Raw genomic sequence first — 72089 nt, 5'->3', positions numbered from 1 at the left:
AACTAAAATATGGGAAATGATGTTGTAACTCACTGAGTCTATACTAAAACACATTACAACACTCATCTTCAATCTAAAGTTAGGTAGTTTTTGATTATCTTTATTAATTATTTGTATTTCTATATTACTAAGGTATGAGTCCTGTTATGGTAAGCGCAGCATGAACACAGACTGAGACTCCCTTTCTGAAGGAGTTTCCCATGTGGCTGTCAGAAGCAGCTCATGTCTTCAGCTGGAGAAGCCAGACAATGGGAAGTTTCCACAGAGTCACCTTGCCCTACCCTACCTTCTTCACAGGCTGACCCAGGATTATTTTGGCCACAACACAGCATCAAGCCTGAATTATGCTATTCAGCCTGAATTGTATGTATGTAATCCTTATGAACATCTTCTCTGGCTCCTCCAGTATGCGCTACTGCCAGGGTTGAAGAAAACCATTTCTGGGTGGAATCTGTAGTGTGACACCATGGGAACTATTGGAGAATTTGAGAGCGGTGTCTTTGCCTATAGGGCATCCTTCATTGCTGGTAATGTGTGGGTTGAGTTGCAAATGTTACTTTGAGGCATGGGAGATTGGTAGCTAATTTCCAAATGCAGTCCATGCAGTTCATGTTTTTTAAAAAATAATAATCATGTTAATATGTTAATCAAAAAGAACATAAATTTTATGCAGTTACTCATAACTTTATACAATCATTACATGTAACTACGTTGTTATTACAGTCTCAAAATTACAGTATAATTATATTTAGTTAATTCCAAAAGCAATTGCTGCGTGGCCAGAATTCATTTATATAAACCTAGGCTAAGCATTGAATTGACTAGGAAAGTGAGGTAAATCTAATTGAGATAGATTGTGCAAACCTAATCAGCAGGGATATTTAATGGCAAAGAGAACAAAGAATTAAATAAAGCAATACAAAGGCAATTCAGAAGAGTGGATATATGAGGTAATAGGCCTTTCTGTCTCTGATGTCATCTGTCTGAATCAGGGACTCATTCCCTAGTATTTTTTCAGTTGGCTGCTGGTTTGCATTATATCTAAATATATATATATATATACTTATGTATACATGGGGGACACGTTTTGGCATTCTTATACAGGGTTTTATCCTGGTATCACTCATCCCACTTCCACATGTTGGTGCTTTGCAAAATCAGGGGGATGATTAAAGATTTTCTTGCTCTCCCCAATTCATTCATTATTAGTTGTTATGATTCTGTGATAAAATCCTGGTGAGCCAGAAGAACTCATGTTTGCTCTTAAGCATGCAGTTCAGTTGTCTAAGAAAGGGGATCTACAAAGTAGAGGTGTACTGCGTGGGACTAGAAAATACAATGTGGGATGTATGGGAGTTTTACACTCTTCTGAAGTCACACGTGAAAGTCATGTGTGAAACCCAGAGTATCTTAAAATATCATTAATGGCTATGGGTTGGCAACAGAATCAAACTATAGGCTATGTTACCTTGATGACTGAAGACCGTTTCTGCATTTCCCATTCAGTGCAATCTCCTAGGAACTGCTAGGGAGCCTGAGGGTTGTACTTGGGATGAATGTTTTTATATCAGCTGATAATTTCCAGTTTGCAGAACACAGGCTAGTTCTGACCTCATCCCTTGATTGCATCCTTTGATTACATCCCTTGAACAAGCTAGAGAGAAAATGGGAGGCACACAGCAGCTTTCCATCAAAGAGACCCTGCATAGCAGGATATTGAAAGGATATTAAAATGGTTTTAATGTAGAGGAGGATTTGAAGTAAATAATATATAATGATTTTTTTAAAGAAGGAAATCTGAAAAATCAGCTTGTTCCTGTAGGTTACTTTCACTTTTAAAAGCTGTAAGTTCATATTGATCTTTCTCTTAGCACATGCATGATATTTATTGCCTTATTGCCTTACAAATCTTTATATTGGTGTGATACTTTTTTTTCTTCTTTTTTTTTTTCTCATATGCTGATCTTCCATTTAGTCATATAAAATATAAAACATCTAATTTCATTGATTTTCCATACAGATCTTAGATGATCTTTTGGTGTTTGGATTTCAGTTATGTATCTTAATACTGCTTGATATTTCTGAAACTTTAAAGCAAAGGTTTCTTACTTTTATATAGCAGTATTGTGCATATGTTGGACTCAAACATCTTATTTTAAATATAATATAATTATACCATGAAATAATTTTTCAGAGCAGGAGTAGAGAATATGCATGGGTCAAATTTTCATCCAAAACTGAGATGTGGAGAGGCACAGGCAGAAAGAGATGGAAGTCCTATTTTTGATGGCAAAAGCTGCAGTACTGAAGTGTTGAGTCTAAGAAACTAGAACTAGAGGCAGATGGGCAGAGCAGATGATAGGAGACCAAGGAAAGTCAGATGTTCACATTTTAAAATAAACACAAACAACATACTATTTCTCTGGTGTTCATTATCACTTCGGAGTTAGAACTGCTGACTGTCATGCCAGATGAGTGCTTTTACCCTTGGTTAGAGATACAACGAAGTTCAAGCCCATTAGTTCATAAGCTGTGAAATTCTGATTTTGGAATCGTACCATAAGCAGAGTGAGCATAACCCTGAGTTTAAAAGAAAAAATATTGATCAAAAGATGAATGTCTTATTGCTTAGAATTATATGCATATCCTGGAAATTTGACCTACTATGGATGTGTAGAGAGAAAAGTGGCAGCTTAAAAAAATTGTATTGATGTTTGAGGGGGCTGATTTTGGCTACATGAACACTGATCAATGGATCTACATGTTATAGTTGAGAAGGTTGCTTTTTTAGTAAAATAAGAAACTGTATATGGTGTACGTGGTGAAGTTTAGCAAGTATACACAGCAAATTAACCTTTAATTCTCACTAACCTTAGAAAAATACTTGGTAGAAGATATAGCCATGCTTCCTGAAGTGATTTGGGTGTTCTCTAAAGTATTCATACCATTGTGGATGTTTACATTTAAAAATTTGTTTGAACTTTCCTATGATTCTCTTCTCATGCCATTTATCTTTACATAGAAAAAAAGGATGGTACCACCACATATCTGTGTTGGAATTGCATAACTCATAAGGAGTCATAATCCAGATAGTTTGAAATACAGAAATAGCCATAGCTGTGCATTAATTGAAAGTGAAAAATCAAATGTCACCAGAAATGCCAGTTCTTTGTTACCCACCTACAGTTTACTCACCAGAGTTTGAGAAGGAGCTGAAAACAAATGCTTTAGGGGCTTTGCATACATATGTGTTCCTGAAGTGTGGCAATGTGAATTCAAAGAAGGTGCCTGAAAAACCCATCCAAGTGGTACGCTGTGTTGTATCTATGCACAGGATTGTAATGCTTTTAGTATCCAGACCTGACCTCGTATATCTGTAACACATGTAGTCAATCAGTAGTGCACAGCACTGATTGGAATGACTAATAATTCCAGCGGAGTCATTACAACATAGCAGCGTTAATGTGTGCTGCTAGGAGATTCATAATCCTTGAACCACTAATATCACACTGCATGTAACAGTGTTGCATGTCACGACATGCCAGTAACCACCTGTGATACCCATCACTGCAATCAAAAGGCACTAGGTTGTGATACTTTCCAAGTTACAATCCTAATGTTTTGCTGTTCCTTGGCTAATATTAAATATGATTGAGATACAGAGAAGCAGTAACAACACGTGCACAGTTAGCTGGGAGCTTGGCTGTGAAACTCAAGCATACTGATAAGCATTTACAGAAGTCACCCAATCGATGCGCTGAAATTACTTGTGCAAGCAACGGTTCAGTCCAAAAGAATATGGGTTAGAAAACATCTAGTATAACCAAACGTTGTACCATGCTATAAAACCCCCATACATTATGAATTTACAGTATCTGTGGATTACTCAGATGTGGCTGAGAATTATGTCAGATTTGACACTATATAGGTTGAGAATGCCTAGGTGACATTTTAAACAGTCTTCAAAACTCCCGTTTGTCATCCATGTCAGAAATAAAAGACCTTTAAATCTTGACCCAGCCCTAATGGTAGTCTACGGCTGCACACAATGGTAAGTGCCGAACTGCGGATTTACGGCCTCTGTGCGTGGCGCACTCCCCGCGTTGGCATTAGCCCTCAGCAGATCTCGGTTGCCACAGGACTGGGGCAACAAAGATCCCCAGTGGTGGATCGGGCTCTGAGGACCTCCCTGCTGGAGCCCCCAACACCTGCAGCTACTGTTGCTTTGAAGTAGAGTTTTGGGGTACTCAACACAGATATAAATCAGGCACTTACTGTGCTTATTTTCTATGACTTTCTCTCGTGGTACCACAAGGGTAAACCTGAAGTAATTCCAACAGCTTCAGTGTAGTTGCTTTAGATTTATACTCACATAAATGGGAGCCCTATTTGCCCATTCTTTCTAAAATATGGTGTTTCTCTTTCGTATCAAACTTCAGTGGCTTATTTTATATTCCCTTACATCACATTTTATCACAGATAATCCAGGAATATTGTTTCTCTGAGTAATAAAATTGTTCTTTAGTGCATGACCAGAGTAAGGGATATTGTGTCTGTTAGACATCACGTATAGACAAGAAGATATAAATGAGAGTTAATAACCATCAAATGTGTCTATTTCCTTTTCCTATAAATTAGAGCATGCTTTCCTACTGAATTTTGCAAGAAGGAAAACAGACTCCCTCCTGCTGATGCGGGGAAGCAATGCTAAATCTCCCTAAAGATTCACTCTGGCTTCTTACAGCTGTATGTTAGTACCTTTTTATATGCAATTTTACTTCATTTAGTCTTTAAGGTTGTGCCTGAGGTTAGTTTAAAAGGTTAGTTAAATGTTAATGGATGTTAATGCTGCAATTAAATTGTTAAATCAATTGAAAACTGTGGCTCCATCTCTATCTGTGTTAGTGCCGGCCTGAGTTGCATTGGCGTATAAATTAAAAGCTGTAAATCTAGTGAAGTCTAATTAGAGACCAAATTTCTCATTTATCTTATTTTCACAGGACTGTAAGCACTGATAGATAATCAACGAAGGGCTAAAACTTTTTAACATTAAAAAACTATTTTATCTATTTCAGGACTCAGGTGACTGATTATAATTCAGATCCAATTACTGTAAAAGGTCATATGTGAAATGAAGTTCTTACACTACAAGTTTTATTTTACAAGTTTGCATACAGTGCTGCAACATCTACACCCTAAAAAGCAGAAGTAAATACACTGTACAAGATTATATAAAAACGCTCTTCGATGAGTCTCCCTCATGTAACCCTTTGAAGTTTGTGATCTTAAATACACCAGTGCACCTAGTCTCCAATACTGCAGCACACTCTTAAGCTTCCAAGGTTACACATGTGCCTAAGAACCTTGTTGGTTCTTGCCTTCAGAAAGTAAAAATAATTAGCAATACACTTAAATACATTTGCCATACAGACAGCGTTACAAATTCTTGAATTGGTGAGAATTATTATTTCCATTGTTATGTTTAATTAGCTGCTGGCAATCTGCCATTTAGAAGGGGAGAAAAAAAAAAAAAAGGAGAAAAGCCCAGGCTATTTTATCTAGGAAGGTCCTGAGGAAAACGAGATGCTGATCTTAATCCATCTTGCAGTGCCGCAGTTGTGAGGATGTTTTCATGCAATAAAAACACATGCTACTTAATCTTCGTTCCTCCAAAGTTAAAAGTGAAATTTGATCATGCTGCTTCTGTTGGCTTATTTTTCCAACACCCCCTGTGATTCTCCAAAGTGTAGATCTTAAAGCTGCAAAAAGGCCAACAACAGATTGCAGTATGAGCATAGGGAGCAGCATCAAGACTCATTAGTTTACAAATAAACCACAAGACAAATGTTTAAAATGTTTGTAGGTTCCAAATCACAGTTCTAAAATTGCATCCTTTTGGTCATGTAGGAGTGTTAGAAATGTTACAGTTTTACATGTTGATTTCTTTTTTAGTGACTGTTCTTGGAGCACTTGGGGAAACATGTTTTGCTTTGGGAAAAAAAAAAAAATAATCCTCTGTCCTAACCAATTAAGACTTCACGGAAAGAAGTCATAAGCTCGTATTCTGCTAGAAGGCCTTCTTCCAAAGAAGCATCAGCTCATGTCCTTTCTAGTGACTTCAGCTAAATTTCAACATTCATTAAAACACAAAAAGAGATCAAATCTGAAAATGAATTGCCGAGTGACTTGAATGTTCTGAACTTTTCCCCCTCCTGTTTTTGTCACAAATTCAGATCTTCTAAAAACATCTTAAATCACAGACTGCAGGAAAAATGCCACGTTGTGTTGTGTGTCCCCTACAGCAAATGTAGGGATGTTAATTTTTAATTCTAAAAGGTGCATGGATTTCCTGACAGGATTTTCTTTCTTTTCTGCATCAGTTTCAGTACTCACAGGGATGATATACCAAATTGCACCAGCAAAAAAAATTGCAGATGAATGAAAAAAGTCAAATTCTTCAGTGATTTAAGTGGACAGACCAGATGTGTACTTTTTTTTTTTTAAATAGTGCTTTTTCTGATGATTTTTGTCCCTGAGTAGTTTATCTTTCAGATAATTATTTATGTATTTTTGTATTGTAGGGGTTCTGCATCTTCATAAGAAATTATCAGGAGCATTTCTAACAGTGATCATAACTCACTTCTGGTAAAAGTTTTCTCTTCAAAATTGTAACTTTCTTTCCTTTCAGCACTTTGGTAAAAAAGGACAGCAGAAAATGACAGTTCTTTTTACCAGGTAGTCAGAGTAGTAAATAATTGCCTTAAAGCAAGACACGGTGTTATAAAGCAGGGTATAAAAATAATAGTAGTTGATCATTAAATAGCATATTTCATCCATAGAAAATGGAACTCTTATCAAAGACTAAAATGACTAAACAGCATTAGCCATTTCCTTAATACATCTCTTCTCCTTGTTAATGAATTGATAAAATGTACGCCAACTTTAGCTCACCTTGAAAATGTCATACCAAACTTTCTCTACTACTTTCTAAAAACTTGCGTTTTGAAAACACCACTGTTTAATTTCAATAGACATTTGAGAAAAAGTCAGTCCTTTATGTCAAGAGAAGGAACAACACAGATACGACCAAATTCACTGTCAAGTCTCTTACTGATTGCGTTGTAAAACAGAATGTGAAGTTAATAAAAGAGTTGGAGAGGTCTGAGTATTTCTCTGTAGTAGATTTAAGGCCTGTTGAATTCATAGGAAATACTCTCAATCTCATAAGAACTCGTAGGCTGATTCACTTGGTCAGGAAGTCTTTAACTGCTTATAAACTGCTGGACTTGTGGATGGGTTCCTTGAATGGATTGCGGGAAGGAAGAGATACTTCCCGGGGAAGGTGACTGAGAGGTCATGGGCTGATATGAATCCCAGCATCTGTCTTTTGAGGCAATTGTGAAATTAAGAATGCAGGATTAAGGGAAAAATCATTGAGTTATATGTTTGCCCTACCAACTTACACTTTCCATGGTTTATGGTAGATTTATAACAAGAAGAAACATCTGAAGCTAAATGTTATTTTGCCATAGAACAATATCATGGTATCACTTACTTTTCATGAAAACTCACTATGGTACGTGTTTCTGAAGAACCTGAGCATTATCCACAGATGAATGCTTTCTTTTTTCATCATTATCATCTTGTTGACTTTGATTGCTGCTTTTACTTATGTTTTGGGAGGCAGAGGAGTCCATATCTTGCTTTGTGTGCCTTCACTGTGCAGTGCCATTTCTAGACATAACAAAAGTATTCCAGCACCATACTGGGGACCCAGTGGGAGAAGGGAACAATTTGAGGCCACTGAAAAAAGCACCTGACGTTCATATTTCAAACTTTATTTTTCTAATTCTGTTCTGATCAAGTAGCGAATAGCTACTATTTGAAAGCTTTTCTTTGTCAGATTGAGTCTCCCCAGACTGTAACTCAGACACAGAAACCTTTCTCTGATTTTGTAGCCCTCAAAGAGTTCTCCAGGAAACCTTTTCTTCTCTTTCTCTTTGTTAATGTTCAGCTTTCACAGATTTTGGCGTGTGAATGCCTAAAGAGAAGCCTTGATTTTGTGATTGGGTCAGGTGTTGCTCTTGGTCTGTCTATTTCCATGGCTATAGTACATATTGCATGAAATTTTGGGGAGAGGTGTTACGCACCAGTGGGAGAGACATGGTTTTATCAGTTTTATCTGTGGATGAGTCAATCTGACAGCTAGGTGCTGCTTCCCTTGGGCCAGCACAGCTCTCAGTGGGCCCTGTGGTGCTGGTTCAGGGAGCTACATGGGCAAAAATGTCTCCCAACTAAAGTAGAAAATAATTCTCTGCTGGACCTCATCTATAAGGAAGTGCAAAACCCACCGTCACCCTCCGTGCAGAGGAGGGGAGTGTTGGGGAGGCATCATTCCTTTTGGTAACAGTCCACACTTAAGCTCACTCAGCAGTATCATAATTCTGTATCCAAAAGAGCAGCTTCTTTGTCAGGTTATTTTGTCAGGGGTGGGTATAAATACTGTTACAAAATAAATAAATAAATAAATAAATAAATTCCCATGTCAATATGAAACAGTGGTCTTTCAGACTAGGTTTTATCTGATGGTCACCACCCTGTCTATTGCTAACTTCAGCAGGATTTCTGTAAATAGCTTGGTGGTATTTGCTTGCTGAGCAAAAGCATCTCTACATGTCTGGATTAAAGTACTGGTAAGAGAAAACATTTACAAGTCTAAGTTTGTTCCCCAATGGGTAATATACGAGGAGGCAGATAAAATCATCATGCAGTCTTTCGTGACTGGCAGTGTCTGGTAACACAGCAATGAGTGCTGAATGTCTAGATAAAAGAGTAGGGCACCGGAATAGCAGGGGATACTGCAGATCAGCACTGAGGTACATCGATAGAATTACTCCCTGTAAAGGGAACTTGGACCGCATCTGCCCGGAGATATCTGACACTCGTCAACATTGTCATTGTCTTGCTTTCATGGGAACCAGATATTAATTTTAAAAAGCCTAAATGCAAGCTAAAAACAAGAGCGAGAAGTATATTTTAAGCTGTTGTGTTTGGTCTTGTGATGCTAGCAGCAGTGCTTAGCTGGACCCTCTGCAGGCTGCTGTTTGCTTCAGTAATTACGGGAGAATGACGAGGGACAGAATGTGTTAAGCAGAAAGCAAAAGTACAGGGAATGATGCCCATCCATTAGGAGCTGATAGTGGGGTGGCTCTTGGGAGAGATTCTTGTCTGTGCCTATCCGACCTCTAAACTGTGATGATAAACAACAGAAGTTGAGAGCAAGGCAGGTGACATCGCCTGCCCGATTCTGGAGATAGCAGCTCCCTGTGACAGTCAGCCAGGCGGTTTTCCCCCCTGCCTTCCAGGAAACAGTTTCAGCAGCTCGCTGAGACAGGAATGCCTCTCTCTCTCCCTCTCTCTCTTTTTTTTTTTTTTTTTTTTTTAAATAAAGTTGGTGTTTTTCTGAATGAGAGCTATTTGTAGTGTGCTCATCAGGAGTTCCCCTTCCCTCCATCCCTCATCTCCCCACCGCTGTGCAAGCAGGAGCAATCCTGTCTGATGGCAGGGGCCAAGGTGGCTGTTTGCAGCAGAGAGATTCAACCATTTGCGCAATCTGGCTGTTTTCAAACCACCCAGGCTCCTGCAAGCCTTACCAGCTGTGACTAATAGTGAAGGGAAGGGGGAAAGCAAGCTTCTTGGGCCTGCAGGCTTCAGACAGGCGGGCTCTAGGGGAAACAAGAGAAAGCCATTAACTAACCACAGTATTATCTTGATTCTCTCAGAGAAACGAGCTAGGGACGGCTAATGAACTAGCCTTAACGTTTCAAACTGAATGCACCTCTGGGAGCTCTGCTAGAACAAACAGTGTGACAGATCAATGCCTGATGCCTATATCAAGAGAAAAGGTTATTTGCCTCTCTAAGGAATTACAGGATTAGTATATCGCTATGATACATTTTGTATCCTTTTCGAAATACGGTTTTATGTGTTGTGCTTATTTTTTATTTTCTAAGTTGTAAACTCCATTAGTGTGAGCCATAAAACCGAAAGGCAAGGAAATTCATTCTTTTCTGTCCCTCTCATACCCAGCATTCCAGGATCCTAATTTATGTTTGGGAGCCTAAACATACACTCTTTGACTTTTGTATGCACCTTGCCCAAGGAAAGACTTGCTTTTAGAAAGATTTTTTATTTTTTAAATTAAAATTCAGTTTAGAGCAGTGTCACCTGGTTGGGACCCTATGAAAAGTCTTGATAGGAGGCAGATTCTTAATAAAGGGACCTTGTGTGGGGAAGGTTTTGCTTGCTTTATGCTGCTGTCACTGGTGTCTTCTGTGTCCTTGGGCAGCTCAGTCTGTGCAAGCTTTAGATGCCCATTTCTAAAATGCAACAGTAAATCTTCCTTTCTGTTACTGCTTGTCCGTCTTTAGTATTTAGATTGAAAACTTCTAGACAGGATGTTCTTCCTATTTATACTGTACCTAGCACAATGGGCATAGATTCCAACTGGGAGTTTTTGACAATTTTGTTAATAGAACAACAACCTCAAAGTGTAACACATTTTGTAAAAGAGATGAGAAGAAATGACAGAGATGAAGGTGGGAGCTGGAAGTTGTTTACCATATAAAATGATTAAAAATGGTAGACTTTGTGGGCTAGGAAGAAGTCAGGCTAGCCTATTCTTCATCCTTGTGCCTTATCCTTTGGTGCTTAGAGCGATACCAGGCTAAGGGGTTAAACAATCCAAGTGCAGCAGTCTTACCTTCTCAATAGCAGCCAGAGATGTTTTTAACTGCTGTGTATGATTTCACTAAATCCTTTAATATTGGCATTTTTCTTTAAAGCTAAAGCTCTTGAAAACTATTTTGATCAATTACCTCATTCAGGAAGCTACTGTACATATTTAACCATAGATACAAGCTTTGGTCAAGCTATCAAAGTAATTTTCATTTTTACAAATTATTACTTTAATGGGAATTAGATGACGAAAGAATTATTGTTTCTTAAAAAAAAATATCTCTAGGTGATTTGTCAAGAGATAATTGTCTGAGTATCAGCATTTAAGGAGGTCTGCATTTCCTTTTATGAAGGAAAAATGTTAAAGGCTTATATTAAAATAATGTTGTAACTTAGAAAATGGAATAAAATTAACTTTACATCCCCCCAAGTGTACCTAGGAGTTAAGTCATAAAGTGATACATATATCCCAACTTAATTGTGTTGTGCCAAATTCTGATATTTTTATTCTTGTTCAGTAGCTGTTACTTCATCCGTACTTCTACTGGTGTCAGTGGAACTACACATGAAATAGAGTGATTCAGTGTGAGTAAAGCCGTCAGAATTTGGCCTTTTGAAGTTGATATGAGCTTTGCTATTGACTTCGTTGGAGATGAGAAATTGTTCTTTGATCATCTTCTGAAAACCACAGTTGAGCTTTGTAGGTTTTACCCAAACATAGCACATTATTGTTTGGTTCAGTATAGATACTACAGAATTTTTCATATAAGGTAGAAAATAATTTCTCCTGGCTCTTGCATTCTGTCACAGAAACCAATGTTAGCAGGGCTTTTGTAAGCTAATGTTTACTTCTTCAATTAATTTTCTATAACTTGAGAAAAAGGTAACCATTAATACCAAAAAAGCAAATGACCAGTTTCTGAACAGCTCTCCTTTATTTCTGTGTTTAAAATTGAGGTGACCCTTCTGCAGCCGTTACGAGTTGGGGGGAGCAAAACATGATTAGGGAGATCACAAGATCCAAATTTCCTCTATGTGTAAGAGAATGAGGGTTGATAGTTTCGGGGGATATGAAATATAATACTGCGTTTTCAGTCTCTTTGTGCACTCAGGCAAAGCTCTCATTCAGAACTGAGTTGGGAATTGGCCCAGTAATAATGAAATGTGAAATCTAGTCACAGAAATTCAAGCAACGTACATGTACAAGGAGGAAAAAAATCTAGATTGACTTAAAATGTTGGTATCCTGGAAAGGTGGATGGATCAAGATGTTCTTTGCTAATGTTTTTTGAAAGCCTCTGAGAAGCAGCAGTATTTCAGTGCAAAGCACTAAGCCTTTTGTTATTTCAACCAGAAGTGGTCTGAATCATGCTGATTTTACTCAGGTAAACTGTCCCAAAGAAACAATTCATCATTACCTCGCTCCCATCTCATTGAAGGGGAATCAACCAGTGGCCTGAGTTACATGATTTAGAATTGGACACAAATTTCTCAACAGTCTCCTCCCGTTTGCCACTGATGGACAGCCGCAGCTTCTCCAGACTCAGTGGCTTATTGTAACTAACTCATAAAGTTGTCACAGCTCTGCCCATCTGAAGATATGATCAAGGCAAGTTTTGCAAGGAGAGATGTCAAAGATTTTGCTGCTTCCCACAAACTTTGTCATAGTAACTTAAGTAGAGGAAACTGAAATGTCTTTCTACCACTACACACATACTGCCTTGTTAAAGGTTATACTTTTTTTCAAATTCCCAGCAACAAGAAGTAATTGATAGCAAACTGCTCTGGGAACAATGCTGGGCTATTGAATCAGCCCAGCTCCTCCATTATGTGCCTCTAACATTCTGGAGCTTCCCCTGTAAAGCCCAAGGGAGCATGTGAAATCTCCCAAACTCAGTACAGTGGTCAATAAGAGTTTTTCAAATGAACTAACTGAATAAAAATGAGGTCTGAATTTCCACTGAAGTTAGAACAGACCTAGGTGCTTACCAGGGACTCTTTGGTTTCGTTTTCATTTTACTACTTTATTTTTGCAATGACTAATGGCACTTTGTGTGGCCAGGGAGCTCATTTCCCAACAAAAAGACATTCTTTCCTTCTCCAGATATGTTTGAATGCCTCTGTTAATACAATCTGCAACAAATCTATGATTTTGCCAAGCAGAACTTTGGCAGCTTATAAAATAAAAACCGTATTCATTAAACTTCACCTTATACTAAATATATAAAATATCCATTGTAACACAGGGCAAAGATTTTGTAATGTTTCAAGGTATTACAAGGTGTTGTTTATACATTCTTTTCCTGTCTCTTGCTTAGTTTGCACAAGGTCAGTTCAAAAGTCCTTGTTTATATATTTTTCAATGGTCTCATCTTACTTTTGTGTTGTGACGCAACTAGGGAAAGGTTACCCAGTAAGACCATTTGCTGTATGGATGAACTTGTAGACGATGGCATATCAGGGAGCTTCTAAAGGAAATATTATATGGTCCACCAAGGCAATCTCAAATTTCCTGATTGCATATATTTAAATAGGATAAGCTCCAGTTACCTAAGCACTTGTTTTGGCTGTAATGGAAAATAGGAGGCTAATGTAGACTATAATGCCTATCTCATCCCAGCCCATCAAGGTATATGAAAATGAATCTAAATATCTGTTCTTAGAAGAGGCAGGGATAGTGGATGAGGAATCAAGTCTATGCAACTATAGACAGGGGAAAAAAAAAAAAAGTTTAGCTGCATCTGGTTTAAGATTATACCTGTCCATTGAATACATTCATCAGTGTCTGGTTTAGTATTTCTTCTTCCTCATGATACCCCAGATAAGAAGTGGTAACTAAGTCTTAATGGTTTTAAAACTTTCTGTCTGTAACCATAAAGTGACCATTTACAAATTGGAATGCATTGTTGAGTGGGGATCCAGTTCCTCTCTCTGCTAGACCTGTCAGTGCAGGTAGATCTTTCAGTTAAGACAACAGCAGACTGTTGAAAAGGTAGATTTCGTGTGTGTGTGTGGTTTGGTTTTTTTGGTTGGTTGTTTTGGTTTTTGGTGGTTTTTTTTGGCTTTTTTTTTTTTTTTAAAGCAGTATGTATGTTCGGAGTGTTATCAGAAGACAGCTGCTTAGAACAGCTGTCTGCTTATGTGCCCATCTTAGGAGAGGATGATTAATGAATTCACTTGGGCAGTGAGAAACTCAGTTCACTGATCCATAGTTTCAGCACAGGTATTGATGTGAAACTAATGAGAAATTTGATGCTCAAATTTGAATGTTTATTCCAATTACCAAACAACAGATCTAAATTAAAAAATAGCTCGGAACCTTAACCTTTTATTAGTAATGTAGAAAGCTGAACTGTGGCTTTGCATCACATGATGCATTCTGAAGACTCAATGCACTACCACCTACGTTGTTTCGGGGAAGGGAGAGAGAATGGTTTCTCCTGATTGACTCTGCTCCCACTACCTGATAATTGGAATCTTCTTCCTTCCACCCCTCCCCACGCGTTTTTAACTTGTATGTTTTTCTCAGGAATTAAACACGCGCTCCAAACTGAGCTGGAGACATCCCCTACAGGTCTATTAAAATACTGCATTCAGCAAGTTCTTTCAGCTGTGGTTCTTACCTGATTGTGGTGTAGTTCGTGGGAGTCCCAGGCAAGGTCTGCCTTAAAGTGCTTACAGTCTATAAGCAAAGGACAGGAAAAAGTAGATAGTAGCTTTAGTTCATAAGTAGGAAGCTAAGGCATGGGAAGATAAAACGACTTGTTGAGGGTTATACAAAGTTTGTGGCAAAATTGGCAACTGACCTTTGATCCCTACTTTTCCAGTCCTGTGATGCGTTGTTCACCTTCAAACCTGACTTTTTACAGTGTTTCTATCAGAAGAGACTAACAAGAACTCTTGAAAGTTACTTGATACACTCAAATGGGTCCAGCCTGGTAAAACCTGGTGTTTCAGCAAAGGATAAATGCTTTTAATTTTCATACAAATCAGTGGCGGTTTGTAACTCTGCATCTTGCACAATCAAGTCATTTAAAAAAGTTCAGAGGGAAAAATTTAGCTTTTTAACATTGGAGTGATTCATGAAAGTACTTAAGGCTCGGCAAGAATTTCTTTGGAAGGAATTATTAACTGCATATTCAAGACTAAACTTGGAATCTCAATATACTTTGCTTTAGATGTCTGCTGTACTAGCTTTTTCTTATTTCATGTAGTATTCAGAAATGTAATGGCAATCTGTTCTAATAGAAACAAGCTGAAGCACTGGAACTGTGCAGTAAACATTGCCAAGTTCTGTATAACTGGTCCATCAAATGCCTATAAAGGGGCACACTGGTGTTACACTGGTTGCCATTCAAGATTAGCTATGAACGAAATGCCTTTCCAGTGCTTGGGCTCTTGTGTTTGGTAGCAAAGCAGTGCTGGGGCAGATGCTACTTAATCCACATGATGGGCTCTCAACCTGCATGTTTCCTGACAGTGTCATCACCTTCATACACAGCTGGGATGCCCTGTTTAGCCCATCCACCAAGGAGTTGTGGCACCCATGCCAGCTGCTGATGTCTCCCTCCTCTGAGATATTCCCAAAGCTGCCCTTGGTTCTGAGAGTCGTGGCATGTGTCCTGTGGCACTTGGCCTTGTGAAAATTGCAACATGTAGGTCAGGAAAAGCATGTCTTATTGTAGATTTTAGGTCAAGTCACATGTGTAAAAACAAGCAGATGTTTGTAAAGCAACCACTACACAATAAAAGGTCCATGCATTTCTTAGAAAACTGTGTAGATTTGGGTCAAGTTAAAATTAAAAGTGAATGTGCAAACATTGTTCTTAGATTCATATGACTATTAATTACCTGTTATACTTTTCAGTTTCAGCCATAGTGGAACAATGTTTTATAGGCTGGATTAGTGTTTCTTTCCTGTTTAATTTTAGGAAGATAGTTCGTGAAATTGCTGATGTTAACAGTTTATCTTGTCAATGTGCTCAATTTTGGTGAAATTCACCCATTTGGTCTTGGGATCAAGGAAAGTCCTTGCTTCATGAGAAAATTCCTGACCCTGGGAGACACTAACAGTGAACAAATGTGTAGAGGATCACGGACAACAGACTTGGAGGACTCCTGTGCTGGGGGCAGACATGGTCACCAGGTCCGCATTCATGCATTTCCAGAAAGAATTGGTCAGACCACTGAAGACAGTTCAAGCACTTCTGTACATTTTGAATACAGAATTTCTGTACACACAATGGGTGTGAGGCTGCACCTACACTGACAGTACGCAGACGCTGAAGCTGCAGCCATGTGCTCAGAGGGTATGATGTTGTTCCTTTTCTCCTAAGGTCCCCATTCATTTCATTATACAATAGCCACTGGGAGGATTAGAGCACAATTTCCATCTTTTTCCCATTAGTTATTTGTATTCCAACATCAGCTGGAGACCTTTGTCAAGAGCTAGACCTTGTTGTACTTGGTGCTATGTATATCCATAGCAGAAGGCAATTCTTTCCCCACAGATATTACAGTTTATAAACCTTGAGGTTTAGAGATATCTGCTCTATGACATACATAGTGACAAACTTCATTATTGTTTTAAGTCTAGCTAATGCCTAGAAAAATGCTGCTGGATCAGTCAGAATAAGGGCTTTAATTCCCCTGCTGGGTCTCTCCCTGTTGTGTCATTTATTTGTAAAAAGAAAGTGCTTCATTTTTTTTTTTTTTTTTTTAAATTTCCTCTTTTCAAACTGAAGGTTTGGAGCTTCTTGGAATAATAATAAAAAAAATTCTTTAAGCCTTTGTAAAGCAAAGAAAACTTTGAAAAGAAATGACCCAGTCCCCTCTTTGGTTCACACCTATCTGGTCAAAGAGTTCAGCTCTCCATGGAGGCTCCCAGACCTAACAGCAGTCATGCGGAACCTGTTTGCTAGCTTTCAGGCTCAGCACTTTCCAGGGTGCCCCATCTCAACACGCCTGACATTCCTGGCCTGGCAGCCAAGAGGAATAAAACCTTTGGGGAGTACCTAAAATTAAATGACTCCTTTTGCTCAGATCAAGGTTGTTCACTTCAGTAACTCTGCTGCAACTCTGCCCTTCTCTCATTTACCAGCTGTGGAAAAGCCCATTCTCCCCCTAGCCTTTTTTTCCCTTTAGGGACTTTAAATACAGTCCTTGAATTTTTCTTAGAATGCCAAGACTAGTAAAATAAGCTTCGTTTTATGAAGAACAAGAGGAAAAAAAAAATCAGACCCTTGTTAGTGTTTTCTTAATGTGTAAAACAGTTCGTACGTGTGTTCCTGGATGGATGGCAGAGATAGTAGAGCATCCTCTTCGTGTAAAGCAGTCTCTTGATCCACTGCATAAACTAAGTTAAGGACAAAAGGGTGTTCTAGTGCTTTCCTATAGTTTTCAAAAACCTCTCAGAGTTTGTTTGGTTTTGGGGGGAACCACAGGGGATGGCAGAGCATGCTTCTCCCCATAAGTCTTCCACTTCATCATCACTTACACCTGCTACTCGAACACCTAGTGATTTATGCATGTGGTTTTGTCGAGGGGATTTTCAAAATGGTGCCTTTAGCTGGAGGAAAGGCCCTGCTCTGTAACTTTGATTCTGTGAGGTACTTTGGTGTGAGCCTAAACTAACTGGCTTTAGCAGGGCTGATATCTTAAAACCAGGCATGTGCTTAAATTACTTAGCTGGTACTCACATTTGAGTTACAAGAAACACCTGATGTGTAAGTGGCTGTGCTAACCACTTCTGTGTAGTAGGACACGTTTTTTGTTTTTTTTTTTTTTTTTTTACCTGAACATTTTCCTCTGCCCACAGCCACCATCTACTTATTTTCCTTTACCACTTGGCTTCATTTTTCACCTTTTATCCTCTCTCCCTCCCTTCCTTTCAATCAATTCTTCCTTTCTCTTTTTATCCTTTATGGATTCTCTAGAGTGGAACAGAGCCCAATAATATTTACACATGAGTTAAATTTTTCAGGCCCTGGCTAATTTTATTTATTTATTTATTAATGAGGAAGAATTAGCTTACCCAAGCCTAGTTTTAAGCATTTGGCATAAAAATTAGGGTTAAACCAAAATGATCTGAAAAATAAAATGATAACAAAATGAAAATACTCCTCAATGTCTCTAGCTAGTTGGCTTTTCTGCAGCTTTCTACATTGATGTGAATCAGTATTGTAAGCCAGGACTGTGCACTCTTGTAAAGATCATGGGCCAAACTATACTTTTATTTCAAAACTATGGATTAAGCTCACTGATAAAAGGTCGCTGTGTGTGGGTTGCATCCCTATATGAGGCAGCATTGCCCAGCTGCTCTTGAATTCAAAAGTGGGGGAAACCTGGGAATCTCTGGCAAATGCACCTCTCAACAGGCTGCAGGCGCCTGCCAGAGCTGCCTCTGCTTTGTGCCATTTGATGCCACCATGAGGCTGCAGACTACTGACTTGCTAAGAAGTCCCAGCTGACAGCAATCTGTGTTACTCTTTTAGGATATTAGTTTGCAATTCTTTGACAAAGTCCCTCAAATATTGATGAGAAGCTCTTGCTGTACCCTGTTAGTCCTGTAACAGTCTTTAGGCAGAGTTGCTTTCTGAGAGTGAATGACATCTCCATTCTTGGAACAAGGGACTCGATCCTTCTCACCTGTATAGCTGTTCCGATGTCCCAGCATCTCGTTGCTTTACCAAGTATTCTGTTGATGCTGCTCCCTGGATTCAACAACTAAAGAAAATCAGTGTTTTCTTGGGAAAGGACTGAAGACTTGGTCCATCATTACCAAAGCAGTGTCTGCTTGCCCTAATGCTTGGTTGTCTCTCCTGGTCTCGTTCTTCAAGATGTGGAGGTCTGACTATTAGATACACCATTCCTCTATCTAGGTAAAGTTATCTTGGTGATACCATTCCTACTCCTGCAGGAATACAGGGGTGCCAGGACATCTGCAGCTGTTACTTGCATTGATCCTTTCACTGAGCAAACCATGCACAGCTTACACATGGGCTAATAAATTAGGAAGACACAACAATAGTGTTGCCATGCTTTACAGATATTTGCAGATTGGAAGGAATGGTGATTTTTTTTTGGAGGTGCCAATTTATTGTGCTTTTTCCCCACCTTGATAGAGAAATGGTCTAAAAATAAAAAAAGGAAAATTTCATGTTGCATACAAAGGAAAACAAAATGAAGCTAAGAGCAATTAGGCTAGACAGATGAATAAGCTGCCTAGTGAGGTAGCTGAGTCACCATCATTAGAGGTGTTCAGAAAACAGGCTAGATAAAATCCTTGAGGGGGTCAGAGTGTATGGGAAAATCCTGCTCGATAGAGAAGGCTGACCCGTCTGACCCAGGAGGTCTGCTGCTTCTTCTGCGTCTCTTTATTTAAAAACAGAGTTGAATTCAGAGAGTAAAAGAGGAAAACAAAACCCAAACCAGGTGCCCATGTCTGGTAAACAGTTTTCTTTTGTTCTCAGTGATGGGAGTTGCAGGGGGGTGGGAAAAAAAAAAAAAAAAGAAAAAAAAGAAGAAAAAGAAAAAAACCCTCCTAAAATAAAAAAAGTATGTTCACTGTTTTCTGAAGTGATGTGATAAAAGATCTATGTCTGCTTAGCAGAAAGATGGAGCATATTTCAGCAGACCTGACAGAGCGTGGAGGGGAAATTCTTTTAGTGTGAAGAGATGGGGCACACAGGTGAGGTTATGCACCTGTGCAACGGAGAGAGAAAACAGGCAACCATTATTTCAAGGGCCTTCTGGGAGCAGGATCGTGCAGCCCAGCAGTAATCCTTTTGGAAATTCAGTGCCTTCACTATTTGTGAAAATTTGACCCAGTGACTGTGGTTCTCAGCTGTGCGTTAAAACATGAAGATGGAAGCCAGGGCTCCCAGGGGTGAGTCCAGCACCGGCACGCAGGGAAATCCTGCGGCTGGTGCTGTTCCAGGGATCAAGCTGATGGTCAGAATCAGCCACAAAGAGATCCAGGCTTCAGGCAGCAAAAGTTCAAGGAGTCTGCAGAAGTCTTCAGCATGGCCACAGAAAAAACCCCAGTCACAACACGCCAACAGAACCTCACAGGAGGTGGTTCAGTTCATCTTTGCCAACGTGCTTTTTGAGGTCAGCCTGGGAGAGGACAGGAGTCAGCTGCTGAGGACTCCGTAGGACAGGCGCCTTCCCACACACACACTTAGGTTTCATAATACTTCATCGAGCTGCCTTTAGCAGCCCATCAGATCTTTGTAGTTTAGCTGCCTAAAGTTTGTAGTCTCGTTAGTCAGCTTGGCTTAAACTCTATTTCTCCCCTCCTTGCTTGCCTCTGGAGTGTTCCAGTGCAACTGGCACTGAGCCGTGGTGCCACCAGGGAGGGGATGCCATTGCAGCCAGAGGTTCTTGAAAGGCAGGTGCGTGCTGGCCTTTTTTCCCATGCGCAGTTACTGGCGTGAATTTTATGTCTGCAGGAAAGCATTGTTCTTGGGATTTAGGAGTAGAAATGCTTTTTCTTGAATACCCAGATGTTACACATTCACGAGACTTAACTTACAGGCAGAAGAATGAATGAGGACAGTGTTTCTCTGTTCTTAACAGAAACTTAGAAACATTCTTCAGTCTTCAGTTTTCCCTCTCTTTCTTACCATTCACTGTAATGCCACAGTTTTGTTACATGCAGAACTTCAGATTTATTTCCTTAGAGGCTTCATTTAAGACAAACCCTCCTTATAGACTCAGTATTTCTCGAGTGCAGAACAAACAATAAAATACCTACATTCCCCAGCAACCTTACGATACCTGAATGAAAAAAAATGGGAACAGAAACAAAGTCTTCAGGTGTTATATTCTTGCCAGCAAACAACACTACTTTTCTGCTACAAATGCAGTGGGAGCTGGTGTTGCCTATGTATTGTTATCTGCGTAACAGGAGCTGTGTGTGCAACAGAGCTGTGCTATTTTGCAAGTTTGCTTTCAGTGCCTGTGGACGGGAGTCAGTGTTTATCACTAAGTTACTTCTCAGGAACTGGGCCAGATCAATACTGTATTCTTTCAGACCTCTCTAAACCCAGCAGGGAAGGCAATCACAGTGGTGCAGAACTCTGCACCTTCTGGAACAGATCAATACCCTGACAGTGCTAAGCTTTGTTCCTTCACCAGCTTTAAGATGTTCTGCATGCTCTACATGATTGCTTAAAGGTTTGTTTTCTCTTCTTCCTATATGACAACACTGCTCCCTCCCTGATCTTTCCTAATAACATCACTGTAATTGCCTTGACATGAAATAGCAGCACAAACACAGATGCTTTGCTTTGAGGTGTTTTATCTCTTTATGAACGTCTCTATTGGTTGCGGGTGTTGATTTCACTTTAATATGAAATCAGAGGGTTTTTGGACGCCTTTTCTTATTTACATTGTTTTACTAAACTTGACAAACTGATTTTGGCTATGGGAATTGCATATAGGGATTACATCGCAAGGTGCGATAGACATAATATTCTAAGTAAAGAATATTAGCTTAAACTCTGCATTGCTGAAGTCTATTTTAGTCTAACCCCATCCAAGCCTATCCTCGTGTTTGTCTCGGCAGTGCTCTCAGGGCAGTTACCTGTCAAGCAGTCCTAGGTGGAATATCAGCTTGTATTTTGTCCACGCTGGACCTAGAACTCCTGCCCCTCATTTCTTTTTCCTGACATCTGCTGTCATCTGAAACTGGAGACCTTGTAGTTTTCCATCAAAACGACATTTACTTTTCTCTTTTTGAGAAAGGATTGCACATTATGTAGCGTTAGCTAATTTAAAAGACAGTATTAGCCATTGCAAATTACCTGGCTTTTCCTCTAGAGCTGCAAAGTGCCTGTAGTTACAGAATTGTGTTTGGAAAAGGCTGATGTCCAGTGGCTTTTCATGTGTACATAACTATTTGCAAATCTGTAATCTATCATACATATTTATAGTATAGCATTAAGGTACTTGCTGCTGAAGCAAGGAAAATGGAGGGTTGTTCAAAGGACGAGATCGAGCAGTCTGAAGGATGTTCTGAATTGCAGGTGCCTCAAAGGCTCCTTAGTAATGCTCTGCTAGCAAGGAACATGGCTGTTCTGTGGAACAGCATATGTGCTGAAAATAAAAAGGGTGGTTCAGAGAACCCCTTGTTGTATTTGGGCAATTGTCAATCCAGTGGGAATCCTTTGTCAAGGATCTGTGTCTTCAGAGCTCCTCTGCTGAAGCGGTGAAAATTTTTCCTAGGTGTCAGTGGAAATGGAAGAGGGTTTTTAAACTAGAAGACCGTCTGTTTCTCAGACAAGAACTAGCTCAGAGAACTGTGCTCTGGAGAGGGTCAGACAAGCTGATCACAATCTGTAAATTTGTAGCTCTTGTTGGACAGATATACAAAGGGACTTCTCCGTCCAAAGTCTCTCTGATACTTTGAACTGAATTACCACTTCATCACATGAAAACCTGCAGTCCTTAAGACTGGACCCACGGGAATGTTGCTGTTTTTCTTTGATAGTTGACTTCCGCTCCATTTACCAGGTAAAGCGTTAATCCCTCGCAGCCCTCTCCTCATTTTGAAAGTCCTTAGCTGCGGGTCTCTGTTATGCTTTGAAAAGCCTGTTGTAAGGAGTACAAATTAGAGATATACTGCCTTCAAAACAGCCGCTGCCCACTTCTGCCTATGTGTAAAGTAGGATAAGATATGCAATTTGTAGGTACTATGATTACTGGCTTAAGGAGAAGATAGAGCATTTCTCAACATTTTTGAGACATTAATACAATTCAGCCAGGCCATTTTCTGTAATATGTGGTTCACTGTATCTGATGTATATTTTTTTTCATCTCAGACATAAAGGTAAATCCTTTTCATTTACATAAGCGGGCTCTATAAACCAGATTACCCGAATTAATCATAGATATTTAAGCATATTACATTGCTCTGTACCACAAGCTAGCATTCCTAGAAGGTGGATCAGAGATAAGGGTCCCATAAATTACTGACCAAATCCTTTAGTCCATCAGGCTTTATTTCTGCTAAAATCAGTTTTGCCTGAGTAAGACCTTCTGGATTTGGCCCTGATATGCTTTTATATTCATAGACCCTTCAGATACAAAAAAGGCTCCATGAAGCAATTTTATAATTTTTTTTGTGTTACTATTATTAAATTCTGTTCCAAACAGAGCATAAAAGTAAGCTATACTTCAGTAATGGTGCTTTTAATAATAAACATGCACGTTATACCTTGATAGAGGTACAGCATGATAATGCTTGGCTTTTATTAGCCTATTAGATTTTATTTAACAACTCTATTATGTTATTTCCAGCAAATAGATTGAATCGTGAAATGCAGAAAGCTGGTTATTTTACCCTCGGTAAAAGAAAGATGTATGTACAGTAGTTATTTGACATTTTGCATCCCTGCTTCCTAGAAGGCTCTAAGTTTCCTCTGTCATTTGGAAACCAGTTGGGCTACAGGCAGCTAGCACACTGTTACACATAAAATTGTAGGGAATATTCCCCCCACACTTCTTTTACCCTAATCAAACACTGCAGATGCATCTTGTCAAGAGAATGCACCTCATCCTCAGAAATCAAAGGAAAGTGACTTCAAGGAGGACAGAGCAGCACAGCGGCAGCTGACCCCACACCAGACCCCACAGGCAGCTCTGTCAGCGAAGCCAAGGAGGAGACCAGGGAAGACGAGCTGACACCCCATGACACTGCTGCAGAGATTCATCCTGGAGCTGGGCATCTGGGTCCTTCAGCTGCCAAGGTCACCGGAGCAGCCAGCTCCCATGCTGGAGCGGTGAGAGCGCTGCACATGTCTCAGCACTCACACAAGGGCTGAGGCATTAGCAGAGACCGGTGCGTGCAAAGGTCTGGGTACGCACGCAAGAGAGACAGATTTAGACCAAGAATTAGGGGACTGAAGTTCTTGTTCTTACTGTAAATATTATTTCTACCCTTTCTCCTTATTACACTTCCTATCTTAGCCTCATCCAGATGAAAAGGTTTCCAGCAGAGAATCTCTACTTCTAGTGTACAGACATATGGACACATTTTTAAAAAGGTATTTTAATTTCAAGCTCCCTTTTAAAAAGAATTTGTCACTACCTGACATAGTCCTTACTCAGGTAGACTGCTAATGATTTCAGCAGGGTTTTCTGTGAGAACTGCTCGCTTTTATCATATATTGGAACAGCAGCAGGGTACAGCAGCATTTTTATTTCAACAAATCAGCAGGCTGCAGTTCAGAAGAGGTTAATAGAACAAGTAGCATTAAATATATTTAAAAGGTGGAAGGAAATGGCGGGAAAAAAAGATTCCTTTTCCATAATACAGTTTCAATAGTCCGTCTTCCCTTCCTATTTCAGAAGAGCTTCAAAAGCCTAAGCCAGTCCATCCTCTGGTCTCTCTCAAAGACCTGCAATTCCAACTTCCCAATTGGACTAGAAATGTGTCTTGCCAAACTGAGCTTGCTGATCCAGAGCCCTGTGCAGGGAAGGGAAGCCCCTCTTTTGTGTCAGGGTGACTGACAGCTTGCAAAGACAAACACCTCTCGCTTCTGCTTTTGCTTTCTAGCTCATACATGCTGCATTCCACAGCTTGCTTAAGAGTGGCGCAGGATTGGACAAAGAGATCTTGTGTTGCCCTGGAAGGACTTTCCTTGTGTTTGCTTTGCAGACCAAGATTCACCCATTGGTCTGTTCCTTTCTGTTTTGTTCATATCCTCCTTTATCTTTATTGTGTAATAGAAACTGTGATTCCCAGGTGGCTATCTCCAGTGCTATGGGATGTGGTGCAAGGACAATATGCCCAGAGCAGTGTCCCACAACCACATTGCAACTATTTCATCCTTTAATTATATGCACCCATTTAATCTCTTAATTATACTCTACCTAATGATGAAACCAGGACTGGCAGGATATTTATAGCTGTCCAGTTTTTCTGGATTATTCTGAGTTTGGACTGTCCTCCTTAAATTCTTTTGGGTTTTTTTGGTTTTTTTGGGTTTTTTTTTTGTTCTCCTTCATTAACCCAGAAAGAGGCCCGTTTCAGTGCTGTGGTTGACCAGGTAATTGAGAGGAACATCGAGGTCCTACTGCACAAGCAGTTCCCATAAACTCTGGGATCACTCTGGAAAAGGGTGTGTTGGAAACCAGGATGCTGATGGTACAATTAGTCCAGCCGGTTTCCAGTGGTTGCCTTTCCTGGACCAAACAGGGAACAGTCTGGATGCCTCACTTCAGGATGATGGCAACGACAATCTTTTGAGGACCATGTGTGCATCTCTGTTGTAGCATGCCCATAAAAATCAGCATGAACCTGCCAGCCGATGGGATTTCTGTGCTTTTGTACCACGTGTCCTTTTCAGACTCTTCTGACAGTAGGTACCCTTTCAAATTTCAGACTTTCTGTTCTGATCTACAGTCTTCTCACTTCTGTCTATGGAACTAGAGGATATTAACTAATACTGAGAATGTTAGTGAAGACACACAAAGTGGGCATGCAACAGTGAAGAAGAAAATCTATTCACAGAAATATCTTGGTACTTACGAATCATAGGGACCACCGGTACAAACAGAAGGTGAGCATCATGTGAGTTCCCCCATACTAATCTCCTGGGGAAGCTCAGCAGTTTCAGCGTTGATCTGGCAATGGAACTTTTTTGTACCAGAAGTGTCCACAAATGATGAGGCAAATGCTTTTGTTGTCATTTTAGTTTGTGATCTTGGGCTTTGATTCTAATCCAGTTTTCCGGAGAGGCTCAGAAATATGCCTGGCCATTGTAATGCTAAACAAGGCCTTCCTGAAACAGAGAAATCTGAATAAACTCCTTGGTGTTTCAGGAAGGTCTTGGAAGTCAGTATGTCTTAATTAGTGGCTCATTTCTCACAGCTGTTTCAGCTCTTTAAGTAATGCAATGCATGGAAAGCAAGTTATAGGAAATAGATATGGAAATTGAGAGGGACGAGGGGATGCTTATGTCTGCTCTGCACAGGTAAATGGAGTAAAAACAAAATCCAGAAATGAAAGTCCTGTAACAGCAAAGCTCAGCGCTTCTGTCCTCTGACTGCAGCTGGCAGAACGGAGGCTAGGCTAGTTCAGATACTGACGAATTAGCCTGGATAGCACAATGTTGTAGTTAGCGTCAATTAGAGATTTTGAACCTAAAAAAAAAAAAAAAAAAAAAAAGAAAAAGCGATCAAACGTTGCCTCCCTCTGCTCTGTCATCCCATTATGCTCAGTCCCACCACTGTGAGACACAGACAAATTTTCTGCCTGTTGTTTTAAATTCTTTTCTCTTTGTCCAATGTTATATTCTGGCATCCCTGGAATGCTTAGGATAGTTCTGATGGACTAAGCTGTAGGTCAGGAAAAGCAGAACCGCTTCTAGTGGTGGGGATAATTTTAGCATATGGAAGCCACCATAATGAACAAAATAGTAGAGAGGACATTGGCAGGCTCTGGCCTGTGTGTGGGTGTTTCTCCTAACATCCACTGGCAAATGTAGGACACTGACTGGCCAGTGGTATATTTCTGATGTATCTTAATGCATCTTTCTTTGTTGTCTCAGAAAAGAGAAATACAGGGTAGCAGGGCCTTAAGTTTTGTTACTATGTGCAGTCTTACCTTCAACAGGATACTTCATAGTGCACAAAGGTCTCTGAACTTCTGTATTTTGAATTTTATCTTCTATAGTCCTTACTTAGTAGTAGTATCAAGGGTTCTTTTTGAGTCCCATTTTATTTTTGTTTAATCAGTAAAAGGGTTTTAATTTAAGTGATCCTGTGATTTCAAAACAATATGGTTACCTGAGGAGTGATCTGCTGGGACTCTGCAGTCAGGTGAGAACATAAAGCTACCTTGACAGTATCAATGTCAGTGCAAGATGAAATCTGTAGCACCAGCTAAACTGCAACCATTAGATGCTGTCACTGGGATTTGAAATTAAATTAAGCAGCTGGAATACCTACTATCCTGCTAACATCATCAACTATATCAAAGATAATCACTGCTTTTATTACTGCAAGCACAGGATGCGGTTGGAAGTAAAACTGCCGATTATCAGATCTCAGTTTAGCCAATTTTGACTTCCAGTTCAGAGATTTGAGTTGTCAAAAGGGACATTTAAAAGAGATCAGCACCTTTGAAGCGATAACACACAGGAGCCTGGGGGGCAGAGTCACAAAACTTCTGTACACTGTGTGGACTAAAACCACAGAAAATGTTTCCTGTGTTATATATAGAGGTGCAGGGAGAAAATTAAAACTGCAAAAGCTGTTCAGACTAGGATGTGTAGACAGTTTGGTGGTGTCAAGAAAAAACCTGATTATCTCCTCTGCTTTAATGCTCTGGTAATGTTTTTTTCCGGGAACACAAGGATTCAAGAGAAAGCAAAAGTTCCGATTACTAATTATCTTCGTATTCACATTGCTAGACTTTACATTTAGGGCTCTGCTCTGATCTAAGATGTGTGGTTATGAATTACCACAAGCTTTCAAAAAACCCAACCAAGTACCATGTTGCTGTTATTGTGGTTGAGACACTCAGCAAAATACACACTTAAATACCTGGAGCTGGAGTAGCAACCGGGGAAAGTCACTTTATCCCCCGTTCAGTGAGGTTTGGTAGTACAGCCTCCACAGGACTCTGAACAGATGCAGCCTTAAGACTTACAGGGCACACAAAGCCAGTGCACTTTTGCACCAAGGAGTAGTCCTGGTAGTAGGGATCTCATGGAGAAAGACCAAAGACGGTGGCAGCATCTTCCTTACAAAGTTAGGTTATTGGGGAAAACCAAACAGAGCAGGGCATGAGGTCCAGTGCATCTTCTTAAGTGCAGTATTGCTACTTCATGGGCTCTCATATTCAGAGCAAAAGGATTACACAGCTTAATAACAGCTTGTTCAAGTTTGAAGTACATCCTATTTAGAAGAAAAATATCCAAAAGTGCACCAAAATGTTTGTTATTGACAATGAACTTAGTTCAGCATTAGAAATGTTAATTTTCTTTTGTCATTAATATGTAGTTTGCTTGGATCCTGGTAAGAATTTCTCTTTCAGAAATAAAATCAATGTACATTTAGGTAGAAAATTTTCTACTGTGATCTGGTTAGGTGTGATCCTTTAAGGGACCGTTCGGTGGGGACTGCAAGTGAAAACAGAGTCTAGTCCTTTGATCTGTAGCTGACTGTCACTTCGTACCAAGGAAAGCCTCTTAACTTCATCATTTTTAATCCCCCCAAAGGAATTTTTCTTTCACAAAAACCCAATTGGTCCGTTGTCTTCAGTGCACAGGCACTGTAAGAATGGCCCAGTGTAGGATGTGGTGTGAAACTCCTTGAGTACCTCTTAAACCCAAGGTTTCTGTGCTGTTTACAGCTGGTCAGTTAGGTATCCACTGTGCAGGAAGGCATGGACTGTAACAAAGCCAGGAGAGACCTTTAAAAAGAAAGGTTAGTTCATCAGTGGCCCTCTTACTAGCTTAGAAGGTCAGCTCTTCTCTAGACTGTGTCAGCATCCTTGGAGAGCTGGTTAAAGCAAATAGTATCATGTGTCTTTTACAGACAGAAAAGAGCAGATCCAATGCCCTCTGAAGCTAATTCCAAGTTTCCTGTTGATATGAGCTAACACTGTGTCACGTCATTCCTGTACTGAAGCTGTGCATGTATGCCGTGCTAAAATCCACACAGAAGAATTCATTTAGTTGTCTTGGAGTGCAATCCCCTTAAATGCAAAGCCCAACTGAGCGGGCTTTGCGTTTGTTAACTTAGAGGGCTCAGAGAAAACAGAGTCCTTGCCCACTTACAGCTAATAGTTTTTCATTTTTGGTAATGACCTTGAGTCTGTTTCTGCCACCTCAAATAGCTTTATACTGTTCAGCAGCCAGTTTCAGTGTCCATGCCATGAACGCTATGAGGAATACATGCAAAAGAGCTGTAAGCAAAAAGAAAAATTTCTTTTCCCAGTTGTCCCATAACAGTTTTTCCCAGTCTTCACCCCATTCTGAGTGGCTATTTTGCCTGCCTAAGGGCACCAGGGTTGTATCCCAGACAACACTGATCTGATATTTTTCCACTATTTTTGCTGGGCAGCTGAGCCCTAGCAAAGATGCTCTACCTACATCACAGCAACCCTTATATGGTGGCAGACTTAAGAAAGAAGGCAAATGTCCAGTTTGATTGTCTAATTTGTTTTTTAATAATTGAGACAGATTGCTTTTTGCCTTTGAGAATGGGTCCTTGTGTGCAGTCAGGTGAGCTGTTTGCTATCGGTGTCTGCGCTAGTATCAGATAAGTAGAAACCCCCCTCAACCTGACAATTCACTCGAGAATAATCTGATCTGGTTTGCTTTGCTGTTTCCTCTTGAAGTGGACAATGGCTTTTCCCCTGTTAAAAAGTTGACACAATGAGACAAGTGTGTGATTATTGTATCCCTTTATGTCATTTGAGTAACTTGAGATAGCCTGGTGTAATGTGAGTAATCTGCGTTCGCCACCCCTTGAATCTATCTGGAGTTGAATGGCGTATCTGTGCATTTTAACTTGTCTGGAAGGCTCTTATCTCCTTGCTGCACAGCATCGGTTGCAAATTTTAAACCTTTCTGTTCAACTTTATGTTTAAATATGTTACTCTTCCCCTCTCCTCTTAGGGTCTTAGCAAGGTGCTGGTTTTGCTTTGTTTGGTTGCTGGGTTTGTTTGAAGTAAACCCAATGACTCCTTTAAAACAAATGAATCGGGGGAAGGCAGGTAATGCAGCTGACAGACAGGTGATCCTGATAATACTGTCTGGTGCCTGATAGACTGCCCTTGAACATCTGAGCCATTCACACCATTTTAGACAGTTAACACTGGTTCTCCACTACTGAGCAAATCATTACTTTTCATCCTGACCCATTAAAGGTAAGACCTCCATGTGCCTTTCAGGTACAGCCTGTGGTTACAGGGTGATGCTGAGGAGAGCCACCCCCTGAGAAGTGCTGCCGGCACTGTACCTCGGTGCCTCCAAGCGTGCATGGGAACAGGGCTGCAGTGCCAGCCTCAGGCAGTTGCCAAAGCAACCTGGCTTTTTTTAATATATTTTTTTTTAACCTGTGTATCCCTTTGAAAAGATTCAGGTTAAAAATGAATCTTGAGAAATAGCCTTTCCTTTAGTGGTGTTGCACTGTAAATGTCACTTCCTTTATTCTGAGTGAAGGTGACAGAAAAGTGTGGTCTAAAGGAACAAACGTCATGCTCCAGGGGCAGAAAGGAGGAGATGAGATATGTTCTAGAGGAAGGTAAGATGCTACTTTGATACTAAATTTGCCCCATTGATGTAAGCTCAGTTTGAAACCCCACCAGCTGCCTCTGTTTCCCCTGCCAGATGCAGAATTCTGTTTGGGAATGTGTAGTGATTGTCAGGGCTTAAACTAACAGAACCCCCCAGCTACATGGGAGACGTCTTATCCTTCCTGCCCTGTGTGCGTGTAATCCACAGCCATGCTTCTCAGCCCACAGAATGAATCAGATCATATAGTTAAGCTGGGGTTTGGGCTCCTGGCATTGGGTCAAAAAGACTGTAACCCTGCAACACAAAACACTGATTGCCTATAAATGCACTAAACTGATTAGAAGTTGTTCAGCGTGGCAGCTTTGGCTTTAAGTTTTAGCGTACGAGCATCGAGTCAGAATAAATGCCGCATTATGTACTCTGGCTAGTTCAGCAGAAGTATGTGATTTTTTTGGCCACACCTGGCCTGGATGAAATTTGTCCCAGTCCGGTGGTGTGCAAATGCGATACACGTCTTTGGGAACCTCGTCTGTGGCCATGCGACTCTTCCTTCCTCACGGTTCTCCCAGGATCCTGTCCTGCACTCCTGCAGGGTGGCAGGTTGAAGGAGGTCCTTACTCCCTGTTCCCAGCCACAGAGCCGTGAGCACACTGAGTTCCTTCTCTCCTTCCCAGGGACAGGAGTATCTGGTGTCTGATCTAAGCAGCTTCTTTGGCCCTTTTCTCACTGTTCTGCTATTTAATGGAACTTTTCTCCCTTTGTGGAGCAGTGCATACAGATTCTTTGTCCTTTCCCTCTCTCAGCTGAATGAGCATGAGACCATCCTGGTAATGCCCATCGGGGCTGCTTTCTAGTCTCTTGCTCCTCTGCCAGATGACCCTTGAAGGATGTGGGCGACACCTGGGACGGGTGAAGCATTTAGGGTCAGCTTCCCTAAAACCACCGCCTTCCGCATCCCTTCAGCAGGCATCTCTCTTTTAAAAATGTATATTGAAATTTAAGCCACAATGCTGGATGAGCTACGGCAGCTCTTGCTGACTGTCAGGCAATGTGGCTGCATAACAATTTCATGTCATACTGTACAGGTTAGGATGAGAAGCTAATAAACTCACCCTTTTGAAAGCATTCCTCCTCTATGTATTTGAACTCATGAGGCTTACTCTGACTATTCTCTTTGCATTATACACAATGGGATCATAAGATTCGCAAATGAGAAATAAACTGAGAATACTGTGATTAAAAATGTACAATACATAATATAACCTTGCACAACAAAATTAGTACTTTGCTAATTTAGTCCCAAAGCATATTGATTAAATGCATTTTACCACTTCAGTGTATACTGGAAAATCCAATTAATATAAAAAAAAGAAAATGAAAACATTCAAGTCACTGAACTCTGGATCATAAATGTTAATCCGTCCTGCAGTATCTTTTGAATAGAACACACACTAATTTTCTCTCATTGTTACAGAACAGATTTCACATAAAATAATGCTGTAATTGTTTTGGGGAAAAAAAAAAAAGTATTTGCCATTTGGTGTTTCCGTTTACTCCTCCTTGAATGAATTCATTTAAAAAGGATATTTTTTTTTCTATCCATAACAGCTTTCAGCAAAGTCTCCTTAGTGACAAACTTTTAGTACCAAAAATGTCTGAACATTTAGTGAATTAGAAAAAGAAGCCTTGCACAGTATTCAATCAGAGGTATACAATTTGACCAAGTTTAGAACTTTGGACTATGTCCATAGTAGAGATGATGGCAAAATAAATCAGTCTCTCACTGCTGCTGAAGAGCGTGAGGTCAGCTTTCCTTAGGTAAATGGGAAGAACAAACTTCTGACCAAAGGCTTTGTGGCAGCCATACTCACAGACAGGGAAAATGATAGAAAGTTTTATTTGGTACCTAATTTGGGGCAGAACCTTGAGAATCCAGTGGTCTGTAGATGCTGCTAGAGCCAGCGTAGAAATTCCCGCGTCCTCAGACCTGATTTACTTCCTGCTGGAATTTATAAGGCTTAAAATCAGGATATTTGCTGGGGATGAAACAGCAACTTTCTGCACTTTCAGCAAGACTTGGTGCAAAGAGAATAACAGCAACTTGGTATGAGGAATCTCTAATGAGAAAAGAAGCCAATGGTACTGCTGCATCTGTGATGGTGAATCTTTTTCAGCAAAGTGATACTACCAAGGGAGTGGAATTGTGACAAACAGCAGCTGAGTGGAATGATAAGGAACTTAAGATTTCCACTGCTCTTGAACTCTTATAATTAGTGATATTGTGACAGGTTTAAGAATGTGGTGGAATCATATTTAGAGAAATATTTCCGCAGATGGCACTTTTATAATTTTAGTAGTACAGAGTTCATAAGGTACCTATTAGAATGTGTTGTTGTCAAAGGGAATATTGGTGAAGAGGCATCCCTTTTGGAGCCGTGTCTGCAGGGAGACATGTGCAGATGTCTTTATTAGTTTCATGTCTAAGCAACTTCCCCGGAGGGTGTGCTAGCTGTTGGGTATTAGCAGTTTCATAGACAATCCATGAAGAAGCCCATGTGCTGTTCACTCTGCTGGTTGTGGGTGGTCTCAGAAGGCACCCCACCCCACCCCCCCCCATCCCTTTTTTTTTTGTGTGTGTTTGGAAAGAAAAGTAACTAAGTACTATAAAAATGAAACATTGCTTTCAAATGGGTATTCATTCAGACTGTTTTATAAATACTTTTAATTCTCGAGGAGGACAACATTTACAAGGTTGGCCCAGTGCAAGGCTTATGAATTTATATTACATCATAGCTTGATTTCATGTAGTTATGTTCAGATAAATGCTACTATATGATATATTTGAATATATCTAAGTCTTTTTCACCACACTGATATTTATGATTTTATGTGGCCAAGCTTTACTGCCATTGCAATAGTCCTTTACTCACCAAAAAGCCTATTTGATTTTCAATGCCATAAAACATAGTAGAGAAGTGAGGAACCAGGCATTTCAGACTATTCTGATTTTAAGTATTTTATATGCATTTTAGAATATGATATATCCTTACCTTTCACCCAGTCACTGTACGGAATTAAGCAAAAAGAAATAGTATCATCATAATTCATTCTATGTAGCATAGACATGATATTTTGTATTTTCTATATTTGAATAATTGTGGCTAGGAAATACCCTAGAATGATACGATGCCCAATTCAAATCAAGCATATGAAAGAGAGATTTTTCAGGCTGTTTGCTACTTCTCTCTGCTTTATGAGGAAGACCTAATGTTGCTGTCCTATACGCTACAAGGAACAGCCTAGAAATTTAATACATCTGTAAAGATTGGAACTGGAATGATGGTGCAGAAAGAAAAAAGAAAGAATCTAATTCATTCTGTGCATTCTGGGTAGGGGAGTTGTGGTGATCCTACAAACATTAATTTCTGTATTTCTTGACTACTTTTTTGCAAATTAAAGAACACTTTGTTAGCTAGCAAGCATTCCATGAATTTCTTCTCTTTTAGTTTGCTCTCCTTCTGCACTTCATAGCGCTGCTCAATAGCACTTTGCTAAAAGCCAGACAAAATGCCAGTCCCTCAGCCCCACCAGTGACTCGGAAACAGATTGCATGATGGTCTCATCCCAAAGTAAGGTACTGCTTTTATGAATTAGAAGGCCAGATCCTCAGCAGGTAAAAATTTGTATCATTCAATGCACATTTACAAAGCTATATTAAATGAAGATCAGACCCATAGAATTTCTGGTCCCATTAGTAATAACTATAATTTTGCACTATTTTGCTTGCATTTAAAAACCTCCCTGAACCCCATATTATTATTATTATTTTTGTATTTTGAGAGAAATTTGTGTATCAAAGGTGTGCTATTAATTTCCTAGAAAGTATTCGTAAACACACTAGCACCTTGGAAGCTGACTAGAAAGTGATAAAAAAATTGAGATCATAATTAATCCATTCTTTACTTGTAGCCTTGATTAGCTCTCACACAAAAAGCTATTGGTGAGGCCAAATCAGGTTATTCCAGTTTGTTTTCTTCCATCAGCATGTGCCCAAAGAAAGTTATTAGCTCATTTTGATTGTTCATTGGCAGTCCTGATGAAATATGGGAAGTGTCTGCCAGAAAATGTCCTTAATATACATGATTCGAAGGGGAAAAATACTGCCAAACCCATATTTGTCTTACTGTGCTGAAGTGTAAAATGTCTTCATGTGCCAGTGAGGAGTTTATACATTTTGTAAAATTATCCGCGATGTTTGCATATTTTCTTCTCCTTCACTACCAGCACTCACAGATATCTCCTACATAGGCACGAAATTCGTGTGCTGCATATATTAGTTTTTTGGTCTTTTTTTTTTTTTTTTTTTTTTTTTTTGTCTGTGGTGTTTGGATTTTTTTTTTTAATACTTCAGGCTAGAAAATATCTGATAAAATTCTTTCTGTTTTCTTGAGTTTTAAGCATAATGTGTTGGATAATTTATGTTTTGAAGTGCTTGTCTTTTGGAATATTGTGTATGTAGGTGCACGATGTACATCATCTAGGACATTTCTTTAATATTATATTTGCAAAACTGATCTATATTAGACAATATAAAGAGGAGACGGAGACTGCCATTTTTTTTTAAAAAGGAAGGTAAAATTTCTGCCAATTCATTTTCATTAGCCACCTGCATGAAAAAATAGTGGTAACTAATAATATTCCTTTTTTACTAATTCGTTGCAAAGGGGAGATGCTCATGGAGAGTTATCGTACTTTGTTAAATACCTGTTGTTTAACAGTCCAGCGTTGTCTTATTTTGCAGAAGGATGAAAGGATTATTAGCTGTATAGTGGTATTATGGTGTTTAACGAACCAATGTTTTTAAAGTCTGTTTTGTTCTTAATAAGAATAGTGTTAATTCATTTTGAGTTTTGCCTGAGAGGTGAGACCTCCAATATTGTCCCAAAGGTGATAGCATGCTTTTTTTTTTTGCTTTTTTTTTTTTAGAGCAAAGACTTTCAAGTATGTTGCATATATTTATTCAGCAGCCTTACACCACACCAGAAAGCCAGATTAAGGCGCAGAAATCAGTCCAGGCTTGAGTGATGTGCAGCCCACCTCAGGAGCTCAGTGTTTAACCACAACACTGCACCTCTCAGGACAAGAAGTGAAGAAAACAACAACCGTTTGAAACTATATTATGGATTCAGGACAGTAGAACCTAATTGTGTGATTAAACATTAGAGTCAGCTTTCCTATGGTAACAAAAAGTGGCATAGGATAATATTTTTTTTTTTTTTAATTCCTAGAAATACTTAGTACTTGTTTCTGAGCTTATCAACAACATGTTGTGGCTGTGTCAGGCAGAAACGTTAGCTTGTGAATGAGCCCTGAGGCACTGTCCTATATACCCGAGGAAGGCGCCTGGGTGTGGGATCCACTGACTCAGAGGAAGAGTGCCTCCTGCTGATTCTGTCTTCAATCCAAACACTGACCTTGCTCCTCTGACGGGATTTGACAGGTTTGCAACCCACGGGTGTGGCTGTCGTAGCATCATTTTTGCCCCCTTTAGCTTCTTCTCTAATAAACTTGTTAAACATTTTGCATTAATAGAGTAACTTACGCAATGCGTGTCTTGCTGTCTTTGACAACTCATTCAATGTCAACAACCAACAATTTTCATTTAATGGACACGTAACATCCCTGGTGTGATGATTTTTTTTTTTTTTTTAAACTTTTGGTGTCAAATTGATAAGCCTGTGAAATAGAATAGATACACATAATGCCACTTTATCCTCACAATTGACAGAGAGGCAGTGAAGCAGAACCTCAGGAAAAGCGACCCAGTTCTGCATGTGTAACCACACAAGAACCCAGACTGGTCCCCAGTCCCACCTAACATCACAGTTTCATGACATCTGAGCAAATAATAGGCAGAGAGTGTGAGTTTGTGAAAGTAATTATATAAAGCTGATGGCAGGGAACAAAAAGAAGTGGGGTGGGGGAGAACGCGAGCGGTCTCACCGCTTTGACAATGTCCACAGCTGTGATGTCATAGGCACAAAGATGATAATAAAATTTGGCCAATGTGGTGTCAACTACACCTTGCTCCTTTTGTCTTTTCCCTCGTATAATTTTGTATCCATGTGTGAATCGGCTCATTAGTGGAGGAGAGTGAAAATTGAGGTCAGGGTATTTAAACCTGACCTGTGCAAAGGCCATGCAATGCCTAAGCCCACCGGGGGTTTCACTTCAGAGCCCCGGACCACCCTTGAAGGTGACACCAATTCAAGCCTCATTTTATAAAGGCCTTATTAATTATTGTCTTTATAAGAAGGAGAAGCCATATAAAGAAATGTGTCATTCTTAGAGTAGGAGTAGGCAGGAAAAAAAAAGAGAGAGAGAGAGAGAGAAAGAAACAGAAGATCAAAAGAGAGCTTTTTTTCCCCTTTTGCTTTTCATGCCTCAGAACCTCAAAGGAGGTCGGGGAACAATCAGGCTTAGGGGTCTCGTGTGCTTTCTGGCAATTAGACTCAGCTGATGGGCTGAAAGGGATTGAATGGCAGGGTTCAAGGCCCTTCTCCAGAGCTTCAGACAACAGGCTTTTCCAAAGCAGCAGAGCAGCAGACACCACTGAAATAATTTCAAATGGAGACTTACAGCCAGGGATTCATTAATTCACCGGCCTAAACAATTACTGGAACATATAATGTCTCTATATACACTTTGATAAAGACTGTCATCCTAGACCTTCATTTTCCCCATTTTTAATAGAGATTTTTAATGTCAGGTTTGAAAAGAACCTTTTATTTCTTCAATTATAAAATTAAACCTTGTATTTTTTTTTTCTTGGGGGGTGAAGGGGTGGGGGGAGGAATATAAATTCCAGAATTTTTGTTTTATGCCTACAATTGATTTGAATTACAAGAGGAGACTGAGAAAGTTTTGTAAAGCATCCTTAAACATTCAGTCATAAATAGGACGGGAGCCTGAGTAGCCAGAGATCCCATCCTCCTCCTCTCTCTCTTTAAAGAGGGTGGTCTGGGACAAATAGATTTAAATGAGCTTGATGTGAGAGAATTAGCTAATAAGGCACATGCAGCAGAGCACTTTATAGATGCAGGCTGCGTTTGCTGCTGGAGTGATTTGAACTGAGCAAACCGAATTAGCACTTTTAGTACAATTGAGATGTTTTTAAAATAAGAGAACAACTATTGTTGTATTTATTTCTTCTTCCCCCCCCCCCAGTATAAGATTAGATGTACTCAGAGGTGAAAGGCTTTAGTACAGAACTGTAGCTCACTTATAAAACGTACCTGAGTGTCCCTATGAAGATTAGAGGTAGGTAGGGTGATGGGTCCCTCTAGAGCACTTCTGGCAGGGACCAGGTGTGCTTGGTAGAGCAAGTACGGCCCTAGGAAAAAGTGTCCTGGGCTGAGGTAAATATAAGGTCTAATTAGGCAGAGTCAGAAGTGGTTTTTGAATGGTACATTGGTTTTTTGACTAAATTATGTTTTGTGTGTCTCTGTTCCTCAGACACTTGTTTTGTGTTTTGTTGGGTTTTTTAAATTATTTTTTTTTTTTCCACTGGGGGAGAAACTGCTAAACTCCACATGTGTTAACAGAAAAATATTTCGACTGAAAATATTTTGATTGGAAAGCACATTGACATGTCTTAGAAGTGCTGGTTCTAGTAGCCCTGTTCTGTTCTCTGGAGCAGTGCCCTGGTCAGACACCCGCCACCTGGGTCCAGTAGTGCTGCAGTGTGGGGGACACGGTCCGCCCAGGTAGCTGAGTTCATACAGCAATATGAGGTTTTGACTTTGTGGTTTTCAGAGAAGACACCCGCTTGTTCACCACACTGCAGGCTGTGTTAGAGGAATCCAGTCTCCTCTAACCACACCACAGATGTTTGCTTGTTGTAGATGTGGTCCTTACCCCATTCCCATGCTGAAGCCCTGTTGACGTTTGCTGGTCCTGACTACAACATGAATGTTTCCCAGACAGAAAAAACAGTGTTGGGAAGGAAGCCTACCTATTGTGTGATTCCAGTAGTCACTATGGGTCCATTTTTATGAATTGTGCCTAACCCACTGCTTCTTCCTGCTGCTTTGCAGCAGTAACCCAGCTTGGGTAGAAGCTAGGGCTGGATACTTACGTGTTAATGCTGTCTTGGGAAGAACAATGCTGTTAACTCTGGTAAATACTGTTTCAGACCTGAATGATCATTCTGTTTTCAGTCATGATGGAAGGAAATCTTTATTTTGTTTAACGGAAAATTTTAATTTGCATGTCTCTCAAAGAACGTGAGGTGCTGAGATCCTCAGCATAGGCCTGTAGTAACTATGAATTCATCCTGATCCTATTCTGGCACTTAGGAGGCAAAATAAATCAAAACAGACCTAAATGCTGCACCTGGGAGTTAGCATAATTCCTGAAACTATGGTACCAGTAGAAGTATCCATCAACCAAAATGATGATGATGATGGGAACCTATTGGATATTTACTACACGCCTGATACACCTGGGGATGCTAGTTTAAGTGGAAGGGGAGAAGGAGGGATACAGAAAGGTAGGGTGGGTTAAAGTGAGCCACTGTGAGTTATTACGAATAAGTGCCCTTTCCATTACAACAAATGAGTGCTATAATGAGATTCATTGAGGGCAGTTGTAGCTCTATTGTACAACCAGGCTTACTTAATAGATGAAGCTAACAAGACTAGAGATTAGGGTTGTCTGTTCTGTACATCTGTATGGTATCCAGGCCACTGAAATTTCCCTGCACTGCATGTCTCCTTGTGTGATTTTTGGTTTTAGTTGTCTCGTTATCAGACCAAAATAATTCCTATTTTTATTTTGTAACTGGAGTCTTAGGCATTTATTGGGCACAGGTTTTGTGTTTGTCGTGGGTATAGCAATACTGTGCAGTATTAGCTTGCATTAAAAGCATTTTGAGACTATTAATTTATAACCTGTAAAGCTCTTCCACCCAGGCTAGACTATAATGATAGTGTTTCTTATGTCTTTGTGTCAGTTACCTGTTGAACTTGTTTTTGTGACCTCTGCTTAGCTTCTTTGTTCTAAGTACAGTCTTTCCTGCTGATGATAGCCTTGTGTTGAAACTCCACCATGGTCACTGTGTCCCTGTTTTCTGAAATATTAATGCTGTATGTTTGCTGCAAGGCTAGAGGACAACACTCTTGGATAATTGCATTTTTTTGTACTTCCCTGCTCTCCTCCTGCGGTTGCATTCTTGGGTATTTCAGCCTTCTGGGTTTAAATTGCATTTTTAATGCAGGCTAATCAGTGTGCTACCTCAAAATGTGGGGAAGATCTCAAAGACAGAGGATGCAAAATCCTATTTAGTTACCCCTGTATCTAATGATGTCAGTCCGGTGGCTGTAGGTAATGCGGACGTTATCAGTAGGTACTTGTCATGAGCATTTTGCTCGCTGTTTGCTTCACAGTATGAGACATGAGTGAAATCATCGTCCCTGAAATGTCTCTCCCTATGTTTTTTGAGACTATTCTTTCAACTCAACATACCAGCCACCTTCAGCTGTAATCTGTCTCTTCCCCACCATTCTGCCTCATTCCCAAAACAAGCCTCTTTGTCCTTGCCCACTGCCCATTTATACCATTCTCAATCAATCTTCATTGAATGCAGCGGTACATCATTAACTTGTCTTCCGGCAAGCCACTTAACCCCCTAAACCCTGGAGCAGATTCATTACATTGCCATCTTCCAGTGAACGGTCACATCCACACTTGACTTAGGCTATTACTTAGTCACACGATTCATCATCCACTTGGGTAGTTTTTTGCTCCTGATCAGATTGGCGTGACAGTATCTGGAGCATATTACAAGGAGATATCCCAAGAAAAAGGCCCTGTTCAGTAAGTTTGTCTACATATATAACTCTTACTGACCCTGCTCTTCTCTGTTATCACCCATGAGACAGGAGCCATTATGTAGCCCTTCTTTCTCTGTGGTGATGCTCCGATGCTTTTGGCATGCTCCGAACCAGGGCTGTGCTTTGTAGAAGGGATGTGATGCAGAATCCACTGGAATTTTTATGTTAATTCTTGATTTTGACATGATGTTTTGCACTGTTTTCTGAATTACAGGATTATTGTCCAGACAGATTTGTAAGACATATGACTGTAATGCACAGGATTTTTAAACTTGGATTGGTATGAGACCTAAAATCCAGAAAACTCATCCTTTGCTCTCCAGAGTGGATAAATATTAGAAGTATTCTTTCTTGTTTCCATTACTCTAGAAGCCTTATTTTACTCATCTTTTGCCTTTTTTTTTGTCCTGTTTCCTTCATGTCAGTTTGAAAGGAAACCAAGCAGCTGAGGTAGTTCCTTTATTACTGAAAAGCTCCTCAATAATTCTGAGCTTATAATCCACTGTACAATCAGCAGTTAGACTTTGGTAACCGCACGTCACAGTATGATTACCAAGAAATAACTGAAGAGTGATTATGCAAATCCTGGAGTTCTAATTGGCTAATAATGACTTTAAGACAGACTACAATGATTCATATACTGTGTGTTTTTGAGGGGAAAAATCCAAAGTAATTATGTAAATCAGTTGCTTGTAACAACTAGTCAGAGGCAAAGCTTTGTTTGGTTTGGGAGAGCGCTCAGTAACGCATCCAAACTACGGAGCACCCCTGCATTTTGATGTGCAGAGGCACTTCCTCTTCAAATGTGCTGTGTTGTGTATAGGGACTGATTTCATTCCTTCTGGCCAAGTATTATTTCTTGCACTATCCTATGAAAAGCTAAAACAACCCTCAAAGCTCACATATATGTTTAAGGTGATTGTTTAGCCCAGGAGACAAATAGGAAAAGAAAAATCCCATTTTCTGAAGAAGGATTATAAAGAGGTAATATAGTCCTTCTCTTTTTCCTCTTTAAGATTTTGTCACAGCCAAAATTGTTCACTCCTAAAGATACTCTTCATTAGTAACCTTGGAATAAGTGCTTCTCACTACCTTTTCTCCTGCCACGTTGTTAGAGGACCTCTAGGTTTTCTTTGTAAATTCTACATGTTATTCTTATTAATGCTAATTTTAAAAATAATTCTCATGCAGGGTGTAGGTTTTTTTAAGATTCATTAAGGGAATTCTGCTCTGTCTTTCTCACACTGAAGACTCCAGTAGGACAACAATACAAATTCTGCACAAAATATTAGAAGCTGCTGTTATTTAAATAACTGTCACAAACTATTCTACTTAAAATAAGTGTAGGTTGGGCAGGCTAGTATCACGGGGAATAAAAAATTTTTACATCAGGTTTGTTTCAGGAAACATGCTTGTAGGAGGGAGCTGGAGAGAGGTTAGTAGTGTTCAGAGTAATGACAGAGTAGTGTTTCAGCCCTGGTTGTACAAGCCAGCCAAGGCTCTGGTCGAAGGCACTGGTGGCATCTCTGTGTGATTCACTGCCGTGACATCCATCGTATGTATTTCAAGGGAAACCTACTTTTAATGTAGGTGTATTCTTTGTACTAGGCCTTGAAAGGAGTTTGTTTCTACTGACTTCAGTGGTCCACTCTGGGTTTGACTCAGGGTAGCAGGTCAGCTCCATAGACCTATCAGTCCTCTGGCTCTCCAGAACTAGGGGAAGTTCAGACCTGTAACAAGATGCATAAGACAAGAGCGAGAAGACAAAGTCATCATGTGTTCAGCATGTCTTCTATGCAGACACTGACTTTCTCCTAGGTCACGTTCTGAGCCTCTCTGTAGAATGGGAATGACTTTACAACTTCTATCCATGGCTTCCAACTAAGAGTTTCCATTTGCTAGAATACATCTGACGACAGATGTGAATCCTTAGAGTAGGAGATTAACTTATACATAGGATGTTTTAATGTTTTAATGTTGCTGATACATTATGATAGAAGGATATGAGACAGAAAGGAGGAAGGGCGAAGGGGAAGCGGAGGGCATGGGGAACAAAGTGGTCTTTAAATGCCTGAAAAAATGTTAAGAGAGAAGACAAGGAATAAAAAAAAGAGATAGCTGAGGAGAGGTGGCAGCTCGGACACTGTTGCAAAGCCTCTCCAGATCAGTGACACTTGGTGAAGAAGGTTTCATGGATTTAGTGCACTTCTGATCTGACACACAGTGAACAGTTGAGCAATGACCTTAAGTTGGAGCATTTGTCAGAACAACATGTAAACATGGCGATGCCAAAACACTTTGCAGGTAGATCTCTGCTTTGCTGAATTGATGGTGTAGGTGGGATTATTGGGTGTTAAAATGAACTATATTTCAGTCTAAAATTTCCCTCACTTTTGGGGGGTTTAAAAAAAAATAAAAATATCCAGCTAACCCCCTGTGATGGTTGTAAGAGGCATTAAAAATTTATGTACATTTTGGGCTTTTCCATACAAAAGTAATTCAGCAGATGGAAATTAAGTGTCCATGAAATTTTAAAGAACTGTTGTTTTTTTTAATTGAATGACCCATGTGTCTTTTCACAGTTTAGTGATAATGGAGTAGGGATCTAAGAGCTCGTTGTGCAGACAGCATGTAATCATCTTGTATGCCTGTTGGATCATGAGGGGGGCAGGACGGGCTGTGCGTGTCCCATCGTCTTCCTCTAAGGACACCTGTCCCCATAAAGTCCACAGGTTCTATGAGATCACAGCCCTGTTCTTTGTGCCGTCTCTTCAGAAAGAATTACACCCGTTTTTCTGCCTGCTGGGGGTGTTTTATTTCTTCTTGCACTAGAGCCACTGCTCTTAAAGAAGGGAACGTACTTCCTTGTGACACTTTGGGCACTGCTTTCTTCTGACTCGCCACTTTGTGAATAAAGGTGGAGGTGGATGTTCCAGTTGGGATTGGCAGGGCACTCTGCTCCCCTGGTGTTTGCTTTCCAAAGGTGTGAGCAGGTGTACCAAATTTCAGGCTATATTGATGTGCCCGGATTCTGTACTTCCCTTGCATACATGAAAATATCAAAACATAGAAGCCATCAGTTTTCTGGATATTTTAAAACAAGAGGAGTATGAAAAGTCAGGACCCAAAGCAATGCAAGTGGGGCTGTTAACATATTTCTATACCATCTCACTGTGGAAGGAAATCACGGTCTGTTGATTGATCCAGCCATGCCCAAGCAACTGTCTGCTGATTTAAAATCACTGCTGTGTGTGGCTCAGTCATTCAAAAACAGTGCCCTAAAAATGATAAAGCTTAAAAATATAATGTGCATCTTAAAAGCTGAGAAATCAAAGAACTTCTAAATAAAATTTTAAATAAAATTGTTGCTATTTACTTTCTTTATTGTAAGTTGACCAGATTTTTTAGGTCTGACCCAAGAATACACTTGAGATAAAAAATACTAGGTTTTTAAAGCAGCAGTGAGGATATTTGAATAAGGAAAAAGTTTTGGTGGCATTGGCAAATAATTTCAAACATAAGCAAAACAAAAAGATGGAGATGGAGATAAGAGAGGTAGAAGAGCTGACTATTTCATTGCAGTAAAAAGGATTATGAGAAGATGACAGGGCTTAGGTGGAAATTCTCTGCAAAAGTATTTTTGTACCAGCATATTCCCCAAATCTGCCTGATCCCCTTCCCATGCCCTGCTTCCCAAAGCTCACCCCCATGCAGGCTGTGCTGCTCTGCAGCCATTTATTGTGTTTAACAGCGGTTATGCTTTATGTCTCTGGCTTGGAAAAGTCTTTGGATGAAAGTCACAATTTCAATTACTGTTTTTTCCACCCACCACTTAAAATACAATCAAGTATATGGGTGAGCTACGCAAAATTTTTCAGCAAACATTTGAAATCAGAGCAAAACCTGATTGTTCCTTCTTATTAGCCACGTCTTGTTTGATGTAGCATGTTTTTCTAACCCGGTATCACTTCCATCTGAAGCCGCACCACAGAGAACACAAAGGTTTCAGTATTGAAGTTGAAGGAGCACTGAAGGGCATCTTACAAATGCTACTTTGTCACCTAGCAGGAGTTCTTGGAAATTTTTCAATGTTTTTCTTTTCTTTTGTGAACGGACATAAAGTGCCTCTTTCAAACCCAGCTAGGGTTTCATTCCTGCTTCTGTGATTCTCTGAGGTGCATTAGTTGAGGCTGGCAAACTTTCAGACTCCGGGGAATACAAAGCAAGATAATCAGTGCAAACTCAGTCCTTGCGGCAACTCTGTTTGGGTGGCTGAGTTTCCCGACAGGGACCAGAGTGGGGGGAGGAGAACAGTCACTCTAAAGATGTACAGAAGCAACAAAATTAAAGCAAGAAGAAATCCTTCGGTTTTTAAATTCGGGATAAAGACAGAAAAGGATCCAGAGACTGGTAGGAGCTGAGAAAGACACTTATGCAGGTTTGCTTCCCAGATTTTTGCTTCACTCTAAACTTTTATTTATGTGCCTTTTCCTGTGCCACTTTTACCAATGTTTCTCGACAACACATTAACTTCCCTCCCGGTACAATAATCGACTCCAATCTGCTATTATCACGGAAATAGAAGAGGTAAAGTGCCTGTAATAGGATCCAAATCAAATCACTTTCACTTCAGCCGGCTTTTGCTGTGAAGCCGAAGATTCCCCAGGGAGATTCAATACAGAGAAACACCTGCAGACACAGGCTGAGGCCCGGAGATTATATAGAACACGACAGGCTGAGCTTTGCACTAGCATTTCCTTAGTTACAAGATGGTCACATTGGCAGTAATAACCAGAGGCAGGACCTGATAAAGTTGTGACTCATTGGCAAAGCCAGGATCTGACTTTCAGCTGATTTGACCCATCCTGAAGCAACACATCAGTTGACAATTTGCTGCAGAAACAGCTATAGTTAATATTTTTTTTTCCTCCCCCTGAAGCACTTGCCTTAGTCTTGAATGGTTTTGCATGATTCCCTGGTTGTGTTTAAGCGCAGTCCAGCCTGAAGAGAAAAAAATATATCATTCTCCCCCAGCGGCTAGGAAAGGCCAGACTGAATTGAATTTAATAAGTTTCAGGTTAGGGGAAAATAAACCTAGAATCTTTCCTGTGGCATAGGAGACCAACTTCAACAAGGGCTGAAGTTAGGATCAAAATACACGGTTGCAACCAGCTCTTGGTGTAGGCTAGAGTTCTGATGCCTTGTCACCTGTAAATATTAGTTTATTAATTCAAATGCTTTTCCCGCCACACATATGTTTTTATGTAAGCACGCTTTAGAAATGCTGAGAGACTCTATGCCAGTTACATGTTAGTATTTAATTTTGTATTTATCTCAGGAAAACAATAATATTGTCTTAGCAGGAGAAAGCAAATGTAAGTCCTGTCCATATTCGTTGCCTAAGATTTGACAGGCTTGGCCTTGGCGGGGAAATAACAATCGCAGTAAAAGCAGTAAGAAAAACAAAGAAAAGCAGTGATTCCTGAATTTTGAAAACTTGTGGGGAAATTTTCATGGCTGAGTTCAGTGAGGAGTTCAGCTCCCATATTCACTTTGAAATTCCTCCTTGTAAGCATCCCAATACCTATGCCACTGCTGTCAATTATTATTCAGTACCTGACAGTATATGAAGTTCCTCACATAACAGGTGTGTGGCTTTGGTGAGTACATGCTGCCCCAATGTGCACACCGAACACAGCAACTGCTACTAGTAACCTTAGCTCCCACCCCAATATAATTATTAGTACATGGATAAGAAATTTTTTTAAAATTAAAGAGATTAGAATAAAATTCAAAAGCAAAAAAGGAAAAACATGCAAAACTTGAGGAGCTCTGCGGGGGGAGTGCATTCAGGGAAGCTGAAATAAGAGCAGATGTCAGCATTTTCTGTAAGTGGCTGGTTGTGAAGTGTCGCGTGGTCTTCTGTCATGTCCTCATCTCTGCAGTGTCCGAGCATCTTAGTGGATTAGATAAAGAGCGTGAGAGACATCATGCTGAGTTTGCTCTTCAGCTTCTTTTTCTTCATGGACAGATTTTTTTACTACATGTACTTTTGGTAAGGTTTAGTTAAAGTATTTGCTATAAGGCCAGTATCTTTCATGAGTGGCAGATGAAAATAACAGACTGTCTTGCTCCTCTCCTGCAAGCTTTACTCACAAGCTTTTATTGTAATAAACCCCCCTTTTTTTCTTAATTTATTTTGTTTTGGAAAAATCTTCTGATAGAAAGGAGATAGGTTTGGTGGTGTGTTTTGACTCCACATTACAGTACATTACAGTCACGTTAATGTAATGTATAAAAAACCATATGTTGAACACTAACATGGGATCACAACTCCTGCTGTGAGAGGTACGGAAGTCACGTTATCTTGTCAACTCAAATGCACATTCTTAATTGCTAAATATGAGCCAGAATCCCAAGTCCAAACATTTGTTCACTGAAAACTAAACCCTAATTTTACAGCTCAATTGCAGCTGCAACTCTAAGGGAGTTTGGAAAGCTCTAATGGAGAGGAGAAAAGTATTGAAATTATGGGGCATCAGAATTTAAGAGGACAGTTTGCAAGTCCAAAACTGAAAATATGGTGCTCAAGTACAATGAGAATATGGCAAAGAGCAGATCTGGGACTGCATAGGGCATTTCAAAGCAAAATTAAGACAAGACTGAGGAGTACCTAAGTGTATGTTTGAGGATGAAGTATTAAATACCAGAAGATTTTTCTCCTAAATAATTGGTTTTTTTAGTTCTCTATGCAAACCAAAGCTTTATATGCAGAAGAGCAGAGGCAAGGAGAAGTGGGGGAGGATGGAAGGAATTAGGTCACCCTGTCAAAACATCTTTAGCTTTGCCTGATGAAGAAAAACTTATAAGTATTAAAAAAATAATCATTTTTTTATAAAACTGTATGTATTGTATTGTCTGAAATTAAACATTTCCTTTAATTTTTAGGGCTTCTTTATATCTTAAAAAGAAAAAAAAATAATTCAGGTAAAATGTAAATGAAATCTCACTGTGAAATTAGAAATTCATGTGACAGGCCCCTGTTCCCTATCTTGCTTTTAGAATGAAAGCATCTGACTAATTCAATGGGATTTTGTGAATTTTTTCATCAATCTAAATATGCTTTCTCTAGCCTAAAAAAAAAATTATTCTATCCAACTTCATCAGTTTCTTATAGTCACTTTTTTGAGAGAGGACCTTTGGCTTGCAACTATGTTGTATTGGGTACAGTCTAATATTTCGTACATCTGAAGGTAGTAAGCATGGACCAAGTCAAGCAGGCATATGCTCCTGGAATTGCTACGGGTAGTATTCTCTGTCTGTGGGAGCGCTTGCAGGATGCTTTGCTACAGCACTGTGTTAAAATACATCTTCCCCCATAGTCTCGCTCTGCTGACCAAGAAAAAGCAATAGTACTGGCTGGAAAAACGACGAGAGATATTTTTAGTACTTACTGTATGTTTTTTAAAAAGCAGCAGGAGCAACGATGGGATTACTTTTGGTCTTTTTTTTAGGGGTTTAGAGGCTAAAGCCTATAGGATTTGAAACTGTGATCTCTGACATTGCCTTCAAGAAATGCAGAGGCCTCTTTCTCCTGTGTTTCCAGGTGTAGATGTGTCTCAGGTGTTAGTTCATCAGCTTCATTTATAGGAAGCTTTAGCGTTGAGTGTGAGGAGAATAAAAATGCTTCTTGCAGCTTGACAAAAAGTTACTCTGCCTTTTTCTTGGACCTTTCATTCAATATAGCACTGAGCAATTTGCTTAAACGCAGGATAAGATGATTTTTCTACACATCTATGTCCAGACAGTGGAGTCCAAAAATTCTAATTCACCTGATAAGGTAATAAGAAAACTAAATTTCCTTACACTGTACCTTTCATCCTAAATGATATTTTTAAATATCTTCTTGAAACTTCTTTTTGGACAAACAGCCGACTTGTCTCACATTGCATTACCCAACACAGCATTTATATTATTAGAAAATTAAACCAGTGACTGAGAGATTTTGACTAATTAGGTTTCTTGGATAATAAGAGCTTTTTAATAAGGTACATATCACTTACAATATTGCTAATGAAATGTGAAAGCGATTCAGTACTCTGTAAGATAATGGCTAACTTGTTTTAATTGTTAACATTTTTTCTTGCCTGCAATGACACAGTCATTATTTCGCAGTCACCGCTTATCGTGAAATCCAAGAGGATTAATGGTTTCACTTATACTGGCGAAAATGTTTAAGCTGTCCCGATTATCAGTGCAGTTGGAAAGAATAATGGTTATTTGTCATTGCGTTTAGCCGTAGAATGAATTGTCCTCCAGCCAAGAGAATCATTAACCCTTTGAGTGACAGTAATAGAGTTTTACAATTAAAAACTAAGAAGCAAAGATTTATAGCTGGATATTTTTTTTTTCCTGTAGGTAGTTTATTAGCTTATAAGTCCCACTAAAACTAAATATATGTCTCCTGCAAAATAAACCACACAATATATCTTATTCTCCTGTATAACACTTCTGCTAGTTGGAATTAGATTGCACTGAAACATTCTTCTGGTGAACGAACAGATCTCCCAACTAGAGAAAAAAAAATAAATAGTAAAAAGATTGAACATAAATTCTGGAGAAAAAAAAAAAAAAAGGAAGATTCACATTGCTTTTTTGCTACTAGATTGCTATATATCTTTAAGTACTGAATTTAAAGAAGAATTTTGTCTGTAAACCCCTATAATTCAAAACCATTTACTGCATATAAACAACTTAGAAAACCAACATTGCTTCGCAAAGTAATTAATATTGTTAATTTGGTTCATCTGGGAAGAGTTTAAAATTGCATTGTTAGTGAATGAGAATTCTTAAAATTCTGTACATGACACTGCACTAGCTGCTGAAACTATAAAAGGCATCATAAAACAAACAATTGAGTGTTTAAAGTTTTGGGTATAAAAGGATAATATAAAAAAATGAGAGAAATAAAACCATTACTTGGGAAGTCATTTTAAATCAGGAGAAAATATGTCCTCAGTGTGGCAGTGATGGTGGCGTGGTTTGTAACTCTGTTGTTCCTTCTTTGGGAGTTTATATTGGCTTGGTGTCACGTCGCATGGGCCGTTGGATGCAGCCTTTGGTTAGACCTTGCAGCAGCGTTTGGGAGTTGCTTCTGTTCCAGAGCAATGCTGATTTCCAGCAGCACAGAGCCTAGCTCATGGCATGGATCTGAAGCCAAGGAATGAAATGTGTTTGTGAAATATTCCTCTTTGCACCAATGCTGGAAGGAGCAAAAGCCCTCTTGTTCTTCGTGATTTAGTGGTAATGGAAGATGGTCAGCATTTAACTGGAAGTGTTCAGCTCCTTGCAAGATTAGGTCCTATTATTGTTTTTCCATCTAAGAAATATATTAAAGCGAGACTCACGCAATAAAAATAAATTAAAAAACGCATGGAGCACTTATGTTCCTCAGGCACAGCTGTCAAAGTGGTTGAGAAGGCAACCATTGGGAAAAATAAAATTTAACTTGTAAAGGATGCAGGTTTGCTGCTTTATCATGCTGCTGAGAAAGATCAACTATAAACCGCCCCATCTTAGCCCGGTACTAATGTGTAAGCCAGGGCCTGATGCTCAGCCAGTGGAAGGTGCTGGGAGTCTCTGCTGGCTGGCAAGGATTTTAGTTGGGCTCACTGCTGCCGACAGTGCAGCAGCCTCACCAGAGCCACTGCCTGGATGGGATGCACACGTGTCACTTGTTTTTCTGGGAAGGAATCCTCCCAAAGATTCTTATGGAGTCCTTTCCAAAGTCTCTTTCTAAGAAGGAAAGGGTAGCTATTCCCTTCAGCTGTAATAATAAATATAAATGGGCTTGAGTATTAAAAGAAAAGTTGCTCACCACTGGAGAGGTCACGTTAATGAAGGCAGTAGTGAGCATCTGGGGAAGCGCACCTCCACACAGGTAGCTGAGGCATAAGTAGAAATTATATTATCCCGCAATTATTTTTTTAAAAAAATGGTTCTTCAGGTGCTTCTTGGGCCCATATCATGAAGATTAGTGCATATGAGCTTGGAGCATAATCATTATCATTACGTGTGATCCATCGACAAAAAACAGGGCTTCTATGAGATGGTAAACAACAGTTTCTGCAGAAGCCCCCTGAGGTATGTTGGAACTGCACACCCCAGCAGTTTTAGATGGGAGAGGTCAGAAGAAACAGCTGCCACCAGACAAAAAGACATAGCAAATACATGCAAAAAAAAAAAAAAAAAAAAAAAGGAAAAAAAGAAAAAAACCCAACCCTGACAAAAAACTCCCACTGTCCACCCCAAAAAACATATGCACACAAACCCACGCGTATATGAATTCCCACTGCTCCATAAATGTATTGCAACATTTATAGATGCAGGAATGTAGAGGTATAGATGTGGATGGTGGAATTTAGCTCTAGTTTGGAATTTATGATTGACACTTCTGAGAAACCACTATTAACCATCCCTATGGCTTTAATGAAAATTGGCAATGAGATCGCAGGCTTTGTTCCCTTTGGTTTTCTTTTGCAGCAGTGCCTGTGCGTATGGTATATGTAAGTCCCTCCCCCACCCCAAAAATGTTGATAATGGCGGCTATTTTAGGGAAGACAATTACTGATGAAAAGGATTGAATGGATTTTCCCTCCTCACTGGATAGGGGTTCAAATGCTTTTCAAAAAGCATGAAGCAAAAATGCTGCTGCACCTCTTTGGCTTGTCGGCTGCATTTGTTGTACTTTGGCTCCAGTTGAAATGTAGTGTTCACAGGGGCTAGCTTGGAATGTCAACTCCATTCCTGCCTTTTGCATTTTAATTACGAATAAAGTAGCCTACAAAAAAAAATATAGTGTACAACTTGTGAATGGACCATTTATTAAATGTTAGCAGGAGTTCAGAGGCTTAAGATGTAAAAGGTTGGCAGGAGCTAACATCCAGCAGTGAAACTGTTGGAGAAAAAAAATTCAGGTCTCCAAAATTGGGAAGGAAGCTTAATTAATTTCAGAAGAGTCTCCCCATTGGATCTGCTGGGAATACAGTTAAAAAGAGACAGACTTATTTAATTGTAATATTTTGTTCCCAGTACAGGGAAGCTGGTGTCTCTAATCCTTCTGTCCATGTGAACAAACACTTGATATAAAAAACTTCTGGGTTCACTGAGGTTAATGGTAAAACTCGTACCCAAGTCCTTGGGCCTGGTTCTTAAACAGGGCTGATTATTTCTGTAATCATTAAGGCACACTGTTCAAGTGTTCTCCTGTCCCCACATACACGTTCTTGTGTTGTAGGCATGCTTTGGGAGGGGAAGGTTCTCCTGGCTGGGACTTCCTTGTGGTTTTTAGCAATTCCTATCAGATATTAAGAGTCTCATGGGGTTTTTTTTATTTTTAATTTTTAGTCTAAGTACTGTTTAAACATTGGGACGCAAAGGAGACAGAAAAACCTTGAAAGAGAAACTGGCTGGAGTAAGTAATCTGCTCTGAGCTGAGCAAAACACAGGAGGAAAACAAAGTGTTGCAAGAGTGAAGCATTGCTTAGATTTAATTTTGTTATATGGAAATATTTTGAGCCACAACTAGAAAGACCTTTTCTGTGTTGTAGCAAAATAGGCTGTTGAATATAGAAATAATTTGTGCTGTTTTCAAAAGATTTTTTTTTTCCTTTTATTTAACTACTGTGTGGTAGGAAAGTAGCTCTAAATCAGAGGTTATAGATATCTTGAAGGGATGATGGTACTATTTTGCCTCCTATAATCGCCCTTTGTTAAAAGAAAGAAGGGTTAGATCATCCAAAAACCCCCAAAATATCACAAACCAGAGAGTGAAACATCTGACAGTGGGGCAGCAGCAAGTAGTGCCTAATTCTGTGGGTTTGGGAGGTTTGGGTTTTGTTGTTGTGTTTTGGGGTTTTTTTTCCTTTTTTTTTGGTTGGCTTCTTTATTTCTTTAAAATTTTAACCTCTCTTACTGTGCCAGCTGGAAACTAATATTCTGATTTTATTCCCAGTATTTAATAGCCTTGATTTCATATTTTCTCCCCCCTCCCTTCCAAAAGGCTAAAATTTTAATTGACACATTCCTGGAAATGTATTAGGTCAATTTAGAGTAAAGTATGTCATTTACGCAGTGTGTGGAGTCTTAGTTTTCGTGTAAAATACTGTTCTTAATTGATTATCATGTACATGAATTTTCTGCATCATTTACACTTACAAATGTGCATTGCACAAAAAGCTAATAAATCTCAGAGGTTTGAATATTAACAACATTTTCTCCCCCTTGTGTTATTAGCAGAGAAATCAGCACTAGAGACTGGCAAACTGTTGCTCACATGAGTACCCTTTCCAAACACGAGGAGTCCTTTGTCACAGAAATGGTTCAATTGGAGAAAATGGCTATATATGACCAATGTCAATAGCATAACTCGCGAGCAGGAGAGCTGCTCGTGTGCGTGCAGGCTTGGAGGTCCAGGTCAGTGTTCTGCTCTTTAGTCTGCTTCTGAGGAGAGAGAAAAATCCCTGTGTGTGCATGGAGGCATTGCCTAAGCCCTCACATTCTTCCCACTATGGCATAAGACCACGATGCACAAACATCGTGCAGGACATTGTCCAAAAGGCACAGTGTTGACCAAAAATGTTGTCACTACACGCTCTGGCTGGCTTAGCCACGCTGAAGTGAAGGGTAGTTTTGCTCTCATTCCTGAATCGGCTCAAGTCTGTATCGCTAGGTGATTTGAGGCACGAGGATGCTCATTGCTGTGGAGTTGTACCATCACCGCTGCTCAGGTTTTAGCCCGAGCAGAAGGCTTTGGGGCTTTACAAGACCCTTGCTGGTCTGTTTGCCTTTCGGTCAGTAAAGCCACGAGCTACAGAAGCTATGCAGAGCTATTGAACCCTACGCATCTGTTTTCTATTATCTGCCTTTGTGAATGTCTGTCTTGGGAAAGCAGGGTTTTCCCTTGTCTTCTTGCTGTATTATGCACATCTTCTCCAAACATCCCTACATCCTCAAAATTATGTTTTTTTTTCAAAATAAAAGAGGGGAAAGTGTTTCATATGACTAAAGTTTGCCAAAAAAATACAAACAGGGGACCCCCCCCCCAAATTAAGTTTGTGTGTATATATATATATATAAAACGCATGTATCTGTGCGTGTATATATATATGTAATAAAAAGTGAAATACAACATCTATTTCCATTAAGTTTTGTTTAAATAGAGGTGTGTATGCATATCAAGTATTTCTCTACTACTCTACTACATTAAGTAGATATAAATATGCACATATAGATATGGGTGTATATATATTTTGAATAATTTATTTTGGCTAAGTTTGGTAGAATTTTTTTTTGTTTGAGGTCAACCCTAAACAACTTCTAGTCTTGCACTTGTTTTAGTATATAATATTATTTATATAATTTAGACAGATCCCTGAAAATCAATTATCCATACCAGAGTTCTGCTCAATTGACGTTGCTAGTGTGGAATGACGGATACAACTTCAAAGAGCTGGCTGCTCAGAGAAGGGCTAGTTAGGAGCATCTTCAGGGTTGCACCCTGGTGATATAACATGACATTTCAGCTTGTCTGTTATCCCTTGAAAATCCTGCATTATATGGTGGAATGAAACAACTTTGTACTCTCATGACAGCGTGGAATAGCTCCTATTATTTCCCTCTTGTCAGAATTCCGCATTAGTCTCCAACCTCTCCTTTGTTACAAGAAGTTCTCCAAATTTAAAAACTGTAAACAAAAAGAGGAAGGGGTGGGAGCAAAGGACCTCTGCAGAAGGAATGGAAAGAAGAAAATATTGGAGGTGCAGGGAACTGACAGATTGTGTGATGTAGAGGTGATCCTGTGTGGACTCTGTTATGGTCTTGCTGGGAATACCAGGAATATCTTTTAAGACCAAGTCCTTGTTGGTCATATTCCAGCCTTGAGTAGCTCCTCAGCATGCTGTGATCTGCATTTCAGGCAGTATTTGATCAGTGTAGGTGTCCGAAAGTGCTGGGCTTTGCCTTACTACTTGATGTTGCTATACTCAGTGGTTGTGTTGCATACAAATCTGCTGTGTTTTGCTCCATGCATTTTATCAGGGGGAATACTGACTTCTTTTGCATATACCTGCTTTTTTTGCTCAACTGTCTCTTCCCCCCCCCGCCCCCCCATTTTTTTTTTTTAATTAGGCAGTGTAGGGGTGTAATTTACTTTAATTTTTTTTTTCCACTGGACTGAATTGATGAAAAATAATTATACTTAAAACCACGTAAAATGAAGGGAGACAAACCTTATCTCTCAGTTTTTCACTTAAAGGCACACACAGAAATGGGGACGTTGCTTTGCCTGTGTGTTTGACCATCAGTCAGAAAACTCTAAGTAACCCTAATGGAAACTGAGGATTAGACATGTTTATTGAGGGAGTAGAATTATGCCCTTTAGAAAGGATGCTTGGTTAGGATCACTGTGGTATGAATCACTGGGACTGTGGCCAAAGGTGGGAAAGAACACGGCTGACATTCGCAACCCTCCCAGCTATCAGTAAGTACAGCCAAAATAATTACCCCAAGGCATCTGGATAACCCAGCCTAATTAGCAGTGCCTGAAAACGAGTGGGTTGCATGTTTATACCTGAAGAAATCAAATTACCCTCATACATTTCACCAGGGGCTCTTCCAATTCATTGCTCTGTTGATGAAAGAGGTAGCTATTTACCATAAAGTCACAACCCTGCAGCCTGTGGCTATTCGCCACGTTGAAGAGTGTTACTGCCCTGCAGGGAAATTATTCCTTTTACTGGAGTTGAAGGCAATATTCTTTGCACTGATGAGCTCTAATACTTTTATGGTAGGTAGCATGGACTGTAGAATATACACAAACATAGTAATATGCACTTAATTAGATTACTTGTTAATATCGTTCATTCATTTAATTTGGTCAAAACTGCTGTAGCCAAATGTTCACCCTGAGCTGCAAATCTCAATTCCCAGATCTAAGACCAAGATTTAAGGAGAGTTTTAACATCCTTACAGGTAATAATATCCATAATTAAAATGTTTGATGCTAACCTGCTTTGAAGGGAATGTTAAACCTCACAGTAAAAAGTAAAATAAAATCTTTGAGGTGGTAAGGTTACCCCAAACCATTGTAACCTTTTGAAATGTCTCAGACTAACTATTTGAAGAGATCATACACCATCTCTAGCAACTATGGACCAGATCAAGTCTGGCAAATTCTTGGTTCGTTACTACAGCACAACTTCCCTCTGTTATGATTAAATGTGAAAACTTTCAGCAGCACTTCTGCAGAATCCAAATATCAGTGTTTGAAAGTTAGCATTTAAAAACAATGACAAAAAAAGACCCACGTCTATACTGCATATAAAACATAGGAAAAGAATGTCTAGGCAGAACATTAATACATGTAAGAATGGCTTTATTTATTCCATAATGATTATTATAAGTACTGTCATGCACTTGTGTGGATAAGAAATCGAACGATTGCAACAGCCAGAGTGCCGAGAGTGGATTTTGATTTGAATTGAAGGAAGTCACAGCGATACACAAATCTACTTTTCTGAGTATTATATAGTTTCCCCAGAACAAACATAGCAGGAACTCAATCCTGAGAGAGACATCCATGGCAAGCTGGTTGCACAGAAAGGTTCTTCTTTGCGCAGGCTGCACCAGTGTTTAAAACCAGAAATTTTCAGGGTCAGAGGAAGGTCTGAAAGGAAGAGCCACAAAACCTCATCATCTCATGTTTTGAATTGACTTTAAATGCAGATTTGTTCTGCATACTTTTTATGAGCGAGTGAACTAAAACGGAGGTAGGGCTTGTAAAATGGCGCCTGGGTATATTAAGCAAGCTCTTCACCTCCAGAAGGCAAGGTTCAGATTGGAGTTTAGTGGCCTCAGGCTAGTCACTAGTGGGCAGTTGCCCACATTGCTAAGCATAACACAATTTAGCAGAAATCAGAACAATTGACAGTTTCTTCTCAAGAGATGCTGTAGACTCATTACTGGAATTGAAGGGGTGTTGGAGGTCAGAGCTGAAGTGCATTGGCAGATCTGTGTTGGAGGAAGTTTGCGGAGCTCTGTGTGGTAGGCCAGATGGTGCTATTAGTGTCTAACTTTCATGAGTACTAAAATTCACCAAATATCCCTCTTGCCCCAAAAACAAACAAACATGCGCACTCACAGATGCGCACAAGTAGTCCCACACAGTTTAGAGCAGTCAGTGTCCCTGGCATCCTTACCAACTTTCCTACTCATTTAACACCACCACAGATTAGAGGACACCGTAATGCAACACTCTGGGCTATTTGCTGAATGTAGCTCATAATGATTGACACTCCTGCCTGCATCCCAACTTTGAACTACATGTTGTGTGTTATTATTTTTTGTTATTGTCCTTTAAAATGCTTTGAGATATAACATATGGCAAGTGCCAATGCACCATGGTGCAATGTAATTTAGTCAAATATTAGAAGCGTAGACAGTGCAAATGGAAAGCAGGCAAAATATCTGATCCAAGCGCCTACTGGTGTAATTGACTCAGTCGAGCCAGCCTGTGTCATTAGTCCTATAAAGAGTTGCATTTACAACAATAAAACTGAAAAGCATGGAAATTAAAAGCTGTTAGAATTTCCTCTTGTGTGTATTTATCTGCACGAATGCTGTATACTCCCTGCACAATTTTGTAATCTGTTTGGTAAAGTGGCATTACAGTAACCTGTGTCAGCCCTGTACTGTATATCAAACAATATCACACTCCAAAGGAGGATTAATCGAAGTAATGGAAACGCTGGTTTAGTACACCATGTCTGCTGTCAATTACACACGTGGTAAGCTCACAAATTTAAGCTGCTGAACAGAATAAAACCAAGGGTCTCTTTTGCTTCCTATCCTTGAGTACTAAAAAAACCCTCCAAAAACCCAACCACCCCGACCTGTAAATTTTGTAAAGGATTTCTGGGCAGGTGAAATGGCTCCAGAGCCCGGCGATGACATAGCGGCTGTTCGTGTTTGGCTGTGTCGGTGCCGAGTGCCAAAGGCAGTTGACGGACAAGTGTACCCCAACAATGTTTCACTTATTAAAGAAGCCTTGTCAAACAAGCTGAAAGCCCTGCATATAAGTGACCTTTCTGTTCACCTCCCATTACAATGAAGATTTGAGCATTCCTTGCGAGCCTTCCAGTGTCGACATTAAAGAATCAGAGTGTCTTTCCATCTCTGCTGATGTGCCACTAGACCACTTAACAGAAAATTGAGAGAGTATATTACGGGGTGAAAGAGCAGAGTTCGGAGGTCACTATCATTCTCATTAAGAGATGTTTCTATGCAGTGCCCATAGGTGGATAAATCAATACTTTCTGTCTGAAAATGATCACGCTTGGTAAAGAGTGCTTTAATTGGGCTGTTACTGTTTATGGAGAGTGAGTATTTATGGGGTTTCATGACAATAAACAGCAGAGCGGATGATGGCTTCCATGTTCCTTTGTGGGATGTGATATGACAAGTGGGATGACAGAAGATTTTGACATTTCAGACCTCCCTTGAGTGAGGGGAGTGCAAACTCTTAGCAATTGGCCAGGAACTCCCAAAGTCCCAAACTGGGATCCGTTGTTTGATGTGTGCATTGTTTGAATAGAGGCCTTTATTTCAGGTATCTTTCTAAAAGTTAGGCATTAAAGAAACTAAACATTAATGGTCTGATAGTTTAAGACAACCTCCCCCAACCCCCGCTTTCTTTCTCCGCCACTTCGTAGTGACACAGGGCGGGTCTGTTCAATGTGCTGCCTTTTTACTGTCAGAATGGAGACAGAGAGAGGCAAAGGTTACAGGGAAAAGAGGAAACTAGGATCTCCAGTTCTCACAACAAAACAAGCCAACAAAAAGAAAATAACTGAAACCCACAAGCTTTCCTGGCTGTGGAGGACAGGAACACTAAATGCAAACAGAATCGGTCTCTGAACAAAATTCCTGAAATCCCGCACAGCGTTTAACGTTGCTGTATCATTACCTGGGGCAGCCCAAAGGAATGTGCCCGCCCGAGCACTCACGGGGCTGGGGGCACGACGCAGACCGGGATGTTCAGCTAACCTCATTCCTTCAGACAGAAAAGTGTTAAACTAATCTTCAATAAATCTAACTGATGTGGATGTAGCGTACACATCCTGACAAGTTATTTACTTTGAACACGCTTTAGTTGAGATTCCTGGGTTTTATGGTCTCACTGCATTGTGTCTCTGCTTTCCCATTTTGAAATGCGTATATTTTGCAACTTTTTCTAAGGAAGTCCAGGCATTCAAGGTAAGCTGTATGTGGAGAAAACATGAGAAAGTTTCAGAGAATCTAGACATGAATTAAACTAAGACATGGAATAATAATTGTAATGTAATAAAATCAGCATGATGTTTTTAAAAAATCTGCCCATACTTTGGAAAGGATTCTGATGGAAGTGCCTTGTCCCCATTTTTGGCTCCAGTCTGGCAGTGCTTGAATGGGAATTCGACCCTGAGGATGTGACCACACGCTAGTCCACGCTGTGACTGTGCCTGGGGTTGGCATAGACAAGTGAACCTTAAACTAGCCTGCTTGATACCTCCAGCAGGGTATCCTCAAGAACTGGTGTCTCAGGCTCAGCCTGCAAACTCTGTCCAAGGAGCATGAAGATCTCCTGTGAGATTGAGATATTATCTGACCCTAAATGACTGAATTTAAAGACAGGATGCAGGCTGATTCACACGAAGACTCGAACGCTGTCCCGTTAATGCTCAGAACATACCAGGTCACTTGTGGCAGGCCGTTTACAGGGTTGAGGATCTGCAGTTTAAGCTACAGGCAGACTGAAACACATTGTTTCAGATTATTGTTTGGCTTTTCATTTGGTGTGGTGAACGTTTTGTCAAGGTGATGTTTGGCCTTTTGGATTATAGCTGGCATTACAAATTGCTGTTATAAAATTCTGTTTAAACATAGGAAAGTCTTCTTTCCTGTGAGGCTGGGCACACACTGCAACATGTTGCCAGAGAGACTGTGGAGCCTCCATCCTTAGGGAGACTCAAAAGCCAGGTGACCCAACCATGAGCAACCTGCTGTGCTTGAGTTGGGCTGGACAACACCAGAGGTGGTGTCCCACAGACTCTGTGATTTTGGCATCCTGTGATTCCGTTATAATGTTTTGCTTTCAAATGGGTAAACGAGCATATGAAAGGAAATTCAGAGACTGACGCTACCTGAAGTACTTCTGCGGTCCTTGCTGTACTGATAGCCCGATGTTTAATTTAATTAGTTTTTCCTTACCAGTCTGTTCTGAGTTACGAGAGTACCATTATATCCATTTCTCTGGTGGGAAACCAAGGCACGGAGATTACCCTTCAGGGCCACAGAAGCATTTAGGTGACCAACTCTTGCTGATTTCAGGAGTTAAGAACTGCTATGTCTTTGTGGGTTTGTGTACTAATGACTTGCTTAAGGTTACGTGGGGCATTTTGCCTAGTGCTCTGTGGGCTGCACCATCTTTTCTCAGGTCACTGATAAGCAGGCTAAACAGAATTCTAACTGCTCGACCTTTTCTCAGCAAAGACTATCTCCAGGTTGTGTCACTACCTTTCTTCCTGCTATTGGCTACAAGCCAGGTGTTTAAAGACACTGTCTGCATCGTTGTCTTTTTTCAAGAGTCCAATACTGCTGCAGTTTAGGAGCTGCAGTAAAAGCTGACTAATAAAGACACTCAGCTTCAGATGGTTTTCTTTAGCAAACAGAAATGCTAGATTTTCCACCTGCAAAGACTGACAGTTCTGTGCTTTCAGCAGAAGAGAAATACAGACTTTTGCTTTATAAAAGTCCATTATGAATTCAATTATATTTTCAGGGGTTGTGTATATAGATTTGCAAATTGTGTATAAATGAAAGTGAGGCCTTTTTGAAAACACGTGTTGTTAGAAGAAAAATAACAACAAAAAAAGCCCAGGCTCTAGTTTTGATGGGAAAATATTACTTCTGGTTATTGTTTTGTCAGTAATCCATAATACCTCCAAGGGAACTGCTACAGTCTGTCGTCTCATGGACAGCTTAAAAAAATGGCATGCTATAGAACTGGTAGGCCCTAAGGGAACTTTTGAATAGCTGATACCCTATTTGTGCAATAGATATTTTCCTTGATAACTGGAAATTAAGCTTGCCTGGAAGAAATGTAAATATCATCTCTAATTTGCACTCTGAATTACCATTAAAAATTATGTGTGCACATAATCATATCAAGCATTTCAGAGCTTAGAAACCATGATAACACTTGGCACTCTCAGCATCTTCAAAGCGCTTTACAAATATTACCAGTACATCCTTCCACCACCCCATATTGTTATCCCTACTTTACAGATGAGGCAAGGGGGTCAGTGAGGTTCCTTAGTGCCTTGGGATCATGCTGACTATAAGCAACACTACTGGGATAGAAACTCAAGAATCTGTCTATGATTAAGCCACTATAGGTAGACTGCTATTGGTGCCAATTTACTTACAAGTTGGCAAGAAATAATGTATGCAGTGACAGAAGTGCATATGATACCATTACATAGCTATTGTACCTCCTAACGTAGTTAAGATATAGCTGCAGGACAAAGATTTTGTTTACATCAAAAGGATGACTGGAAATAAATAGAGTTTTCCTATATAGGTGCCAGTAAATACCTTGAATTAGAACCAGACGGATGCATGATTTAAATGTAAACAGGCTAAATCAAAGTAAACTCATTCAGATTAGATCTTGTTCCTAACATGTTTAAAATTATTGCTATTGCAATTGTAGGAGAAAAAAATGTAAAAGCTGCGTACTGTAGAGACTCAGTCTAAATTGACCTTGACCATAGTTAATGCCATGCAAAAGCAGTTCATGCTGCTAAATCTCTTACTGCCTTGTTTTTTTGGTTTTTACTGTGTGAATTCCCAGGTGCTAGGCTGTGTTGTGATAAATATTTGATCACACATTTGCAACCTGGAGGTTTTTTTATGGTAGGCAATGTTCTTGCATTTTGGATCTGATTCTGGCCTACAAAAGCCGGTAAGAAGTTTTATGATCTCATGGTGACAAACCAGATTTGGAAAAGAGTTTTCAGCAGAATTCCCTGTTGTCTGATCTCAGAGTGCAAGTCGGGACTACATGCTTTTGTAAGTCTTCTGTAAAAATTCGTTCTCAAGAGAATCTACTTCCCAGGTGGCTGTGAGATAGGCAAGATGCAAAGTTAGGTTTTTGCATTATGTCCCATTTTCCTGAACTCTTCAGTAGAGCTGTGGGAACAAAGGTTACACCCTTGAAATGGGTCAAAGGAGGCAGGAGCTCTGTTTGTCAATAGGTTCATTGCCAACGCAGGAGCTCTCAGCCAGTAGCTGTCCTAGCTGGTCTTCTGCTAAACTGTTTTTAGTGGTTTTAATCGTATGCCTCTTGCTTAAGCACTCACCTTAACCAAGGCACCAGTTGAACCTGTCTTGAAACCAGCAGGAATGATCTCGGGTAACCTCTGTGGTGTGGTGAAGGAGCCCTGTCTGTCTTCATTCATTGGATCCATATGTGGCCAGCTCACAGTGCTCTGCCACCGCAGTGAGCAACAGCGAGGGGCAGGATTCCTTGAGGGTCCTGCCTGCTTCGTGTCCTCGGCAGTGTCTAAGGCTGAGCTGGGACTCGGTGGACAAGTCTGGTTTTGCTGTTTTACGGTGATACCCAGCCAGCCCTCGACGGAAATCCAACCTCCCGCTACCTTTCAGCATTGCGTGATTGTTTGGGCTGTTACAGGACTGGGTTCCTAGCAAAGGCTGCACAGATTGTGGTCAAACATATGGTACAGATTCCATACAGATTCTAAATCTTGGGATCATAAACTGATATAAGGGAGGCATAATTCCCTCCCCTTCCTAAATCATAAGATAAAAGGCAGCTTTGGCTTGGTGGACAAGTATGAAAGTTATAGAAAAGACATTCCTGGTGTGGGATGTTTGACATCTTAGCAGATGGAATTAGCAGCCTTAAGAGACTGTTACAACAGCATACCTTTAAAAATGTGATAAGTAATAAAGCCATCCTAAAAGATCTTATGTTAGGAGCTTAATGCAAGGGCATAACACTCAACTGTAAACTGTTCAGATGCCAGCCAGTGGGGATTGCTCTTTGATAGATTTTCAGGATTCATCCCAGCATATGTTTCTTCCTGAGTAGATGATAGCCATTAATGTCACTTCCGCAGTTCAAAATATACTGTAATGTACTGTTGGAAATCCCAGACGTCCTCTCCAAATAACTGGACTTCCAAAGATTTGGCAGAAAAGCTACAGCTGCAGAGAAGTGACACTTGTGGTAATTTCCAAACTTCAATGACATTACAAAAAAAATAAAAATAATTTGTTGGCTTTTTGAGCCTTTCATTGTCCCTAATTTTTGAGACCTGTGTCAGATAAATATTTTTGAAAGATTGTCACAGACATAAAAACATACCTTCAGAAGCTGCAAGTTTTCAAGATAAAATTTGCAGCAATTTCCAAGGGGCTAGGATTTTCTTTCTGTTAAATGGAAAAACAATGTTGATTGTTAGGTAAAGCATAGAAACATTCTATTTACAGTAGACAAACAGTACAGTGACTGAATTTGAAAGGAAAAAAAATACCAGTCAACTTTGCATGGATGCGAGCTTGGATTCGGTAGCTGCAATTCACTAATCACAAACTAATTCAGTAGTGCTGGACAAAAGAGGCATTTTTATCACCGTCTCCTCTCAGTTCACAAGCGGCATTGTCTATCCCACCGTTTCATGTCAGAGAAGAAGGAATTTTAGCAAATGTTTGATTTATTAGAAAGTGAATGATTCTTTGCAGCCATGTGGGGCTAGCCCATGTTTCAATAAGACAAATTGCATTGTAGCATTCCACTGGCAGCCAATGATAACTCATGATCCAGACAGAGTCGGTTATACCAGAATGGATGAAAAGCAGGAGCAAAAGGACACATAGCAGAAGAAAAGAAAATGCTTCAAGAGCTGTTATTTAGAAAAAAACAAACAAGAACCCTAAACGTTGTTTTAGACACTATTTAAAAATATTTCAATTAAGATTCTGCACAGCCCTGCAAGCAGAGTATGGCAGAATAAAGAGGATCATGTTATCTCTTTCCCAGTAGTAAATTATCATATTTATACTCAAAAACATGCCACTGTCAACTTCAGTCATTTATGTAATTGGAAAAAGGTAAACGATGTAGTAAATGAGACCCTACTGTCATTTTTTTTTTTTTTTTTTAAATAAGTGGCAAACGGTGCAGGTTTAAAATGAATTAATGTCAACTGTGAAAAGCAAAGCCCAAGACAAACAAAATCTGACTGTTCCTGACCTTTAGTTAATATTGATAGTTTATCACTAGAGAACTCATTGATTTATTTTTCAGTTCATATCTGATTATCACTTCAAAATAGCACTGAATATTTTAAAATAGCTCAGCCGCCTATGTTTCACTTTCTGCTATTCCAGATTACATATAAATGTTTCTTTATTTCTGAGTAACGTAATACCGCTTTTTAAATAGGTGACCCACCAGGAGCAAACCCCAAGGTGATGGGTTGCTTCCTGATTGCAGATATGCGTGTCATGAAGTGCTGTGCTCTGCCCGTCGGCTTTGTTCTCGGGGATCCGCGGAGCAGGAAGGGTATTGAAATATACAGGAATCTTGTTCCCAGGGAGCTGACAGGCAGACCTGAGGGACAGTGCGAAGTGCATACCTGGTATGTCTAATTTTAGGCCTGCCAGCCCTGACAGTGTCTCTAGAAAAAAAAATCTATACTAATTTCTTGGTGACATACAGAGCTGTAAACTGCAGCATTTTTCATTCCACTACCAAAATGTTCTTGTGCATTTTTTTCCAGTATTATTTAAAGGAACTGTCAAGCCTTCATCGTTTAACAAGTATTTTTAAACTGTGTTTTTCAGTGTAAACCTGCCATGCATTCAAGATATTGTTGCATGCAAAAGCATAAACTACAGTAAGATATTAGGAAAGGATTCAACATTAGACATAAAACCAACTTAATTTTATTGCTTAACACTGATATTGTTCCCCATGGGAGAAGTGTTACAGTTTGATAGGTTCTGGGGGCCCTGTGTGTGCTGGTGTAAATCAGGAATCCCCTATGAATTTTGATGAGGCTTGGCAATTTTACATCAGCTCAGGATTTTAGACCGCAGGTTCAGCATGTACACGGTGTTGGAATAAAGGTGCAGTCATTTTAAATATAATTGAGTAGGCTCATAAGAGGTTCCACTTAGAAGGTAAATTATGGTAACAAGTCAAGAGTGTACTCTGTGTAGTTTTCATTTCAAGTGTATGGTCTTCTGTATTCACTTAGCTAGACACACAAATCTAAGCAGACAGATGAGATAGAGGCAATCAAAGAGAGAAGCTTTATTTGGAGCTTATGGTAGTATTGAAGTTTTATTTTGTAGTGTTTCCCCATGAGGCAATTTCAGAAAAAGATGAAGTGATGGATCACAAACAATTTAATATCTGGATCGCTGGCTGTTGATCAACTGTATTTTGGAGGTGCCCCTGCATAAATTTGAAAATCTTTCCCCCAGTTTGAATATTTACTGAAAGGGTTGGGGAAGGAGCTGCTCTGAAGGTTTTCCGAGCATTCTCTGCCGTTAATCGCCCCATGTCCAGTCAGGAGGCACTGAACGCTGTTGTCGCCTTTCCTGCGGCTGCTCTGTGGATGAGCACATAACGCCATATAATGCTTCTGGTTGTCTCCAGAAGACAGTTTCTGTTTCAGGGAATGATGAAGGTCTAGAAAAACATTCTCATAATAAGGGAGAAGTGGCAAAGGAAGCATTGCATAATATCAGTGCAACGGCTTGTTAACAACATGGTACCATTTAATGCTTATATTGTGTTACACTTTTATAGCTTTCAAGTGCTACACAGTTTTGAGTCCAACAACAGCTCCTTTTTTTAGTACCCACCATTGTGTCACTTACTGTTTGCATGCTTACCTAAGGTGACTTTGAGGCCAGTTGTATCAATGTATGCACGTGAAAGTAACTTCGATCACTTGAACAGGAGTTACCTACATATATAAGCATCTGAAGGTATAGGCTTTTAGCCAGAACCAGTAGCCTCTGCTGCCTCTAGAAATGTAATCACTAGACTTTTTCCTCCATCCAGTATTTTATCTACTTTAACCCACATAAAGTAGCTCTTTCTCACAATGACTAAAAGCTATGAACAATTTCAGTTTTACTTAAATTTCATTCTGCAGATTGGCTCATGTCCTGATAATTCTTTTTTAAAAATTTGGCTTAAATTGTTTTGTAGCTTCAGAAACTGAAAGCACGCAGCCATAGAATACAGCATATCTGACTGATTCATCACATAAACTTTGAGCACCAGTGTATACCTGGAAATGACCTGAGTTCATAATGCTGCGTAGTGGCACAAACACCGATCAGCTTGTGTATGTATGTATAGAGGAGGAATCTGTTGTTCCAACTCATAATGGTTTGTTTCTGACACTTGGTATGCAGCTTACAAAGTAAGAGGAGAAAACTAGGGAGAGTTTTTTACTGAAGAAACAGACTTCTAAAGAAACAGTGTAATCAGTAAATTCCTGTATTCCCCCAAAAAGTACAGAGAGCATCATTCACTCTTGCTTTAGTTGCAGCTGACTGCCTTCTAAGACGATATATCACCTTTTGATCAAAGAATTAACTAGAAGAAAGGCAGGCAGCAGAAGAAAGTTGGTTCAGGAAGCACTAGACTCTTTTTTTTAATGTATATATTACCTCTCCTTCCCTTAGTCACCTGTCGACACCACATTTTTTCTGCCACCTAGGGAGAAGATGTGTCAAGGAAAGTACACCAAAAGTCAATGCTACAGGCCTGCTGTGGTGAATGTGATGACGCTTTCCAGTTGGCCTTGGGTGTTTCTTTTTACTTTGGAAAATCTGAGCTAACTTCTGGCTCCATGAGGCTGGAAGATGTTTTGTGAGGGGCATTGGAAAAGTTCTTTTGCTCTGCCAATAGGGGTGTCATTTGGTTTGCAGAGATCTAAGAACAAAGCCCAAACCAAATCACAACTTCCTGCTTAAATTTTTATCTGCTCACATTTCCAGAGCTGAGGATTTTACAGCGTTCAGAAATCTCCAATACAAAAGACAAGTGGAAAGGTTTGTGTAGCTTGAAGTCAGAGCTATTTGAAACCAGAAAATCCATGTGAAAACATGTACATTAGTTTACAGCTGTACAAAACAATCCCTGCTTTGAATGCTCTGTAAACTGCAATATTTTTTTTGGTTTGTTGTTTGGTTGGTTTGGGGGTTTGTTTGTTTTGGGTTTTTTTTGAGCTTTGAGCTCTGTTGAATTGGAGACCTGTAACAGAGCAGGCGAGCTGGGTGCAATTTCTTTGGAAATATTTCACATTGTTCCATGTCTGATTCCACTTTTGCTTCACTTGAGTAAATAAGGAGGAGACTGATCAGCATCTAGGACTCCTCAAAGAAATTAGTTAGTAGCCAACTAAGCTGTGAATTTACACACTGGAAAGACTGAATATTCTTGATTGCAGGGTGTATTCCAGGTGCTGTTGTGCTAGCTGAAGGGGTTATCACCAATTTCATCTACAGCTGTTGGACATCACCCTGTAGCAGAGCTGGCTGCTCCTGAAAGGGCTAGGGAATACCCACACTAGCAACCCAGTGGTCAGTAAATCATCAGAGGAATTAAATCAGAGGCAAAACTGGTGAAAGATCAGAATGAGCAGCTATTACCGATATAAATAAACCCGTACCCCTTGCAGAAATATAACAGAGCTCAAAAAATCCATTCCATCTACAGCTGCCATACAGTAGTATTTCTCATCATATGCATACCTTAGTTATTCACAAATCCTTGTGTGAGTCCTTTGCTGTACTAAAATCTACTTTCTTAGAAAATGTAGAACGGATACTCAGGCTGTGATCTCATTCCTACTAGTGCCGGTGACAGGAGTCCCAGGGGCTTCACTGCAAATTAGATCCCCTGGAAAGAGACTGAGAGTCAGAACGGATCCGACCTCTCTGCCGTTTCTGGGAGCGAACTCGTATTCTTCCGTGCCCTCCCTGCCTTGCCTCTGACAACTTTTCCAGTAAGATCTTCCCTCCCGTGCATGCTGCCTCTCCTCTTTCCCTCCCACCCTACGAAAGTTCAGGACAGGTAGGGAATGCTCTGCCAGGCTGCTTGCTAACGCACAGCCCCCCTGCGCTCTAGCAGTGGCTATGCCCCTTCCCTGGGTGCTGTAGGTTATTTTCCGAAGCAGTATGTTTTGTTTTAATTCTGTTTTACTCCGTCTCTGTTCTCATAATCCCATCCTGTCACTCTTTTTGATCAGTTATATGTTGACTGTAACATAACTCTGTGATTTCATTTGGTACCGTTTACTTCATACAAAAAGAACGTACTCTTCAAAGAAAACTTTTATTTCATTGTCTGCTACATATGCAAGTATTCCCTAAGGAATGGGGTTATTTATTATTTCGCTCCCCCTCTTTGCTTTCCCCCATTCCTCTCCAAAAGACTAACAGACACTAATCTCCTTTCATCAGGTTCCCTTCTTCCTAATTTTTTCTTTTTGCACAAAATGCTCGCCACTACCTTTAACACCTTATTGTGTCTGGAGTGATAATTACTTTCAGTTGCCGCAGCTGGTGCATGGAGAGGCGTGCGGGCCCTGTAAATTGGGAATGGGCAACCTGGGTGGGATTGCAGGAAAATACAGAGATCTGCAAAATCAGAAACCACAATTAAAAGAGGGATAGTTTTGCTTTTCAAATGCTTTTCTATATTTTTTTTTCACTGAACTCATCTTTGAGACATATTTCTACTGAGTCACCTCTGCAACATTTGTGATTCTTTTGTTAGAGAAAGGGACCAGCTGATGCACGTGACAGAAAATAAGAAAAATATGAGTTGGTACCTGACACATTTAGTTAAAGCTCAGTTTTGGAAACAATGCATGCAGACATAGCTGAGAGGAGCCTGGCAGCATAGCGGGAAACATGGGTCTGTCAACAGGTTTTAAGATCCTCTGGGGCATTATTACTGCTTATTTTAATGTATACAGTATTTCTTTGAAGTCACAGAGTCTTGATTCAATTTTTTACATCTCTCTTGCTTTAAGTGTAGGATCAATAAGGAAATTTGGGCTTATCGTACAAGTGAACATGAAGGCTGGGTTATAACTTTTCAAAAGTAATATTTACCAATGTATAGTTCCCCTTTTTTTCTTTAGTTCTTATATACGTACTATGCAGAAGTTATTAACAGTATTATTAGGATATTTTTGTATGTATTTTGACTGTTGCAGTCCCTTACAGCGTATTGTGAAATGTTTTATGTTCCTACTAACCGCGAGGAAACTGGCATACCCTGTTCACTACATAAAATTAGGTTTTTGTGAGACTAGTTTGTACCTGTTTTCTTAGATTTCCTGAAGAGAGAAGTACTAAATTATTTAATATACCATTTGAAATGCTTTTAATGAAATGTTTGCCATAATCAGCACTGCTCTGGGCGTGCTGGCTTGAAACCCAGTATTTTGTCTGCTGTCTGCTCTCCCATTCTGTGCAGAAGGCTGTCAGAAGTTTCCCATGCCTACCTAAGGATAGGAATAAGCTTCAGGTTTGGAAAAGTGGGATCTGTAGTGCAGGAGTGGCTGTGGTCTTTTGCAACTTTCAGACAGGTGAACAAAAAGCGTGAATAATCTGTTGGTCTTTATTCAGTTCCCATGCTTAGTTAGGTTAGAGTTAGGGTGAGGGTCAGGAGAAGTGTTAAGTGTGACAGGCTGTGTGTAGTATGTTCCAGTTTCTGGGGGGAGAAACCTGATGTAGTTGTCTGCTTGAAGCTGGAGTTAGGCTGTGAGTTAAAAAAAAAGCAGGGAGACAGCAGCCAAGATGAGTGTGGGACTTTGCAAGTTCCTGGAGATAAAACAAGAGCAAAGTCTCGCTAGCTTTGAAGGAATTCTTCTTTTTGATTTGCAGGCAGTGCTGGGTTCCCAGGCCTCTTTGAATCAGGGTCTAGGTCCAGGTTAAGGTTATGGTTAGGATTAGGAAGGGTAAGGGCTTTTAACTTTGTTGAACTGTGGTATTTTGCTGTTTCCAGAAAAGTCAACCGAGAGAAAGTATCAGTATCTTCAAATTCATTATTTGTGGGCACTATGGGTACTTGTGCCTATTTTGACTAAGAGTTACTGTTACAGTTGGTTTAAGTAAGCAGGGGAAGGTACAGTCAGAATAATGGGGTACCCATATTCCAGAGGATAAACTGGATCATTATCTTGGAATGTGTCATTCCTTATTTGCGGGCATAATTAGTGCTAGAAGCTGAAAAATTATATTTTTTTAAATATCCTGATATGCAAAACTTAATGGGGGTATTATAATGAAGCTATAAGAAAAAACCTGCTAATTGCCAGAATTGAGCTATGACTGGGCCAAGATCATGAATGGAGGCAATTCCTATTTCATGTCAGGAATTTTGAAAAATAAATATGGTTGCTTCCTAGTGCAGTTGGATAGCCCACCTCTTCCCACACTTGTACCCAGCACCTCCATTAGCTGTAGGGTGACTCTGGCTTTCTATCTGTATTTGAGAAAAAATATTCCCTTTTCTATGTGATAGCTTTACACAGAGTGCCATCTTTACTGATTTAACCCTGTGTGAACAGTTCTTTAGCTGATAAATGCTTACAAAGTTTCAAGATTTCATCACTTCATTCAGACAAATCCCAAGTTCAAGTGTCATTTTTAGGGTAGCGATGACATCAATTTTTCTTTTTTTTCTTTTTGGTAAAAGAATCCACGTTTCTTCTTGTAGTAAGCTGCTCTATTAAAATTTCCAAATAGGCATTACAATACTGAGTCACAGTCAAAATCTTTGCTAGGGAGTTGAGCAAGAATCCCAGGTGCTTGACCAAAGCAGTATTTCAAGAATATATTGTATTTATTTGAAAGAAGATAATGCAATGTGGTCATCTTTTGCTTCACTACAGGTATAAATCCTCTAAAACCATTGCAGATGTGGCAGGGATATTGCAACCCATTAACCTAACAGAACGTAACTGTTTTTCTTTTGCAGGGCTTGGCTGACTCTGTCTTTTCCTTTTTTTTTTTTTTTTTTTCTGTGAGCGTGGTTGTATCTGTTAGGTCTGTGTATATAGCCTGTATGTACATTGCGGCATTGAGTTCCGTTGTCTAGACCATCTCCCTGTGAATTAATACTGGAGTGGTTTATATACCTACACCTTCTCTCCCTATCCCTCTGCATACACATTAATATCAGCCAACTAAGATCTTACTCAGTCTGGAACTTTTGTGCTGATACTCTGTTTAATGGGTATTTTTCAAGTATTTGTATATAACTCAGTATGAGTATGAATGGAAGCATCTGTCCCTAAAAAAAGATAAAATAATCACTATTTAATATGGTATTTAATATGTATTTAAGATTCCTCCTTGTTGCTGAGTTTGTGTCCAAAATGGAATTACTAGCCTGCATCTTTGCTGATTGTGAATATGTCCATAGGCAAAATTTCAGATTCACTCATTTAGGAATCTGGCTTATATGCTGAATGCAGCATTTTGTGCAGGTCACGTGTTGTATACAAAACATCTGATAAAATGCTGCTCACAGTCTTACAGATCTTAGAAATCCTTTCCATATGTCTAATCTTAAATCCTTTCCATATGTCTCCATCTATACATGAGCACCAATTAGTCAATTAATCTGCCACCTTTATTTAATTAGATAATAAAGAAGAAGTTTTTGAAGTTAAATCTTATTTCATTTTTCCAGGAATCAAAAATGACAACTAGTAGCAGCAACAAATTACAAGATAAATTTCATAATCCACTCCGTGAATACATTAATATTACAGTATTTGCTGAGTTAAAACAAGTCCAACATTCAATATTCTCCTTTGCAAACAAAATACATTTGCATGAATCCAAACAAGAATTTTTTTTATTTATTTATTTATTTTCATTATATTAAAAAAAAAAAAAAAAAGGGCTCTTTGTAGCAGTCCTGGAACGATTATAAGACATTTTGACTCTTCGGTGTCCTTAGAAATTAACCCTGTGTTAATGAAAGTTCATAAGCAAGGGTCCCTATGCAATGGAAATCCTCCTGTGCCCCCCTTAGGGCAGCTACCCCGCCGCTCTGCAGTGCCTTCGCAGCGCAGGGCAACCAGACCAGGGGCTAAGGTGCTGCCTCAGTGTGTCTGTCTCCATTGAACCTGTCTCATTAGCATGCCTCTGTGTTCCCCGAAGACATTCCATTTCATGTGAAAGCAAAATATAACAGAAACTGGATGTTTCTGGGTTTGCTGCTGGCAGCTGTTACCTTTCTGGGGGAAAAAAAGAAAAAAAAAAAAAAAATCTTCTGCCAGGTCCAGACTTAGAATAAATGAAAATAGCTACGCTGAAGCGCACAGAGCAATATCGCTTGGCACCTAGGGAAGGTTTGTCCCATGTATTTCTCACTGCAACGGTGAATAAACTCAATATAGAGGCATTAATATTTTTAAAAGGGGGAAGGGATGTTACTTGCCTTTTTCTCGTAGCAGTACAAGAATATGATTTTTTTTTTTTTTTTTCACAAGAAAGTAGTTTTCTAATAATAACCCGGTATTAAGTGTCAGGTAGTTGCTTTATGATTTCCAGTGCTTTATTGCAGTCAGCTATTGGGAATGGGGTCAGATTTCCAACTCACTGAAGAAGAGGAGCTTTTATTGGATTGAGCATTGTTGTTTTCTGTCAATGAATTATCAATTGCTTTGAAGGCTGATCACTTCCTTTCCTGGGTATACTTGAGAAAGGCACAACTTTGTGATGGTATCTGAAGGCTTATTAGCGCAGGACGTATTGAATATAGACCCCTTTGTTTGTAAGCGTAGAGATGACAGAGATCTGGAAACCGACTTTCGGTTATGCTTGGATCTGAATTCAGAGTGGACGGAGCATAAAAAACATTAGAGGCTCTTATGCTTTTCCTCTCCTCCTGTGTCAGAAAAGAAAGTATTTGGGGGATTCTTTACAAAACTGTGATAAGATAATGCAAAATAACTGTCCTTGCACAGGTTTTTCATAGGAACCTGTATGTAGAGAAAATCTCTCTGACTCTCAAACTAATATGTAAA

The sequence above is a fragment of the Falco cherrug genome, chromosome 7, assembly GCF_023634085.1.
Source record: "Falco cherrug isolate bFalChe1 chromosome 7, bFalChe1.pri, whole genome shotgun sequence".
NCBI lineage: Eukaryota > Metazoa > Chordata > Aves > Falconiformes > Falconidae > Falco > Falco cherrug.
This window is presented reverse-complemented; position numbering follows the sequence as displayed.